The following is a 70,968-nucleotide window of genomic DNA, read 5'->3' on the forward strand; positions in this document are numbered from 1 at the left end:
GATAATAAAGTACTATAAAATGATAAATTAGGAAAGAGAAAGTGATAAAGTAGAAGAGAGAGAATGTAATAAAATGATAAAGTAGAAGAGAAAAGATGATAAAGTAGAAGAGAGAAGATAATAATTGCTACTATATTTAGAAACGTATCAAGATTCGTGGGACGGTCCAAAAAAAAATACGTGTCAAGATTCGTGGGACGGAGGATTACTAATTTAGGCCAAATTTGTTTGAAAATATGGGCTGCCATTATTTGTTTTGGGCCTTTTCCGATCCAAGAGAAAGTAATGGTTACTGTATTTATGGTGTGGAGTGAACTATTCGATTTTAATTTTGATGCATTATTTTTATTTTATTTTTTACCTGAAAACCAGATTCAATACGCCAAAATTATGTGCACAAATAATTTTATTATTTTATTTAAAAATTAAGATTCTAACTTTTTAAAAATTATTACTATTATTCTATTTGAAAAATAAAAAAAATCACAAAACAAAAAAAGCTAAATCATTTTCTATTTTAAAAAATTAAGCGGATCATATTTTTTTTTCCTATCTGATTAGTTTATGACTACCCATAGTGTGGCTGCATAACATCACTCTTCATTAAATCATTTTATCTAATTTATTTAAAAAAATGTTTGAATATAAAACATTATCACTCTACTACTATATCAACACACGTACATTGATAGGTAACTTTATAATGACCGATCCTCATGAACTGGTGGTGGCGGTTGGAGTTAATTGAATATTTTGGAATAATTTACTCCCCCGTCAATGTTAAAGAGTCTTACTTACCCTTTTTTTCTACCAAAAAAAGTCTGCTTTAACTTTTTGAACCATCACATCATATTTTTTCTTCAATATTTAACTATAAGTTGCACTTTTATTATATTTTCTTAACTAATACTGTACTTTTATTCTATTTTTTTGTATTAACATTATTCACATAAATTATACATTTATTCTACTTACAATAACTTTAAGGGAAAATTGCATATAAATACACAAACTTTGCTCAAAATCCATATTTGATGTGAAGTTAGAATTTTACAATTAAATACACCAACTTTGTAAGTTGTTTAATTTTGACGCCGATTTCATTTCCGATGATCGAAAAAAATGACGTGAAATTAGGATTTCTGATACACCCAGCCCATCCCCTAGCTTGGCCCTATTATACTCTAGCCCATTAGCCTATTAGGTTTTTATTATTAGGTATAAATAATGTAATCTCTAAGTTTATTGAGTATGAAATGAATATTTTGGTTGATAGTTATCAAATCTCTCTCTTCTCTCTCGATTTCTGGAGTTTGAGCGACTCGAATTGCTCCACCGTTGATACGGATCGTATCAATTGGTGCTTTCATTGAGAGTATTTCTCTTTGAATATAAAAAAAAAAACAAAAAAAACAAAATGTCAAAATCTGAAATTCTCGCCGCCATTGAAGAGCTTCGAACCTCCATCTACAGCCTGCAAGCCTCTATCGACACTCCGACCACAAACACGTTTCCTCCGGCTACTGTTCCAAATCTCTACGGGTGTCCATCCCCTTCCCCACCACCTATTACTCCAGCCCATTACCCACCCAGATCGTTTCCCCCATTCCTACGCACAACTCACTCCACATCACTTCTCCCCATTCGCCGTCTTAGCCCATCTGAAATTGAAGAGAAAAATGACCGCAGGCTTTGCTACAATTGTGACCAAACTTGGTCCGATACCCACCGATGCCGCAGCAAATATTTGATTATGTTCGGCGCCGACGATGAGGATGACTTTGGCGATCCTAAATCTCTTGATTCCATGGCTGGAGTTGAAGTTATAGTGAAGGGTACCTCAAGCCTTTGCGCCTCTGCACAACCATTCTCGTCGCTTCATCCTTCTACAGGAATCAATTCTCTGTCTCCGCTGTCACCAATAGTTCTCCAGCCTCCACCGCCGCCGCCGCCGTCAACACCTCCACTACCACGACCACCTCCTCCCACCGAGCCACCCCCAAACGTACCACCTCCACCTGCAATACCACCACCACCAATAACTCCTCCGGTGAGTCCTCCGCCAATTCTGAGCCCATCCAGTCAGTCACCACCGTCTACGACCCATCGTTGCCGCAACAAAAAATTACTCCTTCTAGGTTACGGAGAAGATGACCTTGATCCACCGGGCAAGCCTATTCCGGCAGTTGACAGTGAGATTATTGAGGGTGTACCCCCGCCGACGACGTTGCCGATACGGTCGATTAATGTACAGCGAGCGAGGGTTTCTCATGATTCGTTGAATCGGCTGTTTCAGATTCCTCTTTGGCCCAAGTCTAAAAATGAAAAGCCCAACCCAATCATCATATTTGGGCCCAATATGAGTGGCCCTAAAGTTTTGATTGTGGTTGCCCACAGCCTAAGTGCACAGGCCCGTCTCCTCCTTCCTCTGCCTCAAGACGTGTCTCCGCTTTCAACCATGCCACATGACGCCGTCGAAATCAAGGAGAAGGATCGTGGAATCGGTAGTCGTTTTTGGTTGCTCGCCGGCTCTAAGGACGAGATTGTGGCCGTTGCTTTTGGATCCTTATCTGCTGTTATTACGGATTCTTTAACCGTGGGCGTCGTCTCTAGCTTCTACTCTTCCATGCTTGCTTTTGTCGGTCAAGAAGTCCAGCTATGCGGCGAACCGCCGCCGCACCTCTTGGGCACTCCTAGTCGATGTGTATCAGTTCTTAAATTTGTGTTCACCTTTAAATATGAATTTTGAGCAAAATTTGTGTATTTACATGTAATTTTCCCTAACTTTGACAATTTTATTAGAATTTGTGTTCACCCTTAAACGGAATTCTCCGCTTTCAACCATGCCACATGACGCCGTCGAAATCAAGGAGAAGGATCGTGGAATCGGTAGTCGTTTTTGGTTGCTCGCCGGCTCTAAGGACGAGATTGTGGCCGTTGCTTTTAGATCCTTATCTGCTGTTATTACGGATTCTTTAACCGTGGGCGTCGTCTCTAGCTTCTACTCTTCCATGCTTGCTTTTGTCGGTCAAGAAGTCCAGCTATGCGGCGAACCGCCGCCGCACCTCTTGGGCACTCCTAGTCGATGTGTATCAGTTCTTAAGTTTGTTTGGATTAATTTTGTGCAGTTTTTAGCTGGGGCTTTTGTCGAGCACATGGTGGGCATAGCTTTATCAAGCTTTTAGCTGATTTTCTCCCATGGCCATGTTTTTTTTTTTTTTTTTACAGCTTCACCTTGAGGACAAGGTGATTGTGAAGGGGTGGGGAATGATACACCCAGCCCATCCCCTAGCTTGGCCCTATTATGCTCTAGCCCATTAGCCCATTAGGTTTTTATTATTAGGTATAAATAATGTAATCTCTAAGTTTATTGAGTATGAAATGAATATTTTAGTTGATAGTTATCAAATCTCTCTCTTCTCTCTCGATTTCTGGAGTTTGAGCGACTCGAATTGCTCCACCGTTGATACGGATCGTATCAATTTCAATTCATTTTGTGTTGTTATTTGTCCGACGAACTAAAAGGCATGTGCCGACGAGCCAGGTAGGTGCTACGTCATTTTAAAATTTGGGGAAAATGAAATCGACGTTAAAATTGAACAACTTACAAAGTTGGTGTATTTAATTATAAAATCCTAAATTCACGTCAAATATAAATTTTGAGCAAAATTTGTGTATTTACATGCAATTTTCTCTAACTTTAACAATTTTATTAAAATTTGTGTTCACCTTTAAATATGAATTTTGAGCAAAATTTGTGTATTTACATGTAATTTTCCCTAACTTTGACAATTTTATTAGAATTTGTGTTCACCCTTAAACGGAATTCTATTTCATAGACGGAATGAGTAATAAATTAGGAGGAGGCACATCACACCACATGTGAGGATTTGTGTTATGAGTGCATCCACGTTTTTGGACAACATTGGCATCGCCGAAAGTGTTAGAAACTGATCAGAATTTGGATTAGGAGAAAAGATACTAAAAGAGTTTTAGTTGATTTTGTTTTAAAAATGCATATCTTCGTTTATTTTGATGAGAATAATAGGGATTTACGTATCTTTTTTTGGATATATATCTTCAACATTAGATTCCGATCAATCATGAAACCAAGTGGTAGGGCGCCGGACGTAGCCGCCCAATTTTTCCTGTCTCTCTCGTATTGTCAAGATTTTGTCTCTTGATAGTGACTAATCTGTAGATGATGTGTGTGTTTTTGGATACTTACATGACTCATATGTATATATCAATTCAAAATCGAATATATAGGGTTGGAAAAATGATAATGATCAATTTGGAGAGAATTGGAAATAACGAATAAATCAATATGAACGAATAAATTGCATATAATGCATGAATAATCATAATTCAATTAATATCGTGAATTTGTGTCCCCTCGATGATTTGGACTCGAGTTTGAATACCTATTCTTACATTATAAAAAGTCTATTCGCAGATAGTTTATTAATTTATTTGTTATCAGTTCCCACTCTCGCAAAAAATAGTCTTTTCATTTTCAGTGGGTCAATTTCTCTCTCTTAAAATAGCATTTTTAAGATACTCCCTCCGTCCCACGAATCTCGACACGTTTTCCTTTTTGGGCCGTCCCACGAATCTTGACACATTTCCAAATAAGGTAATAATTATTATATTATCTCTCCTACCTTGTCACATTTATTACATTCTCTCATATTTTATCACTTTTATACTTTATTAATTACACACATAAAACACTAATCTACAATTTCTTAATTCCCGTGTCGAGATTCATGGGACGGAGGTAGTAAAATATTTTTTTTTAAAAAATGCATAGAGCCGTGTCTTTATATCCTTTCAATGTATTTATTGTTTAATTAATAGAATGGGAACAACTATTTAGTATACTAGATGACTGAGTTCTAATTTTAAGTTTATTAAAATTCTACTTGAATATAAAATAAATTGTACATAATAGTAAAACAAAAATGGTCTGAGGGCTTTCGCCCCCGAAGCTCCGTACAAATACTTTCGAACACCATACTTCAACAAATTAATTCACTCATATTATATAGGTATTGAGGATGAAATGATATTGTTCAAATCATATCACAAATCATTTTTTTTTTTTTTGAGATATCACTTTTCTAAACGATTTCATTTCAATCTCAGGGCACACTTAGAGTCGTTTTGTACGCGAATGCACGCCAGATATTTTCCAGTAATTACAATATTTTATATTTATTTATTTATTTTGTTAGAAATAAGAAAATAACATTATTATTACTAAAATCATTTAATCGTTTTTATATATATAAAAAAATAAAAATTATTGGATAATATATGGCACAGTAATCTGCTAGTACAGAAACTACTACTTTCGTAAAAGTAAAATTGACGAAAAGGAGCATTGAGTCGTACAGACTGCTAGAAGAGGAATGTGGCGGGACCCAGCGTGCCACGTGGGCCAAGTGGCGACTCCCATTAAGGGAAAGTTTACTTTTGTTGTACCCACACCCACTCATCATTGAGTCAACAAGGAAAATAAAGTACAATTATACGCACTAATCAATCTTAATTACTTTAATTAATTACGCTTCATTAATTGGCTAATTGCAACAGCGCCTCATGTGTTCACGACTTAACCACCAACTACTGTTCATCATGCAGCCCTCGTTGTTCCTATCACTCCCAGTGGCGGATCTACGTGGGGCAATGGGGGTACCACTGTACCCCCAAAATTTTTCCACTTTTAGTAGTAATATTATATCCCCAAGCCCCAACCCACTAGTGCCTTAAGCTTCTCATGAATATATGTTTGGGATTTGGCCCATTAATTAAAGTTTAAAACCGCAACTGCTATGATAGGGTAACAAAGATAAAAAGAATTACACACATCAAATTTGAGAGAAATTTACGAGATAGAGTAATTATTGATTTTAAATTCATCATGTCCTCTATCTAGAATTTGATTCTTTCATCTAATTATAAGGTATTATATATTTTTTTTGTTTAAATTAGGGGTAGTATATAATGCATCTAATCTATTTGATAAAATGACTTTGTAAATTATATTATTGCCTATTTGATATGTGAACTCACTTATGTTTTTGAATAATTTTAAATTTATTATTTTTTACATTAAATTAAGTATTTTTATATTTATGTTTATGAGATTATTTTTTCGTACCCCCAATTTAAAAATCCTAGATCCGCCACTGATCACTCCAACAGTTTGAATAATCCAACAAGTATTAATTAAACCATGCTTTATACAAATGAGATTTAATTTATTGTGCAAAATGTTGAGTATAAATTCGCCATAAAATATTATGATTTCTTTTTATAAAAAAAAATATAATTCTTCTATCCCAATAATAACGTCCCGAATTTTCCTTTTGGGCATCCTATTTATAATGTCTCGATCAAAAAATAATAATTTATTTTATCTACTCTCTATGTATCTTCTCATTTATGTATCCATCTCTCACTTTTTCATTGCTATATGTATCTCTCTTGCTCGGTTACTTTATTTATCTCTTAATTTATCTATATTTTGTTAATTTGTGTGGGGACGCTATTATTGGGACACGAGGAGTACAAATTTTGTCAGTTACAAATTTTGTCAGTTATAATTTTTTTAAAATTTAAAGATTAAAAATTATTCATGTTTGAGACGCCTTTAAATTTTTTAGTATTGTTCCTCGTCTAAATATGTATCGAGATAGTCATAAGATATAGCACTAGTATTTAGCCTTTCCTTTTGTTTTATTTGTTCATATCAGAATCGATCACCTACCCACCGTGGGCAAGCATAACGTGCCCACCACTGATGTGACAATTTTAATTGGGAAAGATAACTAATAAATCTTACTCTAATTAAAATTATCTTACTATAATTACAATTGCCACATCATAGTGGACACGTTATACATGCCCACGGTGGGTAGGTGATCGGTTCTGTTGTTCATATATATATATATATATACACTACCCATTGAAGCATGATGTCACTTGCGGTTAAAATAGTTCACTGGAAACAATTCTTCATTCAAATATCATTGTCCACCTACCTTATATAAATACCTATGGAATGAATACTTGATGCATTCTGGCAATTATACAACAAAGGAGTTATTGGTCCATAAACACATTAATTTTGGATCAATTTTAATTTTTAACATTAACTTTAAAAAAATATCAAAATAAATATCAATTTATTGATCGGAATAATTTTAACACAAATTTTATTTATGACAACATTAAAGTTGATTTGGATGAATTAACTCTTCAAATTAATTAAACGAATTAAACTTAAACATATATACCTTTAAAAAATTTATATTTGAAATTACTTTAGCAGCAAATAGAATGAAATTTCATACCTTTCATATTGAGCAGCAATAGTAGCCTCATCCAATAGTCGCAACTAACCTCAATGTCGACATCTCAACTTGATATCTCCCAAATTGAACAGAGAAGTACTTGGTTTTTTTAAGGAAACGACGATGCTGAGATGATGTATCCACGATGTCGTTTTTGTAAACGTTCGATTTGTCCGCATCGACAATTCGACGTGCCACATCCGTTCAATTTGAATGAATATCAAATTCGTGTTGAAATTACTGCAATCAATAAGTTGATTTATTTTTTTAATATTTTAAAAATTTTGTGTTAAAATTTAAAATTTAAAATTTTATGTGTTTAGTAACCCTATAATATATTATATGCTTGTACTTCAAATTTAAGATAAATAGAAAACCAAGTGGCTTTTGATGGGAAAGAAACCATCAAACCAATGAATAATGACTTACCTCATATTTGGAACATGACATTTGAGTTAGCATTAGTTTTAATTATAAAATGAGATGAGAATGTACACAATCCTTCACAATAGCCGGCAATCCATGGAGACCACCCCGACTGCTCTTAAGGACATATGGCATAAGTGCATTCCCTGCAAAGTGTCCTCATTTGTTTGGAAAGCTCTTCAAGATAGAATTCTAACGAGAGAGAACCTATTGAAGAGAGGAACTTATCTCGAGAATAATTGCTACAGCTGTCCCCTTTGTCCTACTCCCTTTGAGTCTACTGACCATATTATGATCTCGTGCGCTTACTCGAACCAGGTTTGGAAGGCCATCTATAAATGGCTGAATTTCAGCCATATCTCCCAGTCATCCATACTGGATCACTTCTTTGAATTTGTTGAGAAAGGAGGGAATAAGGTTGGAAAAGCAATTTGCACCATGATTTGGCAATGTGCTTGTTGGAAGATTTGGAAAATCAGAAATGCGAAAGTGTTCAAGGATGAAAGCCCTAATAGTTCTAGAACGGTGGATGAAATCATTTTCTGCACGTGGAGATGGTTAAAAGCCAGGAACCCAAATCATTTTTATTACTCTTCCTTTGAGTGGATGATGGATCCTGTTAGCTGCTTTCCGGCAAAAATCGCTTGAGTCTTGTTCGTTTTTTGGGTGAAGTTTTCGGGTTGGTGTTTCTTTGTTTTTCCTTGCGTTTTGAGATTGATGTGCTGTTTTGGGCCTGTATCTGTACTCTACTTCTTGGGGATGAGTACCGCTGGTACTCTCCCACATTTGTGTTTCTTAATGAATTTATTTACTTTTCAAAAAAAAAATGAGATGAGAATAAGGAATATGACAATATGTGTGAATGAGAAAAGTATTGTCACACTCCCGCAATATACGCCTTTGCACCCATTCGTTTCCAACATTTTTAAATTAATTATTAATTGATTCACAGCTTTATTATAGTATTGATTTATTTATTTATATATTCACACAGATACACACACTACTTTGGGCGCCGTATACGATCAACGCGTGGGCTTCTGCCACTCACTCCTCTCTGCATATCTATTGGTTGCCGCGTTCTAAACTTTATCTTTTTCCTCTTTATCCTTTAATAAAGAAATGGCCCTTCGTAATTATCAATTATTTATTTATTAAATTAATGTATCGAATTATGAATATTACTTTTCTTTTGAATTCATCGACTCATAGATCCTTCTTTAAATAAATTGGACAAATAAATAACTTTCTGTTAAATCTCTTGGATTCGGAAGTGACGATTAAATTCGAGATGGGGTATCCACACTATCATTCTCACCATGTGAACGACACACATTTTAAAAAATAAAAAATACTTATCTTTCAATCAATTCATGTAGAAGGGAGAAGGACATAGATTTTAAAAAATACTCCCTCCGTCCCGCGAAGCGTGACCCACTTTCCTTTTTGGGTTGTCCCACGAAGCTTGACCTCTTTCTAAAAATGGCAAAAAATTTACCCTTTATCCACCTTTTCACTTTTTCACCTACCACACTTAACACACAAAATACCAATTTCTTAATTCCCGTGCCGAAAAGAAATGGGTCACGCTTCATGGGACGGAGGGAGTAATGTATATTGTTAATTTGTTGAGTGAAGAAAAAAACACGACTTTTAATCAAAAGTGATTTACTATTTACTATTAAGAAAATAGTTGCTAAAAATGAGTATGACACGGATTGATGGACGGACCAGAATAAAAATTAGGACACGAATTGATGGACGGGAAGAGTAATAATTAGTAGTAATTGTGAGTATTATTATGAGTAGAGATTGAATCTCACTATTCTTATGTGTGGAATTTGTAGATCTTACGAGTATAAATAGAAGTGATAAGGATATTATGAATGAAATAAAATTACAAAAATGACAATAATATTATAGACGAAGGGACTATTAATTTATTTTGGATAGAAAAACTTGACAATATTTAAAATTTGTTGAGTATGGGTGAAAAATATACATTCCTTCCCATTAAATTTAGTCTATTTGTCTGGGAGGTAAGATTATAATGATTCACATATTTAATATAATGTAAAATAAAATATGTCTAAAGAGGAAAATAAGTCTAATGAAATTGATGTGGTAATATTTATTATTTTTTCGAATTATTTCTTGTATAGTGTTACGATAATAGATATCTATATTAATTGATATAACACGACCATATATGCGGCTACACAATTAGACATTTTTCAATCAGTGTAATATACTTTTTTATATATAAATAAATTAAAAAATTGCAGCACAATATACTCCAATTCAAAACTTTTAACCTTAAATAGTACTAATTATTTTATCGTTAGGCTAATAAACACACGTATTAATATTTAACTCTTTATATATAAAGGAGGTTGCCTTTGAGAATGCATGGATTCTGTTTTAAAAGTGTGTGTTTGTTTTATTTCAATATGTAAGTGTAACAAATAATTTGAATTTTATATACTAGGGATTAATTGTATAGTCAGTCAAGTGGTTATATTATATATCTACTTCCTCCGTTCTCTATTAAGTATCATGCTTTGACATTTTTTCTTGTTTCCTAATAAATGTCTTATTTTAAAATTTAAGCGTATAATTATATATGATATTATTTTTTATTTTTTTTTCAAAGTATAATAATTAGTTATTGATGAGGATGGCATTCGAGACTCCGATTTCCCTTAAATGGAGCCTGAATCACCTTAAATAAGTAATAGGGAAAGGTACTTATTAGATATGAGCAGAGGAGAAACCCTATTCTAATTACGTTTAAAGGAAATCCACTCAGAGAAAGATATTAGAAAAGCCCTGAAATAACCTCAGAGCGGGTCTTAAAATGCTCCACTTAGGATACTAAGGATATACAGAGCTGAATCGTGAAACCAGAGTAGTGAAATACTGATAAAAGGTAACTTGGTACGAGGAAAAAAGATGTGCACCTGTATAGTGATTGATGTAACTGAATGGCAAGCGGTCATTGTCCTTCTTTTTGCAGAGGTCACGACCGCTAACTAACCTTATGTCGGTTGACGTGGAAGATGTCCTAAAGAGGAAAGGACCTTCTTACCCTTCCGATTAACCAAAAGAGAGACATGGAATGGCGAAAGTGCCCCTCCATATTCTGATTGGGAAATGACTGATGTGCCATTAAATCATGCACATTATAAATAGCATGAATGACAGTCTTCTAACTCACTTGGTTTTAAAATATCTTACCGGATTCAATGTTTAAAAAGAGAGAGCGATTTCAACACCCCCATTCAAAATATATAACCGTTGAGAAAGAGAGAAAGAGGAACAAAGAAAACCCCGCACCCGTAAGAAGAACGTGGAGTTGAAAGAACAAAGTCTGTGAACATCAAATATTCACCAGAACCAGGTTAGAACCCGCACACTGAATATTCAAAATATGTGTTGGTAAGAACTGCCCTCACCAGTTATATATATACACATTTATCACGTAATTAATAATGTTACAAATATGATTTTTCTTTTAAAATAAATTTACATAAATAAATAAATAAATAAATAAATATCGTGCGATGGAGAACTCGAATCCAAAACCTTAAGTATTGGGCATTGGGTGGTTTCTTGTGAAACTAGTTTTATGGTGAAATCAAATAAAGTGTCATTTATATGTTGAAGTAGTGTCATTGTGAAGCCGATTTCACTATAAAATCGACTTCACATGAGTTTTTGTGATTAGGCATTATTCTCCTTCTACTAGGCCAAAACACGCACACACTAACGTGAATTTTCTTATTTATTGGTGCATGTAATTAGAAGACAGAAAATACTTAATACGTAAAACGGGGCGAGAACATATAAAATCAAACTGACGCTAAATTATAATACTGATATAGTTAATACCCTCTAAAAAAACACTGATTTAATACCAGTCCAATATAAACATCATTGAAATTCAGAGCAAGAAAAAAGCATACGAAGTCAACAAATATAATGATTTTTTTTTTTCATTATTTAGTTTACAATAAGTGTCGTCATCCCATTAGTTATTTTAATACTGTATATATAAAGAGAAGAGCACAAATCCACTATACATATTAATCGACGTTGGAAATAAAATATGAAAATTGGGAATAATTTTTTTTTATTAACTGAGAAAAAGTGAAATGCCATTTTCTGGAAAGGTTCGATGTACATCCAAAGTCAAGCAGAATAAAAAAAGTTTCTTTATTATATTTATCACTCATTCATTCATTGATATTATTTTATTTCACTTTCCTCTTTGTGGGCGAGCATATTCTTCCCCAAATCACAAATATATATTAATAAAAGTATTATAATGGTAACTGATGTTGGATTATTCTGTGATTACTTCGATTCGAAGTTTTATACATAGAGATTTTTTTAAATTTATTATTGTGCAACGGGATACAAATACGAGACCTTTTCCTTAGTCAAATTTCAATATCGTATTAAATAATTATATATTTATATTTTATTATCAAATTATAAAATATGTGAATTCGTATATGGTTCGTAATTAGTTAACCTATATTTAATATTTAAAGTATAAAATCGAAATGAAGGATTTATTTTACTTTTTCCTCATTTCACATGGAAACCGATATGTATAAATACTAATTAATCAAAACATACGTCAAGTTGTAATAGTTTCTTCACCAATGATGAAAATAGTCTTCAATTTGTCCTTTTCTACCTATTGTCTAAGATAATTTTGATAATATGTTTAAATAATAGACATATGCATGGATGGAATGGAATGTTATTCTTGATATACTGTAATTTACACGTGGATCAATAAAAAGCAAGAAATATATAATCATATCTTATCGATTACACGTGGACCAATTACAAGCAAGAAATATTTAAACGCTAGCATTTTAAATAAACTCTATAACAACAAGAAAACTCGAGTGCATTTGTGTTGAGAACTTAAAAATCCAATTTTAATTGAACTCTCGAGTACATTAATTATTTTTTTTTCTTTGAAATATTTTTGAAATCAGTTTTCACAATTTTGTTTTTCTAGGGGAAAAGGAAACTTTTATTACTCTAAACCAGAGAGAGCAATATCCGAAAGTCAGGGGGAAATATCAACTTCTAAATCATTACATCTGATAAAGATAAAACTTATTGAACTAGCTCATGAGTCGCTCTATTAGCTTCACGACGAGAATGAAAAAACTCCAAAATCACAGTATCACGAGCATGAGAAAAAGCATCTAAAAGATCATCATACAGAGAATTGGAGATCGCCAAAAATGAGTCTGAGTAAAGAACCACGGGACCAACATCATTCGATAAGCAAAAACCCACCACGACGAGCATGGCATGCAGCTCACCAAGGAGAACAATCATTTTTCAATTTTCGTACTTTATTTTAACATAACCATCGAATCGCCAGTTCATCTAAAATAATCAGTACATTTCAAAGTCTCGATTTTTTTTGTTGGTTAAAGATACAAAATATATATGATCATATCATGAAACATAATATATATGCCAATAAATTAACTAATATACTCATGAATCAACAATCAAGCTATAAATTAAGTAAATGACCATATATATATATATATATATATATATATATATATATATATATATATATATATATATCAGGAAAAGAAATTTAAATAACCCAACCACTGGTACCAGAAGTACCGAAAATCAACAAACAAAAACACAAAACTTCAAAAAAAAAAAAAAAAAAGCCCAGACTATCCGCAAGCAAGATCTGAAATCTGCGCTCTAGCTCTCAGCGTTGATGAATCAAGATCTGAAATCTGGGGACGCATTCGTCAAATTAAAAGCCTCCTTCCATCCCCAAAGTCTAGATTTGATCTCTGTCACAATTCTATCTTTGTTCCACACTCCTTGATTAAACTTCCCTTCGTTCCTTCCTTTCCACACACACCAAATGATACAAATCCAAATTCCAGAGTAAAACTTTTCCTCCTCTTTATCCCCGATGCTTCTAAAAGCAAGAAAATGATCTTTAGCCTTGTGGTGAAGAACCGTCTTCTTACCGAGCCAATTGAGAACGTCATTCCAAATATCAACAGAATTTTGGCAAGTAAAGAACAGGTGTTCTGTGGTTTCCAAATGCGTCTTACATAAAACGCAAACTGCTTCCGAGCTTGAGATGTTCACCTGTTGGCGCTGGAGATTATCACAAATTGCCATCCTCCCTTTGAGTACTCTCCAGGCAGTAGTTTTTGCCTTCTGCGTCGCAGGTGTTTTCCAGATCATAGTGAATTCCGGTTTCTCGCTGTAACTGTGATTTGCGGTTGCTGTCATACTCAAAGTAGTATAAGCCGATTTGATGGAGAACATGCCGTTTGGAGATGCATTCCACTTCCATCCATCACTTTTTTCCATATATAGGGAAGGACTAAAATAAAAACACTTCTTAAAATATAAAATATAAACAATTTTCAGCCCTTAGATCATCAAGATCTATGGTTAATTCGTAACCCTGTTGGATGAATTCGTGGTCCTGAGTTCGAATCCCAAAGGTAAAAAAAATTTATTTTTCACAATTCGTAACCCCTGTTGAATGAAATCATACGTGTTCTACATAAAATTCATATATTGAAATATTTTTTTTTAGTAAGTATTTTCACGATAACCCTTCCCTATATATATATAACTCCCATAAAATAAATAAAAATACAACTCACACACACAATGTCAATAAGACCCAAAAAAGTTATCTTTAATTTATTTTTATCATGTTTCCCTAATTCAAACACGCCTATGGAAAATCCATATTAACAGAATAAATATATCTTTATCACAAGTGGGTAGAGTTTGTACATTGCACTATCTTATAAGAATCATCATTTTCAATATTCTTGTTATAACTAATGGATAGGTGTTTGATAGAAACACCAAATCTCAATAGAAATGTCAAACACGTATATACTCAAAAAGTGGATAATGTTAGCCCATAATAGTGTATGGATGTAAATTAAATCTTACTTCGTCGAATATTTTAAAACCACACATTCTAGAAAATTAAAAAGAACTCTTTTGGATTTGCTTTGATAGGCAAAACCAGCAAATTGTATAATATTTTTCCATCTAATATTAGGGCTTGATATATTGAGCTTGAATCATGAAAACAGAAAATAAAAAGAGCATACTAAAAAATGGAACTATTCACTTTTGACTTATTTTACACTTTAATCAGTATTAGAATAATATTTTTTTTGTTCTTTTTATTATGGGAGGATAATATATAATCTTGATTTGATCAATGATGAATTAATTCATACTAGGGCTTTTATTGATCTTTCTCGAAAGGGTCGACAAATTCTAAATTAACAAATTGTCACGCCCACATAAACATTGAATGAGTTGACCAAAGTGTCAGAGCAGATAATTCCAAAAAAAGAAATAAATAAAAATAACAGAAGCAGCATTATATCAATTGGCTAGTAAATGATTTAGAATTACTAAATGCATCGGTAGGTGTACTTCAATTTATGACCGCTCAAGACAACACCTAACTACTTTTTTCCCAATTTTCATCATTTTATTTTTTCTTGTTCTCGTTTGTGATTTACAAACCTTCAAAATATGACATTGTTTTTCTTTGAAATAATAATAATAATGATAATTGTGTGTGCATAGCTCCGATATATTGGTCCAGGATAATTAATATTTATATTAAATATTTCAGATTCGAGTTTATTGTATGGGTAATAATAATAATAATAATAATTGTGTGTACATAGCCCCGTATGTTGGTCCAGTCCAACAAGAATAATTAATATTTATGTTAAATGTTCAAGATTCGAGTTAATAATAATAATAATAATAATAATAATAATAATAATAATAATAATAATAATAATAATAATAATAATAATAAACAATTGATTGGATAAATATATATATATATCACTATTTTGAGCGCTTGGTGCTTATATTTGTAAATAGAAAAATATAAAGTTCAACTAGACGGATAATAATTATTTTTCATCTACTTGATATTGCATTTATTCAATTTAAGTCAAATAAAAAGAATACACGATACACATCACAAACAACTAGTGTTCACAAATGAACGTACGAAAAAATTTAAGCAAAAGAAAGATGTGACAAATATTATCACTTTTAGTATTAATTATATGAATCCAGATTATAAATTAAATTAATAGACATTAGTAGTGATTCATAACCTTATTCAAGTTTAATTAGTTGAAAACACAATGTATTTCATAGATTTTGGGGGTTTTGGTAGATAAATCACGAACTATTTTGAATTTGTAATTTTAACGCGATTTTTGAAGAGTAGCGGATTAAATCACCATTTTTTTTTTAATTTTTGCAATTCTGTCTTTCCAATTTTTTTCGATCATCAAATTGTTGAGTTGGAGTTTACTTAGATTAGTTCTCCACATAATATTCATGTTACGATGACGTTTACAATAAAATTGCTGAATATTGAAAATTATGGTGCAGATACATGATACAATTTCTTTATAATTAAAAAAAAAAAATTGAAATTATACGAATGTTTTTTAGGCCTCATAAAAATGACGTTGTCTTTACAAATCCACGTAAGTGACAAACATGGTTTTCGTACCTCAATTCCACATGATTTGTTGTCATTTCCCTTCATGTTTTGCTTGTGAATGCTTGTTTGTGCCCGAATATTTAGTTTTATAAAGATTTGATGTGTTGGTGTAGTTTTGGAGTAATTTCAGGAAAAATCAAGGATTAATTGGAGGATTTTGAAGACATGAAATTGAAGTACGTCTCGATAGGAATTCGTGAGCGCAAACGGCGACCAAATCCGAGTCCGGACGAGGGAGAACGGAGCCGAACAAGCGGACTGCGCATAAAGCCCAGGAACCCGCGGTCCGGGCCGCGGCCACGGGCCCGACCGCGGGCCTCTGCTCCAAAATTGCCCAGTAACCCGCGGTCCGGGCCGCGGCCACGGGCCCGACCGCGGGCCTCTGCTTCAGAGCAGTCCAGAACGTTTTTGACAGTCACCCGCGGTCCGAGCCGCGGCCGCGGCCCATGACCGCGGCCTCCCCTGCTTCCAGCCGCGTTTTCAACCGCGGTTCATGCCGTGACCGCGGGGAAGAGGCGGGGATCCGCCTTTTGGTGGGCCCAGACGTGATTTTTAGCCCAAAACTCCATTTTTTCCCCTCTTTTCTCACATGAGACATCACACACACCAACTCCATCTTCCCCAATCCTCTACACAAACCCTAACCTCCATTAATGCTCACACCTACCTTTTGAAGAAGCATTGAAGAAGAGAGAAGATTCAAGAAAGGCCATTAATAGGATTTGTCACTCATTACTCTCTCTTTCATATATGTATTTCTTTGATTTAAATATGTTGTTTGTGAACATGGTAGGCTAAAATCCCCCATTGGTTTGGGGGTTAGGCTAGTAGATTATGTAAGAGATTGATTATTATGCTTAATATATGTCTTGATTATTTCCTTGTTATTATCTTTTCAAGCCCTAGCTTTAATTCTTGTATGGATTGTTGGCCACTTTCTCTGCATTTATAATTTATGATTTGAATCGGGAGAGGATAATCACAATAGATTAGGAGCTTGAAACATATTGACTCAATAAACCGGGAGGTTGAGAGTTGGGTGAGAGTATACCGATCATTTGTGCTCTTGGGAGTTATAGGTTAGAAGTTGACCGGGGACGGCAACTATGACCCGTAATATACCGTTTTAGTCGTCCGGGAGGGGGCTAGAACTAGTGGGGAGATCACTCTAGATAAATAGGAATATCAAGACTAATATTGAGCTAATTTGAAGTCCATTGCTAATCCATCGATGCCTAATCCCTAAACCACCTTCATCACTTAATTAATCCACTTTGTTTGATTGTTCTTATTTTGTCTTTGAATTTGTTAGTTAATCAAATCATTCACCTCCTTGTTTAGTTTAAATAGCTCTAGCATAATGACTTAAGGTAATCACTAGAATTTGACTACTAATCCTTGTGGAATACGACCTTGCTTCCCTATATTGCAACTACACCGTGCACTTGCGGCGTAGCGAAAATAATAGCGAACAAGTTTTTGGCGCCGTTGCCGGGGATTAGTTTAGTTTGATTACTTGTGATATTTTGAATCATTGTGCTTAACTACTTTGGACATTTTACTTGCTTTATTTTTATTTTCAATTTTAAGATTGTGTCTTGACTCTTTGTTTCTTTTTGGTTGGTAGGTAGTGTATGAACACAAGGTCTAAGGGTGCACCTCTTATACCCATTAACCTTGAGGTTGAAGCATTTTGCCGACACAACAAAGCAAGAGCAAGAAGAGAGAAAGAAATGGAGGGAAACATGATGGAAAATCAAGAATTGATCCTCCAACTCCAAAGACAATTGGAGGCTATGCAAGGGCGTATCAATGAGCAAGAGGCTCGAAGGAATGCACCACCACCACCACCTATTAGCAATATGTTCCAACCCGTGGTCCAACAAGGGGGAGTGCATGCCCCAAGAATCAATGCCAACAATTTTGAACTCAAGGCGAGTCTCATCAACATGGTGCAACAAAATCAATTTGCCGGTCTTTCTCAAGATGACCCGAATGGACATCTCGGCAATTTCTTGGAGATATGCGATACTATCAAGATAAATGGAGTCCCGGAGGATGCCATTCGACTCCGACTCTTTCCCTTCTCACTAAGGGGCATAGCCAAGACGTGGTATCAATCTTTGGAGATTGGTTCCATCACTACATGGGAGAAAATGGCTCAAAAGTTCCTTATCAAGTTCTTCCCTCCAAGTAAGACAATGAAGATGAAGAAGGACATTGTCCAATTTCATCAATTCGATGGAGAGACCTTCTATGAAGCTTGGGAGAGATTCAAAGAGATGATAAGGAAGTGTCCCAACCATGGTTTGGATCAAAACACCATTATTTGCTCATTCTATACCGGGTGTAGTGGTGAGATGCAAAGAGACATGAATGCATCGGCCAATGGAGCATTGTTGGAGAAGAGCCACGAGGAGGCCGCCCACATCATTGAAAATTTAGCCGCAAATAGCTACCAATTTCCGGGGGAGAGGACTATTTTGAAGAAGGTGGCGGCTACAACAAGCTCGGATCCGATAGCTCTTTTGACGGCTCAATTGACCGCTATGAATAGCAAAATTGATGCTATGTCCACATCAAAGCCGGAGCCTATAGTGGAGGAACGAACTAATATTGAGGATGTGAACTACATTAACAATAATCGAGGCTTTGGAAACTTTCATCCTCAACACCAAGGAGGGTATCAAGGGCAAGGGCAATACAATCAAGGATTTCAAACAAATCGCCACCCAAATCTTGCCTATGGTAATCCCAACAACTTCTTGCAACCACCACCCGGATTTGCGATAAGCGATGGTATGATCAAGGAAGAGAAGAAACTCAACCTTGAAGAAATTTTAATGAAATTCATGACGGTCACTCAAGCCCACATGACGAGAACCGATGAAAGGTTGGAGGCTCAAGCGACCCAATTGAAAATGCTTGAGATGAAAGTGGGACAAATTGCCGAATCTTTAAGCAATCAACGCCAACAAGGGCAATTTCCAAGCAACACAATTGTAAACCCTAAAGAGCATTGCAAAGCTATTAACATACTAGGTGAGACAACCTTTGAAGAGTCCAAGATGTGCTTGGGAGAGGAGGACATGGTTGAAATAGAGAAGAGCAATGATGGAGGCATTTCTTCAAAAATGCAAAATGATGAAGAAAAGAAGAAGGAAGTGTACAAAGCTCCACCTCCTTATTGCCCACCAATTCTCTTTCCTCAAAGGCTTCCCAAGAAGAATGTGGAAAGTGAGTTCTCCAAATTCCTTGAAATCTTTCGGAAGGTGAATATCAACATCCCCCTTGTTGAAGCTTTGCAACAAATGCCCAAGTATGCAAAATTTCTCAAGGAAGTTCTATCCAAGAAGAAGAAATTGGAAGAATTTGAGACGGTCAACCTCACCGAAGAATGTTGTGCCGTTCTTCAAAAGAAGCTACCTATCAAGATCAAGGATCCCGGGAGCGTTACTATCCCATGTGATGTTGGAAATGGTCGTTTTGGAAAGGCCTTGTGTGATTTGGGAGCAAGCATAAATTTGATGCCTCTCTCCATCTTCAACAAGCTTGAAATAGGAACCATTAAGCCAACCACGATTACTTTGCAAATGGCGGATCGTTCCGTTTCATATCCTAAAGGGATAGTGGAGGATGTCTTGGTGAGGGTTGACAAATTCATTTTTCCGGTGGATTTTGTGGTGTTGGATATGGTTGAGGACATTGATGTACCTTTGATCCTTGGACGTCCATTCTTGGCGACGGGGAGGGCCCTAATTGATGTTGCAAAGGGCAATCTCACATTGAGAGTGAATGATGAGAGTGTTACCTTCTCAATCCACAAAGCTCCCAAGCACAAAGATGAGGAAGAAAGAATGAAAATGGAGGAATGCAAAATGATGCAAGTGATCGAACCTTGCATCAACTTGAAGGAAAAATTGAAGAAAGAAAAGGGAGAGGAGAAATCTCCAAGCTTGGAGTTGAAGCTTCTCCCCACACACTTGAAGTATGCATTCTTTGGTGAGAATGAGATACATCCAATGGGGCAAGACCGTGTACTCCAACTCAATGAGTTAGATGAGTATCACACATTTGAGAAGTTAAGCCTCTACAAGGAGAGGACAACAAGTGCTAATGACGAGATGATACACAAACGGGAGTTTGCACCCGATGATGAAGTCCTTCTCCTCACCTTTCGTCAATCACTACCTCCGGAAAAGCCAAGATCGAAATGGTCGGGTCCTTTCAAAATCAACAAGGTTTTCAATAATGGAGCAATTGAATTGAGAAAGAAGGATGGAAGAACCTTTGTGGTTGAGAAGGAAAGAATCAAGGTGTATTTGCCCTTGAAACCAAAAGTTGAAGTGTTCATTGGCACCATCCCCGAGCCATGACACCATCGTGAAGACGTCGAGCTCACGACGTTAAACTAAGCGCTAGTTGGGAGGCACCCCAACAAGGTACCCTTTAATTATTGCAAGTTCAATAATCACACACATACATAGGTATTTATATATTAATCTATGTATATATTTTTATATGTGTGTGGTTTTTTATGTTAGTTTTTTTTGTGAGTCCGAGACAACTTCTCATTCTCTTTTCCTCCAAACTCATTTCCACTTTGTGTTAAATAAGTTTGGGGGGAGGGGAAAGATGGATTAGTTGTCTCATCTATCTTTTGTTTTACTTGTTTTTATTTGGTTTAGTTTTATTGTCTTGTTTTTGTTATTGTTGAATAAATGAAAGCTTGAGAGTTAGTTGGGTTGATTTTTTTGTTTTTGTTTTGCTTGGGATAATTGTAGCAAATATTGTGATGATGAATTGATTGGTTTTTGGGCTTATGATTGTTGTTTTTGAAAAAAAAAAAAGTTGTTGAGTATCACATGTTGATTTTGCATGTAGAGTTTGAACTTGTGACAATGAGCTAAATGTTGTAACTCCAAGAACTTGAAAAAGAAATGAGCTTGTGAGAATTGAGCCTTTGATTGTCATACATTTACAATCTCATTTTGTTCTTGAGTGTAAATCATTTGAGCATGTGTGTTGATCTCTAGAACTTGCCATGAGTCCTCTCTTGAAAATAAAAGTAGATGTGTTGTTAATATTGAAGTGATTTAAGGCCATCTTTGTTAGCCACTTAACTCAAATTGTGTCCAAATTCTCATATGATCCTAGTTTACCCCATTTGTGCCTCGTAGCCTTTCTTTGAATTAACTAATGATAAAAGGGTAGAACTTAGATTGTTGGTGGTTGCTTTGATGAAAATGGTTGGGAAATGATTGAAATTGCTTATCAAGCTTTGATTGAGTGAAAATCACTAGTCCCCTATGAGCTTAAAAAGAAAAATAATAAAAAAAAGAAAAAAAAAGAAAAAGAAATGAAAATGAATGAGAATAAAAGAGCATAAAGGGGAGTGATTTGCCTTTTGAATCATATCATGATAAGTATCACTAAGGGTGAAAAGAAGAAATGTGGGGATATTGGTTTTTTGATTGATTAGAAAAGAGAAATGGTGAAGTTGATTTGTTCATTGTGATTGATAGATTGTGGGATGAGTCACTTTGCCTAAAAAAACTACTCACCTTACCAAAGAGCCCTCATTACAACCTAATGAAAGCCCTTTTTGATCTCTATTTATAACACATTGAAGCATAGAGAGTTAGGACAAATGGCAAGCCTATGGTAGATTGCATGCATTGTTTCGAATTGAGTGTAAACACGTCCATTCTAAACACTTGAGAGTCGAGTGCATCATTGAAACATCCACCTTGTGAGGATTCAAGCTTGGAGGCTATAATGTTGAACTTACTATCACTTGTGACTTCTTGAAATGCATATCTACTTGTGATACACTAGTGAAATATTTTGAAAAAAAATTGAAGCCCTTGAAATGACACTAATTCATTCTCACATGTTTGTTACCTTTTAATTCTCTTCTCTTTGTTGTTTGGGGACAAACAACGCTATAAGTTTGGGGGGGTTGACAAACATGGTTTTCGTACCTCAATTCCACATGATTTGTTGTCATTTCCCTTCATGTTTTGCTTGTGAATGCTTGTTTGTGCCCGAATATTTAGTTTTATAAAGATTTGATGTGTTGGTGTAGTTTTGGAGTAATTTCAGGAAAAATCAAGGATTAATTGGAGGATTTTGAAGACATGAAATTGAAGTACGTCTCGATAGGAATTCGTGAGCGCAAACGGCGACCAAATCCGAGTCCGGACGAGGGAGAACGGAGCCGAACAAGCGGACTGCGCATAAAGCCCAGGAACCCGCGGTCCGGGCCGCGGCCACGGGCCCGACCGCGGGCCTCTGCTCCAAAATTGCCCAGTAACCCGCGGTCCGGGCCGCGGCCACGGGCCCGACCGCGGGCCTCTGCTTCAGAGCAGTCCAGAACGTTTTTGACAGTCACCCGCGGTCCGAGCCGCGGCCGCGGCCCATGACCGCGGCCTCCCCTGCTTCCAGCCGCGTTTTCAACCGCGGTTCATGCCGTGACCGCGGGGAAGAGGCGGGGATCCGCCTTTTGGTGGGCCCAGACGTGATTTTTAGCCCAAAACTCCATTTTTCCCCTCTTTTCTCACATGAGACATCACACACACCAACTCCATCTTCCCCAATCCTCTACACAAACCCTAACCTCCATTAATGCTCACACCTACCTTTTGAAGAAGCATTGAAGAAGAGAGAAGATTCAAGAAAGGCCATTAATAGGATTTGTCACTCATTACTCTCTCTTTCATATATGTATTTCTTTGATTTAAATATGTTGTTTGTGAACATGGTAGGCTAAAATCCCCCATTGGTTTGGGGGTTAGGCTAGTAGATTATGTAAGAGATTGATTATTATGCTTAATATATGTCTTGATTATTTCCTTGTTATTATCTTTTCAAGCCCTAGCTTTAATTCTTGTATGGATTGTTGGCCACTTTCTCTGCATTTCTAATTTATGATTTGAATCGGGAGAGGATAATCACAATAGATTAGGAGCTTGAAACATATTGACTCAATAAACCGGGAGGTTGAGAGTTGGGTGAGAGTATACCGATCATTTGTGCTCTTGGGAGTTATAGGTTAGAAGTTGACCGGGGACGGCAACTATGACCCGTAATATACCGTTTTAGTCGTCCGGGAGGGGGCTAGAACTAGTGGGGAGATCACTCTAGATAAATAGGAATATCAAGACTAATATTGAGCTAATTTGAAGTCCATTGCTAATCCATCGATGCCTAATCCCTAAACCACCTTCATCACTTAATTAATCCACTTTGTTTGATTGTTCTTATTTTGTCTTTGAATTTGTTAGTTAATCAAATCATTCACCTCCTTGTTTAGTTTAAATAGCTCTAGCATAATGACTTAAGGTAATCACTAGAATTTGACTACTAATCCTTGTGGAATACGACCTTGCTTCCCTATATTGCAACTACACCGTGCACTTGCGGCGTAGCGAAAATAATAGCGAACAGTAAGCTTCAATTCAACATCTTGGTGATCGGAAAAAAAAAATGAAGGGATAAAATTATAAAAATTAAAAAGGTGTAATAATCTAATTTGTCACACTTAAAAAATCACATTAAAATTACAAATTTAAAATACTTCGTGATTTATTTATTAAAAAACCCCCTTGATTTTAATTATCTTACATACACGTTTTGGTGGAAAATTCAAGCAATAAAGACCTTAATTCAAATTCCATCATTCCCCATTTCTCCAATCATATCTTACCTGCATATGCACCATTTTTAAAATTAAATATAAACTATAAATACACCTAATAGTTGAATGTGTACTCTCAAAGTTAAACATTACAAATTTTAATTACTTGCTATAAAATTATTACTCTCTCTCTAGATCTGTCCCAATTTTATTGAATGATTCAATTTTATACAAATATTAAAAAAATGCAAAAAATATACAAGTAATTTTTTTAATATGGAAATATTTATTATTTGACAATTTATTAATGCTAAAAAATTAATTAAAAAGTTAAATAAGGTATATAGTAAATGAGTTAAAATACATCACTTTTTACAAAAAATAATCTATATATTAATTTATAATATTAAAAAGAAAAATAAATTTATACAATTGAGAGTGAGGAAGTACTCTCATCGTCCACAAAAAAATAGTCCTAGTCTCCTAAAAAGGACAACACAAGTTTTAATAAAAATAGTTGAGTGTTAATAGTGAAGAATGAATCCCACTTAATAATAATAATTAATTGTATTGTAAGTGAAAAAGGGGTCTAGGATGAGAAAAATAAACATAAATTAATTTTTATGAATGTTTTAAAATGACAAAAAATGATTACTCCCTCCGTCCCATTAAAGTTGATAACATTTCTATTTTAGGTGTCCCACTAAAGTTGGTCACTTTCTAAAAATGGCAAAAGTTTACTTTAATTAAGTCAACAATTACTCACTAATTTGGTCAACAATTGTAGGCCACTTTCTAAAAATGCTAAAATTACTTTAATTAAGTCAATAATTACTCACTAATTTGGTCAACAATTGTAGGCCACACTCTATTAAAACATATAACACTCAATTTCTTAATCTCCGTGCCGAAACGAATGTTGCCAACTTTAGCGGGACGGAGGGAGTATTTTATATGGAGGTAAAAAATACTTCCTACGTCCCTGAAAATTGTGAACTTATTACTATATCGAGATGTCCCTGAAAATTGTGATCTTTCCTTATTTGAAAATGACCCATAAACTTTCTTTCTCGTTATTTATAAAAAGATGTGGAACCCAATCTCCACTCAAACATAACTATCATATTTGTTCTTAAAATTTATATCATCATCATTGAATTACGATTTTCGAGGACGAAGTAGGGTCACAATTTTTAGGGAGGAAGGGGAGCATGATATATGATTCAATAAGTCTATGCAGCCACATTGTGGCCACCCACACACTAATATAATAAGGATAATCTTGATTTATTTAATTTATTTTTTTAAATAAAAATATGATTTAGTTATTTTATTATATTCTCTATATTGTACTTATTTTTTTAATTTTTTTTTTGCATTTTTTATTTTTAATTTATTTTTTAACAAAAATAAAAAAATTATCAAAAAATTACTATAATGTAGAGAATATGATAAAATGACTAAATCTTATTTTTATTTTAAAAAATAAGTTAAATAAATTAAATTATTTTCTACTTAAGTAAATTGTGGGCAGCCACAATGTGGCTGTTTAGCATTACTCTATATATGATTAATATTGACATTATCAAGATTGAAGAAGATAAGACACTCATTTATAGCGCATGTATAAGGGAAAAATTGTTTATTTTCTGAGCATGGCATTCTCAAGATTGAAGAAGAATTTTTGAATAAAACACGCAGAATGCGTGTATAAGTGTGTGTATTTGTATTGGGAGTTGCAAATTAAAATAATAAGAGTGTCAGCAACCAGCCCATAAAAAGATAAACCCACACATTTATTCCCACCGTTAAAAAAAAAGAGTTGGGAAATTTTTCCATTCCTATATAAAAGGGACAATCCCACTATCATTTCTCCACACATCAAAATCAAAAGCACTCTTCCTTTTCTAATGGAACAGTTCCCACCACATCATATCTTCTACTGTTTCTCTTTTTAATTTTGAGGGTTTCCAGATTTAGGGTTCTTCTCCTTTTCTGTCTTCTTCACAAAACACACACACACAAACACATACATATGATTGAGATTTCTTCATATCCCATGTGTTGGAAGTGATTCAAATTGGATTAATTATAAGGGTAAGGGAGGTGACAGAAGAGAGTGAGCACACATGGTGTTTTCTTGCATGAATCTTTCTACATGCTTGAAGCTATGTGTGCTCACCCTCTCTCTGTCACCCCACCACTTCTCTCTCTCTCTCTCTCTGTCACACACACACACACACACAAAATGCAATCTTGTTTTTGTGCAGTTTTGATGGTGAATGGTGATGATATGTTTTTATCTGTTTGCATCTTTTTTGCTAAATTGAGGGCAGATTCAAAGAGTTAGGGTTTCTTGAGGTGTTGCAGAATTTTAGATCTAGAGAGTTGTTTCTATGTAGGTGCTAATTGATCTATAATTCTCTTAATTATGCTAATTTTCTTGATAATTATCACATTTGTGTGTGTGTTTCTAGAAATCAAAGGTCCACTCAGACATAAATATGTTAGTCACAATCTTGCATCAAATTCAAACAGTGTGTTGTTTTTGCAATTTTTCTTGCAGCAGACTAAGGTTGACATTATTAGTTTCTATAATAAGTGGTCTAGTGGGGAGTTATTATTGTGTTCTTGAAAATGGGGGATATTATATTTATTTACTATATATTTTTTGTTTGAGGGATTATGGAGGTTTATTATTTTTCATGCAAGTTTTAAGTGAGATTTAATTTGGTCTAGTTTATAACTCAGTTTCTTTTGACTATTTTTTACATTATTTTTTGCCTTTGTATATTATCACAATTCACAAACATCCTTTGCTCCACTGTCAGTGTAGAAGATGTTGACATGATATAGTATACTGCTTTGCCTCTCTCTCTCTCTCTCTCTCTCTCTCTCTCATTTCTAAGTTTGTGATAATTTGTGGTGTGTGGTGAATGGAGATGTAGTGCTTTTATGTGAGGAATTTCTTCTATTACAGATCTAAAAGTGATCAATATATGTGGATATGTAATTGTTATTACATGTGTATTTCAAGCTGTAACACTGCAAGATCAGTAATTCTACTTAGCTTGATCAGGTCATTTAAGTCTATTTATGCACTCACACACACACACACATCATTTATACCTTTCATTTGCAGATTTTGTTGTGTGTGTAAATAAAGAAAACAGTTTTTTATTTGATATATATGTTTGTTGTTTTAAGGGGTGTTTATTGTTAGGATGTGTTCTCTTTGTTGTATGGATATAAAAGTTATTTTCCCTCATTTTTCTATAATAAAGAATTTCACCATTTCTTTTACTTTTTTTTTCACTATAAGGAGGGATAATATTATCACACAAATATCTCGTGATAATATTGTTTCTTCTTGAAGTGAAAAGGAGGAAGAAGAAATGTTGAAATTCATTTTGTAGAAAGTGAGGATAGAAAGATGGATTTAAAGGGTGAAAAAATTTGTATCTGTCATTTTTCATGATAAATTTGCAATCAAAGAGAACGCACCCTTATGGATTATTCTACATAGGTTAAAATAGTAAGGTTAATCCCTTGTTTAGATGGTGTTTGGCTAAGTTTATTATAAGCTCTCAGAGCTTATAAGAGTTTATAAGATGTAGCTTCTTAAGAGCTTATAAGTTGTCAAAGTGTTTGGTTATATTGAACTTATAAGCTAGAGAGAGAATTTTTAGTTGGTGCGAGAGAATTGAAGAAAAAATGAAATTAGAATGATATATGATGAAAATAAAAAATTATAGTTGAATTATTTTTTGTAAAATGAGTGTTGCTTATAAGAAAATAAGTTGGGGTAGATGAACTTATTTTTTTGAGAGCTTATAAACTCTTATAGCTTAATTTTACAGCTTATAAGCTTTTTAGGAGCTTATTTTGCCAAACAGCTTATAATCTTTTTAAGAGTTTATTTTTTGCCAAACACTTTGAAGGAGCTTATAAGCTGTTTTAAAGAGCTTATAAGCTCAGCCAAACACGAATTGAAATTTTGGAATATATCTCATGGATCACCTTGATAATCTCTATCATTTGAATTAGTTTTGCATGATGCATATCCAATTGAAAATGGAAATTGGAGTATAAAATTATTTAGTTATGTATCTTATCAATCATGCTAAATTTAACCTCATATAGCCATGTTCCTGAATAGTGCTTTGCTTTCTTTGCTCTCTTTAACTAATTGCAACTATAAAATCTGCTGCCTGCAGCTATCTGCTTTTACTTGGATTCCTCAAAATTTTACCTTTCTTTGTAGATGATGGTATTGTGGTTTCTTGGTAAGCCATCATGAAAGCACTTAATATATTGTGACTGTTACATATGAGATTCATAGTGTGTGTGTGTGTGATGAGTAACTTGATTGAGGTTGATTGACACAGACAGAACATTATATATGTTTGCATAAGTTGAAGGAAAGCTAACAATGAAGATGTTTAACAAGATCAGTAAAGATAAAGCACACATTTTTCACTGTTAAAAAAGGTAGTGCCAAAACACTTCCTATTCATCTCTGCTAGTCCCAATCCCTTCATTGTATAATCTAATTTCTCCGTTAACCCGTCTCAGATCTAATGCTGCATGGTTGCCTCAACTGCAGACGAGGGCGAGATTCACTTAAGAGAGCTGTTTATATGCATAAAGATTGCAGTTAGCCAACATGAAGAGGCGGCAAACATGAGGATGGCGATGGCTTCTCCTTTCTGTGGAGACCGGAGTAGCAGTTGCACGATGATGAATAGCTACCTGCACAGATGAACAGGTCGAATTCGTTTAGAACTCAGCTCTTTTGTTTCTTGATGAATTGCTTGCAACAAATATGTGTTGTCTCTCAGTTGAGACTCTTAAATATACACACTGCATAGCATATACAAACTTTACAGCCATAAACAAAAGTGAACATTTCTGGGCATATAATTAGTGCAGCAGTTTTCATCTTGATTCGTATCATACTATCAACTACTCCTCTGTTCCAGACCATCAAATACGCGAATCTGCTATGTCGTCTCCACCATGAACTCAAGAGAAAATAATGATAGAGAAATGCAGGGCCTATCTTCTTTGTCTGAAAATGATGCTTCAGTCTAATTTATGCTTCATTTCTGTGACAGAAAAGACTGGCCTTCTATCCTCACAAGGCAGCCATTGATCAAGAAAACTCGACAAAGAGCCTTCTTCGCTTATCTTAAGGATGAAATCACGAGCGAGGCTGTCTGAAGCATCATCGTTTTCTTCAGTTAACAACACCATGAAAACTCTGCATACTGTTTTGCCAGTTTATCAAATATTCAAAGAGAAGCCTCTGGTCTAAATCATCACAATGTAGGGTTCACAAACAAGCCTTCAAATGTGCAGAAAATATTCAAGATTCAGAGGAATTCATCTTAATCTTCAACCTCATAGAAACAATGGGGGTTCAGATGTAGGAATCACCATTCGCAGTGTTGTTCCATTTAGTTATTAGCAATAAATTTATTGTTACTTTTTCTCCCCTTCTCTTTTTTACAACAATTGATTAGCAGTCATGAGTTTTCTTGTTTGTGGAAATGATGAAAGTCTAGTAGTTTTCACCTCCAATAACTATTGCTTTTCACAGCATATCCAAATGAATCTTTCAAATCACAATTACAATTCATTGTTCCTTTCATTCTATTCCCGAAAATTGAAATATGATTTATCTGAATTGAACAATAGATTCAGATCAAAACTAATCAGAAACTCATATCAAAATGAGGGATCAAAGTAAAATACCGGAAACCTCCTCTTCGCTCTCGAGCAATGCGTCCGCCGCCGCGATGAAAGCGCGGGAAATTGCAAACGGCATCTCGAATTCCGACGGCTGAGAGGCGCAATCCGAGTGCGTCAGAGACGCCGGTGCAGAGTGAAGAGGAGTTCGGAGACATAAAGGCAGCTGGTCGGCGGGAGAAGATCTCACGCCGCCGTCCTCCGCCGTATGGATTCCGGCAAACCCATTGCCGCCGCTTTTGAGAGATCGGAGTTAAAAAAAAAATCGCGTGAGGTGGGTTTTTTGGTAAAGTAAAACTTTATCTGGGGTCAAATTGATAATTTTTCGGATTATATGGGATAGTGGCTAGTGTTGAGATTTTGGCCATTTAAGTTTGTGATATTGCATTTCTGCCACGGTCATACAATTAAAATAATACTATTCTGGAAATGAAATAAAAATAAAATAATTAATATTGTTAAAATAATTAGTGCATTTTTTTGGGTAAATTGTGTTGCTGCTTTTTCAAATTGAATTATGTCCAGCGCATCTATTATATAATAGGATTAAGCCTTAACCTATGTGGCATATCTAAAATCTCACCATTTCAAAATTTACCATATATAATCTTCATCATTTATTAATTAATTAACTATTACATTCTATATAAAGATTCATTAATCATAATAAATGTATATATATAATAATATTAACATTACATATAATCTAAATTAATAAATTTTATTATTTATTTTTTCTAGATAAAAATTAGATTTACATATCTAATAAGAAAAAAATTATAATCTATATACGATAAATGATCTTAATTGAATGTTAGTGATTAGATGTATATTTGTTATTAATTTTATATTTATCAAAAGCGTACATATTATAAGTATATGTTGCAATAAAATTAATTTTAAATTGAGTTTGAATTGAGACATGCACGTATATGTAAATTATAAACGGGTCCAGTCATTGATTTACATGTTTGCATAATAAGGCACAAATTCTATAAACTGATTACTTTAAAACAAAATCTTATTTTACGTCTATCAAAATAATTAAAATTTTATTTTTATTGTTTATAAAATAAATTCGTACATTTTATTTATATAGGGAAGAAAAATATATTTTTCATTTCTACAAACTTTATTTGTTTCTGTTCGCCCATTGCTATAATAATAATAATAATAATAATAATAATAATAATAATAATAATAATAATAATAATAATAATAATAATAATAATAATAATAATAGATAGATAGATAGATAGATAGATAGATAGATAGATAGATAGATAGATAGATAAATTATGAAATTAGTAATGCAGAAATAAAAAATTTAGAGATAAAGAATAATAGAGGAGATGATGTTAAAATATATTAGAAATCGTCTTTAATCATGTATCAAATTTATAATAATCTCAATCGAGTGAAGAATTCATATAAATCACCTCATTTCACATTGAGTTTTTTCTTTTTTTATAAGATTTCACCAAAATAAAACTTATACAAGAAGAAGCTCTTGCTCTCCAAATTAAAAATCTACATTTAATTGGCGGAATGATTGAGACTAATACAATTTGAATTGCTTTGTCAATTTAATTTGATCAAATTTATTTAATAAAATACATGGTCTAATTAATTTAATTTGAAAAAAGAAATTGGTTTGATTAAGTAAATTATTTCTTCAATTTAATTTGATTATAAAATAATATATTTTGTATAAAATTTTAAAAATAAAATTTGGATTCAACATAGACTTTTTATGAAAATTAATCAATTAAATTACTAAATAAATTAATACAATTTGAATTTCGTATCAACTTTGTTAAGCTACACACGAGATGATTTTCAAAACTTAGTTATGGTCTTTCAAACTTCAAATGAGATAATGTTCACGAGTCAATTTTATTCTTTCAATTTTCAAACGGAATGATGCTCGAAACTCAAGATTTGAAGTTAATGTTCACGAGTCAATTTTATTCTTTCAAATTTCAAATGGGATGATTCTCGAAACTCAATTATGATATTTCAAGCTCCACATGAAATAATACACAAAAATTTGTCAAGATTTTTCAAGTTGCATACAAGATGATGTTTGAAGCTACACACGAGATAATTTTTGTAACTTAATTGTGGTCATTCAAAGTTCAAATGAGATGATACTCACAAGTTATATTTTTTTTTTAACTCCAAACAGGATGATTCTTGGAACCCAATTATAATATTTGAAACTAATAATGCATAAAAGTTTGTCAAGATTTTTTCAAGTTCCATACAAAATGATGTTTACAAGTTAGTTATGATGTTAGAAGCTCCAAATCATACAATCTCCCGAGTCAACTTTGATTTTTAAAGCTCCAGATAGTGATGTTAAAAAAATTTGACGCATAACAGTTCATTTTTTATATTTTAAGGTCTAGACGAGATGGTACTCAAAAGTCTGATGTTCAAACGTTAGTTGTCGTCTTACGGGCTTTAGATGATAATATGATCCTACAAGGTTTAGACGGGATGATGCTCAGATGAAATAAAATCTTCAATATCAATACCTTTTTCCAAACATTATTAAATAAAAATTTATATAAAAATAATATTTATTATTCTAACAAAAGGTTAACATTTAATTGAGGAATATGATTCAAATTAATATAATTTTAACTATATTACCTCAAATTAAGTAAATTTAAAAATAATTTATATATAAATAATTATTTATATAAAAATAATATCATATAATTTAAATAATAATTTAAAATACTTTCCCGTCGAATTTCGACGGGTTATGCACTAGTTTTATATATTGGTATATATAATATATAAATTATGAATTGGTATGTATAAAAATAATTATAGTCTTTCTTGATTATTAACGAATGAGAAATAAATTAATACAAAAAATAAAAATAATTATAGTCTTTCTTGATTATTAACGAATTTATATTGTTAGAAGCATGAATATTCTGAGCATTTCTTCAAAATATAAAAACCGATAGTTTTGTGGGGAATGGATCCTCTGCTGTGCACAGCATGGTGCTGTGCACAAAAACAAGAAGAAAATAAATACTCCCTCCGTCCCACGAGTCTTGACACGTTTTCCTTTTTGGGCCATCCCACGAATCTTGACATGTTTCCTTTTTTGGCAATAATTATTACCTTCTCTCTCCTACTTTATCACCTTTATTATATTCTCTCTCTCCTACTTTATCACTTTTATTACATTCTCTCTCATACTTTATCAATTTTATACTTTATTAATTACATACTTAAAACACTAATCTACAACTCCTTAATTTCCGTGCCGAACCCAAATGTGTCAAGACTCGCGGGACGGAAGGAGTATATAACTTAAAAAAAATACAAAAAAGAAAAACACTAAATCACCCATTTACATTGTTTTTGTGCACAGCAGGGGATCCGTGCACAACTAACTAATTACATAGAATCAATGCACAACATTCATTTGCTCAAAAAATTAAAATGCCCCACATTCATACAATCTATTTTGCTAGAAGCATGAATATTAATTTAGAATAATTTTTTTCAACAAAACATATGCCCCTCCTAATATTTTTTTTATAGTATACAAACTAATTACATATAGTCAATGCACCTAACATTCATACAAAATTTGTGAAAAATACAAAGATGATCACAAAAATAAAACTCCCATGAAAATATGGAATATTAATACCACAAGCAGCATTAGCAGCGTAAAAATAATAGTAAGGGTAAGAGAAGTTGCGCCCCGGCGCCGTGTTGCCGCCCGGATTGTACGCGTAAACTTGCGGCGGCGGCGGCGGCGTAGGGGTGGCGCCGCCTCCCAATGAAGTGTACGACGGCGGAGGCGGCTTCGAACGAGGAGGAGGCGGCGGTGACGACAACGGCGCCGGAGAAGTGTAGTAGTAGTATGGCTGCGGCGGCGGCGAGTAGCGGTGCGCCGGTGGAGATTCCGGCGGCAGCGGCAGCAACGGCGGAAGTTTAGGACTCGGCGGTGTAAGTTTTGGACTTGGCGGCGGCGACGACGGCGACGGCGGCGATGGCGGCGGAGAGCATATGACGGGGCATGTTTCGCAATCACTAATGCATAGTAGATTTGGAGATGGGAGGTTTGTTTGGGAGTGTGATTTGGAGATTGATAGAGAGATGATGATGATGAAGAGAGAGAGTGTGTTGTAGTTTCTTGCCATGAATATTGCTAGGGTTCTTGGATGTTTCTTCATTTGATTTCATGGGATTTTTTTTGGAAGTATGAATATATAGAAAGCATTTTTGGGTTAGGAATTAAATAATGTTGTGTAATGGGACATTAGGAATAGTGTAATGGACACAAATCCAGTTATTCTTGTGCCTTTTAGTAAAGTGTGTGATTTTATTTTTAATGGGTGGCTTTCGAGCCATTAGTATTGGGAGTATCAAATTTCAAAGAATAGATAGTAAGGACACAACTTAGGTGCTTAAAAACAAGGTTAATATTATAAGTGCATGTTTTCTCGGTACCGCAAAACTTGAACAATATTTTTCGACACATATTTTAAAAAGCCAGTATTTTATGTATTAAGTGTGGTAGGTGAAACAATAAAAATATGAATCAAGAAAAAAAAATTACCATATAAAAAAATGCTCAAGATTCGCGAGAACAACCGAAAAAGAAATACTGCTCAAGTTTCATGGGATGGAGGGAGTATTTTGTAGGCTTTATAAACTTGAATAACTAAATAATTTGAGGTTATTTATGTGTTTGATGTACTCCCTCCGTCCCATGAAGCATGACCTAGTTCTTTTCGGCACGAAAATTAAGAAATTGGTATTTTGTGTGTTACGTGTGGTGAAAAAAGTGAAAAGGTGAATAAAGGGTGAATTTTTTGACAAAAAAAGAAACAGGTCAAGCTTCGTGGAACGGACCAAAAAAGAAACTGAGTCATGCTTCGTGGGACGGAGGGAGTATCAGATTATTGATCAAGAGAACTCATGATAAAACTAAGATTCTGGAGATGCCGTAATGCGAGCAAATTTGACGGAAAAGGCTGGGACATTTACACTGTGGTTACGGAGATTAAAGTGAGGATGTGGGGATGGGGAAAGGTTTTCGGTTTTCTTAACACCGAATCGAGTTTTGAGGGCTGGATCACAAGTGGGTCTTCTCCTGTTATATTGTAATGTTCTTATGGTACTTCTGGTACCCAGTTTCATTTTCAATTAAATTCCTTTTCTTATAAAAAACATGATAAAACTATGATTCTCTCTTATTTTACTAGTCTTTTTTGAAAAACAACTTCACCCCTGAGATAAATTAATTTAACGATACAATATTATTTACTGTATTACTAGTCTTACTTTCATTGATCAGTTAATTTCTAAACATTGATAGCAAATAAGTTCGAAATGTAGGATTTGTTTATTACTAATAGCAAATCCAATTTGAGATCAATTTATAAAATGCCTATATTCATTGGCTTGTATGGTACTGCAGGTCAACATTATATGCAATATATTTGAGTAATTTCCACTAATCTAAATCTAGATAATTTTGCTTTCAAACTTAAAAAAATATTTTTTGGAAAATTATTAACCATGTAGGAATTTCACACAATTTGAAACCAAAATTCAAATAATTATTTATCGTGGCCCGCTCTCTGCAAAAGCAGGTATGTAAAAGTCCACTCAAGAAACAAAATCATCAGACAAATTTCTTGCTTTTTTGACTTAAGTCGGTATTATTGTAAATGGTCTAAGTTGAATGATGAAATATTGATTTTTTATTTCATGGCTATAAATTCTGGATATTTGGATTGATACTTGATAAATTGCAATCATACGTTCATGCAATTCATCGAATTTTGATGGACATTTATTTAATATTATTATTTATAAATAAAAGAATTGGGTCATTGCTTATTAGTGTGTAATCTGTTAAAAAATACTCCCTCCGTCCCTGAAATAAGTTCATCTTTTTCCATTTTGGGACGTCCCCCAAATAAGTTCTTCTTTCTTTCTTTCTATTTCTGGACAACTACCCCACCACTAATAATACTTTATTTATTCTTACTTTTCACTTTTTCACTACTCCCAATACTAATTATACCACTTTTTCACTTTTTCACCACTCTCAATACTAATTATAACATATTTTTCTCCACTATCAATACACTTTACCATTTTCCTTAAAACCCGTACCGTCCTCAAAAAGAAACTTATATTGGGGACGGACGGAGTATTAGTTTAATTGATTGAAAATGATTAAACTTTCAAAAAATTGACAAATTTTAACTATAAACTGGTTTTCCTAAATAAATTCGATCCAATTATACCTTTAAAAATATAAAAATCCATGTTTGTCATCTATTATAGTATGTAAGTTTTTGTCGAGACACAAATATTTCGTATAGAATGTTATCATTTTTTTATACAGATGTTTTAATTATATTTTAGAAAAAAATAAAAAATAAATAATTACTTCTATCTGCAGCTTTCGATTGTGCTTTTCTCTGCATACAATCCACCTTAGTGGGAACCAAAAATGTGCAAAGATTGTTGTACACTCGATCCTTTTCTTGCTTTTGGATATTGTACCTTTCTTCAAAAGAGGATTTTGGAACTTTTCTATTTTATTTTCTAATCCCAAGTAAAGAATTTTGTCATCCACATCTAGTATTTTTCATCAATAAATAACATATAATAATCCAAAATAAAGCCCTAAATGATGGATTTATCCATCGTGAGGATTCTATACACATTTCATCCGTTCCTTCAAAATGTATACTATTTTTATCGACACGAATTTTAATAAATATTACGTGAGTGTATAATGAGATGGAGAAATAAGAACTAGTTTTTGATAGGGAATAGTGAAAATAAGTTGAGATAATAGAGAGGGGCCCACTTTTTAATGTATTATGAGTGTAGTATATTGTAAATACATTGAGATAGTAGAGAGAAAAAAATAAAGAGTTTGTAGCATGATACTGCCTAAGGGCTCGTTTGGTTTTCAGTAAAGGATTATGTAGGATAATTTGTAACCAGGATATTTAGTGTGGATAATGACATATTATTAATACTGAGTTGGTGTTTTTGCTATCATGGCTAAATATAGAATATCCTGGTTTAACTTAATCATAGGGGGGAGGTGGTATTATTAATCTTAAGAAATCTGGATTAATAATACTGGGTCGTGGGATTAAACCTGGTCATCCGCATTATTACTATATAATACCAAACACTAGACTGATCTGTACTAAATTAGCTAATACAGTGTATTAACCAATGTCAAACACGCCCTAAAAGTGAAAGATGTATACTTACATTTTTGTAAACATATCAAAATAGTAAAAAGTGCACATTTGTACATTGTAAGGGAGGAAGAGAGTGCAATTTAACATAAAATGAAAAATCGTATTTGAAACAATCTTGCTCGCTCTCGACCTAAAAAGGAATTATATATGTGAATTATAGCGAGATATAAATGGTGAAGTGAAATATTTTTATTTTTAATACACGAACTTTGATATGTAAATACTTAAAAAATAGATCGAACTTTAATTCTTGATGAATTTTTTAACTTGTACTTATCTCTTTTATTCAATTTTTAGTTTGTGTCAAAAATTTCGGCTAATTGTGACTGACCATCCAATTGAAATATGTACATTTAGACATCTAGTCATTTAAACTTTGATCGTCTGATTGAATTCTGACCATACTTCTGATCCGATATTTGATCGAATATTTTAACTCTAACTATAGGCTGAAAAAACAAACAAATATAGACTATTTAATAATAATTGTAATCCAAATTAAAATGTCACCATCGAATTAAATTTCGAACTATCTTTTAAGAATGACCATGTTAAAAATGTAATAACATCATGTCATGTCATGTTGAAGTATCTCCAATGACTGCTTGCTTCTTGATTAATTCTTACTAAATTCTACTCCCTCCGTCCCATGAATCTTGAGACGTTTTTCTTTTTGGGCCGTCCCACAAATCTTGACACATTTTCAAATAAGGTAATAATTATTACCTTCTCTCTCATACTTTATCACTTTTATTACCTTCTCTCTCCTATTTTATCACTTTTATACTTTATTAACTACACACTCAAAACACTAATGTACAATTCTTTAATTCACGTATCGAAACCAAACGTATCAAGATTCGTGGGACGGACTGAGTATATGAATAGTGATTAAAAACAGGTATGGAAATTGGGAATATGATATATATGAACAATACAAAATTTGATGATTTTCTAAGTTATGGCAAATATTGCAATCAAAGAAGCTTTATAAAATAACCCAAATCAAATTTTCGTATCACCTAAACCAGACATAAGCATATAGTTTGCTTTATTTTTTTGGGTTCTATATATCCGGATTGAGCCCATCGGACCACTTTATATTTGGGCCGGGCTTGTTGAATTTTCTTGGGCCTATAAATGTATAGTCGAATCCATCTCATTTCATTGTCCGACCGGATTATGCGTCGGTCGTGCTATATTTGACAGCTCTATTTAATATACAAATTATTGATAATATTTTTAAATCAGTCGATATTTCTCCTCACTATCTATAATATATTAAAAATGCAATTTTGATTTGAAATTAATTTCAAATCGAGTGACAATTTTGTATTTACAATAAAATTGAAGGTTTATTTGAAATATATATTTTTATTTTTATTTTTATTTTTTATTTTTTTTAATTTTATTTCTTTCTAAAATTGTGAAATTTGACTAATCATAAAATATTTAATAAGTATATCAAATTAAAGATCATGATAAAAACTTTAATTAGATATAAATGAGAAAAAATATTGTTCCGAATCCCTAGATAAATGCCTAAATTCACTAGAAAATCAAGCTAAAATTTCAAAAATTCTAGCTCTAGAAATCCATTAAATTAAGTTGTAACCAATGTAAAATTAAGTTTGATTACAATAATATTTATTCTCATAAATCTTTCTTTAATTCAGCCTTGCTAGAACAGAGGCTGCAGCTTGACAATTTAAATTTAAAAGAAGAATAAATGCTCGTAAAATAGAGGATTCGGATATTAAACTCAAATCTTAGTATTTATTTTATATTGCATTTTACACCTTAGCTGTTATACATATATTAATAATATGGAAACAACATTACGACCCAAATAGATATAGTACGTGACATTTTCTTTAGAGAAATAGAAGTGATTTTTTTTTTTTTGAAATTAGAAATAGAAGTGACTTTAATTTGCCATAGGTCATTATTCAACTTTGAAATTTTGCCAAAATTTGGTTTATCTGTTGTTGCGTGATTCACGTTAAAACCGAAAAATTCAAGGTTTTCGACTATGAATTAAAAGCAGCCTAAACTTTATCTTGATTCAATAATATTCAATCAAACATCAAACATTAAGGGGAAATTGACAATTTTATTTCCTTTTTCTTTTTAAAGGGTGCATGCATGCGTTACTTTCGGTGATATACTGATATCCTTATTCCCTTTTATGAATATTCATTTTGTCATCGCAATATGAGCTAATTTCGAGGTTAACTAATTTAATTATAATTGAATTATAGAAGTACGGAAATTTGAAAATTTAATCACAAAAGTATCTGAATTGAGGAACCTATTACAAATATCTAAATATCTGAAAATTACAAAAATTTAATTATAAAATTTTACATTTTTTTTTGTAAGTTCGTTTGACTGGATTAATTTATAATTCCTCCGCATGTATGTGGTTGTTATTAAATCCGCAAAAATAATATTCCTAGGTGATTAATGTTATTTTAAAGATGTACACAATAGAAAATGAAACAAATGAAAAATAATGATTTACTCAAAATATAATAAAAAATGAAATAAAGAAGTTATATATTGTTAGGTTGACTCACGAAAAAAATTTTGAAAACACACTATGGTAGAGAATAGAGATGTACATGTCTATATACTTCACCTAGTAGACTTGGTCTACAAACAAAAATATATTTTAGAAATAAAAGAAAATAATAAACAAAAAAGTTTACACAGGTCTCGAGTGATTCTAGATTTCTAGTGATGATGTTGGACCTAACTTTTTCTTTGGTTTTTTTATACATAAAAAATGCTAGAATTTTTCTTTTCATCAAAATGAGATTTTTATAACTAAAGAAAAAATAAAAAAAACATTACAAAATGAACCCTTGAAAGCACAAGAACATAAAAAGGCCAATGCTTGTTAAAACCCTCTTAAATATAAGAAAGAAAAAATATGTATGTCAAAGAAACCAACGTAGAGCTAAACCCAATAATAGTGGTTTTCGAGTTTCAGACAAACCATCACCCATAAAATTAAGAGCTCGTTGTTTTTTATACATAGAAATGCTAGAAAAAAAATATAATATGAAGCGTACAATTAAAATTTGTACACCCAAACCATATTGCTAGTTTTGCTTAGTTGTAGTGATAATTCGGTGTTTTGGTTTTGTGATTTCCCTCGTTGGTTTAGGGATATTGTTGATTCTGATATTTCTTAATATATGAGAAGGTTTATGTTGTCAAAAAAAAAAAAAAATTGCACAATATGTGATAGCTTCATCATATTTCAATGATGTAATCAAGCAAAGTTACAATTTTATGAGGTGTTAATTAATTAGACAAATAGAAGGGAATTCAACAATCTTCAGTAAAAAAAATAAAAAACAAAAACCTCGTGTGCAAATCGAGCCACCTGATTTTGTGGTAGGCCTTCCCACTTTCTTTTTATTCGTATTCTTTAATTGAATGCTGATTTCACCATTTAAAGAAAAAGATAGATAAATTAGTTTCTTCAAATATTAATACATGTGTGTTTTTACTCTTTTTTTAATAGATGCATAATACACCTAGTAAGACTTAATCCACAAGTAAAATTTATTAAACGAAAAAAGAAAGAAAATAAACAACCGTCTTAACTCTTATGACTTTAGACTCTTTAGTCCTAATGTGGGGCTTTTATTTTCTTCTTTACTTTTTCTGCAAATTTATCATTTAAAAAAAAATGAAAAGTGGACCATAAATATTAGCACATTCTAATCACAATTTCCACCACATTTTCCATATGTAACTAAGCAAATTTAAAATACCAAACTTATACTCCAAAAACAGATAGAACCCAATTCAATAGCCACCTACACCAGTACTTGCATAGACATAATATTGATAATCAATAACAAAACACAAATAGATTCTATAGATAGATATTCATTTTATAAAGGTTTATTAACGTTAAAAACTTAAAACATACTAACTTTAATTGATTTTTAATTTTGTACACTAATTTAAAAATTGGTATAAAAATATATAAACTTAACAATTATTGTAATTTTTTGTTACCGTGATAGAGATTTTCATTCAAAATAAAGCCAACATAACATAAACAGTGTGAATTGGATTCGACGTAACATTATTCCAACCGCAAACAACGTCGTTTAATATGAAAATTTATGCTATATTGAACTACACTAACTGGTATAAAAGCATACTGTAAATTTAATAATTGTTGTAATTTTTATCATAATGAAGATTTTCATTCAAAATAAAATCGATATGGCACAAATCACATGAATTGAATTCGACTTAATTTTGCTCTAACCAAAAGAACGTCATTTTAGTTATGAAAATTTATTCCGTTGAATTCCAATATTAATTTTAATTTTTGCGAAAAGTTGAGAAGGTCTTGGGTTCAATCTCACTTGTGGGCCGATAATTTTCTTACTTTTTTCATTTTTGTGTAGGTAGTGATTCCGTCTGCGTACAATTATTTTTCCACACGTAAAGAGGTCCCGTCTACATATGAATTACTTATCTAATTATATCATTGACAGAAAAATTAATCTTTGTGAAAGTGACAATCGTGATAAAACCAGCCAAAATTAATTAATGTAATTTAACACCAATAACCTTTTATAAAATCAAACCAAGAAATATCCCAATCGTGACCTAAAAAACAAAAACAAAAACAAATATCTCAATTATCTCCACAAAGTATTTTTTTTAAAACAAAAATAAATAAAACAAAAAGAGGCCGTTATAAAGAAAGACAAAAGAAAAAAATAATGAATCAGAGACGCGTAGGCACATTTCTCAACTCTCTGCACCGTCTTTGACCAAATCTCTCTCTCTCTCTCTCTTCTTTCTCTCTCATCGCCGCCTCGCAACTTCCTCAATCCCGAAGCTGCGTTCACACCAATCGCCCAACTTTTCCTCTGCGCATTTAAGCCGACCCCAGTTTTCCAAAAGCCGCAATTTTCATTAGTGTTGACATTCTCCGCCGCGTTCACATTTCCGGTTCACGCATTTCGTCGAGCACATGGCACGCGCATGTATATGAAGCTTCCTTCCGCCAACCAACATCCCGATTGCTCTTCTCTCCGCCTAGCCTTGGACCTCTTCCCGCGCTCTAAGTTTCAGATGAACGAAGGCAAGCAGCAGAATCAGCAGCAGCAGCGGAAGCGGAGGAGGAAAGAGACTTCAGCCGACGCCGCCGGAAATCTCGATGCGGTTGATGAGAAGCAAGTGAAAGTCAAAGGCCTCAACGAGATCATCACCTCCTTAACTCTGCTGCAGGATCAGGAAAAGGACGATCTCGAAGATGTGGAGAAATCAAATCAGGAAGAGATAATTAGGTATGAGGAGATTCATAGAGAGAGAAAGCGAGAGATTTTGGATTACTCCGCCAAATCGGAGGATCTCCACCGCGCCGATGAGCGCGCCGACGGCGCGCGCCGCCGCAAATCCAAGGCGAATTCCTTCTCCGCCGCCGCAATTGCGGTCGCCTCCGCCGACGACGTCGAGGAAGGCGAGAAATCCGCCGCTGCGGCGCAGCCGCAGCGGCGCCTCTGGGTGAGGAACCGGTCCAAGGATTGGTGGGAGCAATGCAACAGTCCTGAATTCCCCGATGAGGAATTCAAAAAGGCGTTTAGGATGGGGAAGGAAACATTCGATTTCATATGCAATGAGCTGAGCTCCGTCGTGTCGAAGGAGAACACGATGCTGCGGGACGCCGTCCCCGTCCGGCAGCGCGTCGCCGTGTGCGTGTGGCGGCTCGCCACCGGCGAGCCGCTCCGCCTCGTCTCGAAGAAATTCGGATTAGGGATTTCGACTTGCCACAAGCTAGTCCTCGAGGTCTGCTCCGCAATTCGGAACGTGTTGATGCCTAAATTCCTCCGGTGGCCGGACGACGAGGGGCTGAGCAAGCTCAAGGCCGAATTCGAGGCGGTCTCCGGCATCCCAAACGTCGTCGGATCAATGTACACCACCCACATTCCGATCATCGCCCCCAAAAACAGCGTGGCGGCCTACTTCAACCGCAGGCACACGGAGCGGAACCAGAAGACCTCCTACTCCATCACGGTGCAGGGCGTGGTTGATCCTCGAGGCGTCTTCACCGACGTCTGCATCGGCTACCCCGGCTCAATGCCGGACGATCAGGTGCTGGAGAAGTCGACGCTCTACCAGCGCGCCAACGCCGGGTTCTACAACGTGTGGATCGTCGGGGGCTCGGGCTACCCTTTGATGGATTGGGTGCTGGTGCCCTACACGCACCAGCACCTGACGTGGACGCAGCACGCCTTCAACGAGAAGATCGCGGAGGTGCAGCGCTGCGCCAAGGAGGCGTTCGCGAGGCTCAAGACGCGGTGGGGGTGCCTGCAGAAGCGGACGGAGGTGAAGCTGCAGGACCTGCCCGTGGTGCTCGGGGCTTGCTGCGTGCTGCACAACATATGCGAGATGAGGGAGGAGGGATTGGAGGAGTTGGCCAAGTTTGAGATCTTCGACGATGAGATGGTGCCGGAGATAGGGCTGAGGTCGGCCGGGGCGATGAAGGCGAGGGACGCCATCGCGCATAACCTGCTGCACCACAACCACGCCGGCACCTCCTTCCTCTCTTGATCGTGAAGGTGAAAGGTGATGATGGTTGTTTATACAATTTGTGTTGCTTTGGGAAAACTTTGTTTATACATGTGTTGCAAGGGTGCTTTTGCTTTCCTCCCTTGTACAGAAATTGGTGGTTTATTTGGATTTGTAGAATTGAGTCATATACACAGAGAAGAGAAGAGACTAATGTAGTTCAGGAATGATTCTTTCATTGCATTGCTATACACTGCAAAGATTTGATATTTTTAGTTTGTGTAGATGTATGTGTAGGATCTAAATGAAGATTAATTATGTTTACCTATATAATTTTGTACATAGTTTTAAAGGTTAATTATAGTTTGTGTCTTCAACTTTAGTGTTTGTCCAAAAATGTCTCAAAATCTTGTTTTCGCTTCAAAATCCCTCAAAATTTAGGTCCCGCCTTGTAGAATTCAAACTTTTGTTTTCACTTTAAAAACCATCAAACATATGTTATACTGTATAGAATCCAACGATGGAATAATGAGTCGTATAGTGAGAATATGCAGTATTCAATATAAAATTGCAGAAAAAATCTTGAACCCCGAGAAACCAGCTAAGAATCCGGTAAGGTGCTCAATATTCAGTCGTCAAATTTTGTATGGTGCAATATAAATCATATTCTCTCTTTCACGAAAATTGTAATGTTATTATTATTTTTATCCGTTCACAAAAATTGTAATTTTTCCTTTTCTGAAAACTACCCCTTATATTTTAAACATCATTGCACTTAATAAAATAAAAACTAGCAATACATCAATTTTGTGGGCTTCTTTTGTCACATTATACATATCTCTCAACTATTTATTAAGGGCGTGTTTGACTTCCTTGTTAAGGATAGTTTGTTTCGTAATATGGGGTTAACTCTCCGTTTGATATCCCAATTTCTCAAAAGTGAAGGCCCGGAAATTAAGGCTTGGCCCGGCCTTAAACACTGTTACACAGTGGAAATAGAACTGGAGCCCTCCCCCGGTTACAGTAGCTCGATGCTACAGTAATTCTTGTTTAATTTTTCATTCACGCAATTGCCCCCAATTCCCATCACCACCAACACCACCCTGCCCTCGCCGACATCGCTGTTCCTCACCAACGTTCACCGGCGGTATTAATTCTTGCGAAGGGAACTCATCGATTACCACCGATTTCAGCGCGGCGGTATTAGTTTCTCACCTTTACCACCAATATCATGAGAAATCCCCTTTCCAAAATCGTCGCCTCCATTGACCTAAACCATGTAAATCTGCAAGGAAGTGGAAAAGGTCTAAATCTTGAATCATCTGCAAGGAAGTGGAAAAGGTCTAAATCTTGAATTTTGATGGGGGAGGGGAAGTGGGATGAGATGGGTTGTTTTCTTTTGAGGGGTTTTGCAGGGGGAAGGGAGGGAGGCAGCGGTGGGCTGAATCTTCTTGGCGGTGGGGCGGGTCGGCGCTGGAGGGAGTGAGGCGGCGATGTGCCGATTCTTATTAGCGGCGGGGCGGCGCTGGAGGGAGGGAGGGAAGGGCTGAAGTGGGAGGAGATGAGTTGTTTCTTTTTTTGTGGTTTTGCAGGGGAGGGGGAGGCGGCAGTGGGGTGAATCTTCTTGGCGGTGGGCGAGTCGGCGCTGGAGAGACGGAGGCGGCGATGCGCCGATTCTTATTGGCGGCGCTGGAGGGAGGGAGGGAGGGGCTGAAGTGGGAGGAGATGAGTTGTTTCTTTTTTTTTGGGGGGGTTTTGCAGGGGAAGGGGATGCGGCGGTGGGGTGAATCTTCTTGGCGGTGGGCGAGTCGGCGCTGGAGAGAGGGAGGCGCTGCGCTGATTCTTGTTGGAGGTGGCGGCTGGCACTGGAGGGAGGGAGAGAGGCGGTGATGGGGGCGGGGGTGGGATGGAAGATGATGAGAGAGGCCTGTAGCACAAATTTGGTTCTACATTTTCTATTTTTTAATTTAAAATTTTAATTGATTTAATAGTATAAGGTTAAAATAGTAATTTCACTATTTAATCTAGATTTTAATTTAAACTATCAAACAATTAATTCATGCTATCTAAATTTTATTCTTGATTTATCAAACACTAGGCTAAATTACATGGGTTTCATTTCCTACCATGGGCCTCCTAGTTAAAAATTATCATTCCTTAACCCACATGATTTATCAAACACCCCCTAAAAGTGTTAATGTTTGTGCCTTCCAAACCACATTACAGTTTTCGTGGATAGAGGAAGTATGTTTAAAAGTTGAAAGTTTTTTAAGTGAAAATATGTAAAATTATACTTTATCCGTTTACAAAAAAATTGCCACAATTTTCTTTAAAAATTGCCACTTCTATCTATTCCCTTCGTCCCGGTTATCTTGAGACCTTTATTTTGGCACGAGAATTAAGAAAACACTAGTAGTATTTTGTGTTTAGAGAAAAAAGTGAAAAGATGAATAAAGAATAAAACTTTTGTCAAATAAGGAAATGTATCAAAATAGATGGGACGCCCAAAATGAAAATTGTCTCAAGATAGGTGGGACGAAGGGAGTATAATAGTAGGGTTAGACACAACTCCATTTATAATTAGTACTCGTTTGGTTCAAGTAGAGGAATGGAAAGGAAATGGAATCAAATAAAGGAGTGAAATGGTAACAATAACCATTACTTTTATTGAGTGTTTGGTTTAATAATGAAAAAGAATCAATAGTAAGAAATTCCTTTTCTTTTGTTTCCCCTTTATTTTGAGGGGTAACAAATTAGATGATTGGGTTACCTTCAAGTAAGGGTAAATGTTAACTCATTACCCAAACCAAACAATAAGTAATGGATTCAATTAATTGAATCACTTTCCATCCAACATCTAAAAACACTCAATCAAACGTGGGCTTAAAGTGGAACCTTTACCTCGGTAACTGCTCCACTCACATTTTATTAAAATTCATGACGTGACGTTCACAATGTGACAAATTTTTCGTAGGGAATAATATTTTTTCAAAAATGCTAAAAGTTAAAGATACATGCCATGATTAGTCCTAATTCCTGTTGACATCATTTTTTTGAGAATTCCTGTTGACATCATTAAAGTGGCATATCCAATGTAGTCTTGGATTTTATCTCAAGGGTGCTTTTGCTTTGCCCTTGTCCATAATTAGTGGTTTATTTGGCTTGTAGAATTTGAGTCATGTATATATACACACACATAAAGGAGAGTAATGTAATTCGGGAATGTTTGTTTGCATTGCTATACACTTTTAGTTGGTGGTTGTAGATGTTTGTGTAGGATAATACTATATGAAGATTATGGCTACATATATCATTTTGTGCATAAGTTTTTATTGACATCACTGAAGTGTCAATTCATATAACAACAGTAGACATGCACATACATGCACACAATTAAATATGTTATTGTTACCCAATTCTAGTCATGTATGCTATCTATTTTTGCTTCATCTCTGCCTTATAGGCTGATATAAAATACTCCTTTTATCCATGAAAAAGAATCTCACTTATTCCCTTAAAAAAATCATTTTACTTTTTGAACTATTATATCCTACTTTCTCTTTTATATTTAACTATAAATTATATTTTAATTTCATTTTTAACTAATAATGTATTCTTATTGTACTTTTTTGTACTAACATTACTCCTACAAATTCTACTTAGGGTTAGGGTGCGATCTCTTTAGAACAAAATTTCACCCTTTAAATCATTTATTTCTTTTTCCTCATTTCCTACAAAATAGAATTTGAATAAAATTTGGCTCTTATACATTCCTCATTTTTATTACAAAAGATAGATAATATTATCACACCAAAAATGAAGAGATAATATTATCATTTCTTTGTGGTGAAAATGAGAAATAAGTAAGGGTCAAATTCTATTTTGTAGGAAATGAGGAAAAAGAAAGGAAGAATTTAAAGGGTGAAATTTGACTTATCCCTCATTTTTCCATGATAAATTTACAACCAAAGAAAACGCACCCTTATATTTTAATAATAACAACTTTATTAAAACTTATATTCGACATGATAATGAGACTTTTTTTTCATGGAGTGAGGGAGTATGTGGTATGTGTAGTGCTATTAACAAACTATTTTGAGAGGCTGTGCAATCAAAATTGGATATTTTGAAAAAATGGAAATTGAGGGTTATTAAAATGTTAAAATCTTTTTGAAAAGACAATTTTTTAAAAACATGGGTCATAAACTCATCACTAAAGTGCCAAGTCATATGGTGTCGTTTTATATACATAAATTTGTGTTCACACAAAGTGGCATCGCAAAATTTATTAAAAGCTGTCGATTGGATGTTGATAGCATGTGATATTTGCTAGTTGTATTTCAGGTTAAAATTTAGGGTAGATTTGTTGCTTTCGGATAATCCCAATTCTTTGGTCCCTACAGAAAAGGTTGAAACAAAGTTGGCTCTGCGCACATGTCACATTAATGACAAAGAAAGTTTAAAAGGGCAAATAAAAAGTATGAAATCACTTTCACACCATAAAAATCCATTCTTTGAGATGAATTCTTGAAATGCAACAGCAAAAGCTACAAGAAGCATCCAAGTTTCTTGGCAAAATAATTAATAATCTCTCCAATTGTGATACATATATATATATATTTATCCAAATACTGTTGGTGATCATAGGCAGATAGAACTTTCTTGATGCAACAACGCATAAAGAGGAATAGATGGTTATATAATTTATCATTTTCTAGATCAGCCAACCCATGATGCATTTGGAACAGAGAAGTGGTGGATTCACAATGGCTTCTTAATCAAAACACGACGGGAGAGATCCTACTGTACTTACCCTATTTGTTGTCGGATGGGGCTTTGCCTCGATTGTCACCGAGGAACTCCGGCTCGGGGGTCATCTCGATCGGATGGTAGGTGGAAAGGAAAATGAGCAAAGTGAATTCTCAGAAGAGGGGCTTCTGGTTTCTTGTCATCGAACTTGTAACCTGCGTGTTTAGAGGCTTGATTGGAATGGGACATTACAAATGAACGTGAGATCGAAAACCTATTTTGTGTTGGTAGGCTGCAACAGGTAAATTATCCAAAAAGGTGGGATGTGTTGGTGGTGAAAACTGAAAAGAGGGAGAGATGAAGATGAAACCTTGTAGGGCTTCCATAGCAGTAACAGCACACTTTGCATCGGTGAACTCGACGAAACACAGCACCATGGCCTTGTCTCCCCGCTGCACATAGAAAGTTTTGGTTCAGGTGAGAAGATAAATTAATATTGATGCATCCCAAAATGTAGCACCGGAAGAAGATAACGAATTCGACAAGAACTTTGCTCGTGATGGCCACAGACTAGTATCAATAACAGCCTCATCGTAACCGTGAACTGTCAAGTACAAATTTTTTTGCCACAGAACATTTTTACACAATGATTTCTCGATCAGGATAGTACAAGAATGTATGCAAGTACCATACAGAATATTAGCATCTCATTTTACATATTTTATTCAAAATTCAGCATTGCATACTAACATTCACATATTGTAAGCTGTGCTTGGTGCAGAGGGTGATTCGAATACAAATTATGATGTTGTCAGTTTAAATAACAGGCACACTACATGATGCATATTATCAGGTGTAGCATAAAAATGACTGATCCAAAAAAGTATTGATTTAATTTAAGAAAAAGATATACTTACACGTCTGGGCTCCTTATGAACCAGTCTAATTTCCCTGAATCCAATAAATGGCCGAAAAAGATCTAAGTGCAAGTCAAGGAATAAAATTCAGAATGTAACAGTTATAAAGCCGAGAAGATGACATGATCCTCTACGGGGTCCTTATCTCTTCTTATGTCTGCATGTAAAACTCCATAATCCTGGCAAAAAGTTGGTGATTGTCTTTTGCACGAACAAACTAAATATACAAGATGCTGAAATAATATGAGGGTGGCAACATGACATAAAATACTACTGCTAGCGCCTAACCCCACAAGAATAAATAAGGAAAATAGAGTACAAGAGAACCATAAGGAAACCAATATTTGGCAATGCCTAAGTAGTGACGGATAGCATTCTGAATCTCGGGGGGGGGGGGGGGGGGGGGGGGGGGAGCCACTCTAAGAAAGACAAGCGAAAACTATCAAGGATACGTCCTATTTCTCTTCTTGTACAGTCAGTTGGAAGCCCGTCAATAAACAGAATGTTTGATTCTGCTGCAGGAACAGTATTGCCATCAGTCCTTGTTATGGAACTGGGCTTGTCATAACCAACATCAGGATTTACAGCGTTGATCCCTGAAGCAACATCTCTCTGGCGAACTGACACATTAGGATCCTCATAAGAAGATGGGTAGCCTCTGTAGCTAGCTCCAGCAACCAATCCAGTGATATCAGGTTCGGCGCGGACACTAGGAATGTCATCTATGCCATATGCCCCAGAGCGGGATGATATGATCTAATCCAAAACCAAAAAAGAAAAGGTACCATTTGTTCAACAATTGGAACGATATGTGCACGGATGTATAAGAGATGAAACTCACATCTTTATGTAAAAAATCTGAGGAAGCAGTCCGTGGATCAACGGAGCTATACGCATTATAATTGGCGAGAGTTGATGTTTCAGACGACAAGTAACCTGGAAAAGTTGCCTGAGGTTCAGACGACAAGTAGCCTGGAAAAGTTGCCTGAGGTACGTGTCCTGTTGCAGCAGACTATATAACTATGAGACCTCAAGATATAACTAAACCACATAAGGAAAGAAATATTGAGAGCAGAGGAACTTTATGAGGTCCGCTATTTACAAAGTTCAAGTACATATTACAAATTCCATGTGTGGTAACTTCTGCAATGAAACCGGCTATGGTAGATAATATATAAGTCAAGGATTATTGTTGCTACCAGGGCTTCCATTCTCTAAATCGCCTATATGCGAAGTCATGTGATCCAAAAGTTGAGGGCACTTATAAGAAATTTATACTTTCAAATAAGTAAATTCTTCATAATTATATGACTCCTTTCGAACCAATTCCCCCTGGTCTGTGTACTTTGCTCTAAAAGATATGCAAGCTCTTCATTCACATTTCATCTTTCAAAGGTTAAATTAAATTGTTCTTGAATATTTTTCACAAATATTCTTCTACTCCACACCTTTTTCAATAATATTTTCTCTTCTTAAAGATGTTCAAATAGATATTGCACTTTGGATCGGAACAAGATAGCAAGAAATCGTGAGAAACAACAGGGGAAAATATTCAACAAGGAGAACTTGTGATTAGCATTTATACTGAAGCTGGAACAAATGAATGTAAAAAGATGCGCTTCAACCATGAAGAGCTAAGCAAGGTCTTTTGAATCTCAGTGGACAGAATCGGTGACAAATTTGAAGAAACTGGTCAATGCAGTTCAAAGTTATCGACTAACATAATTTTAAGTAAGCACGAATTTCTTGGCTGTGCTCTCCCAAAAGTACAAAGGCGCAATGCAGCCAAAAGTCTACTCTCTAACGTCCCTCTGCAATCAATCCACTCTAAAATCTTTTGTTTTGAACTTAACATACACCTCACTATTATCAAATTCTTATCTGAAAAGTGAAAATGCACATGAATTCGTCCTAAACCATGTTCATATCTCCAATCCACTCTAAAATCATTTATTTAAAATTAACTAAGCAGTAACACCTCACTATTATCACCACATGAATTCGTCGTAATCCATATTTATTTCCCCTTCCCCCAATTCACTCAATAAACACCACAGCAACCCAGACTTCCACGGCAGGTACCAATAATCAAACAAACTATCTTCAACGCTACATAATGACTCATAATGAGCTCGAATAATCCAATATCTGGACAAATTAAAAGCCGTATATCAGCATAGAGTTACGGAAATTCATGTGCAAATGTTCGTATATACAGTAGCTGCACTTGAGCAAATCACCGAATTCAAAGTTAAGGTATGCTGTAAATTTCAGAAATTGCAACAAAGGCAAGCGTGCATACCTATCTCCGATGATGACGGACGACCTCCGGCGCCGGGATATCGCCAGTAAGGATCCCCCATTTTAAGGAAAAGAATTGTGATGAATTTTGTTTCAAAATAGGGTTTTATGTTTTATCTTTGGTTAGAGAAAATTAATGAAGTTTTCGATTTAATATTCAAGCGGAATATTAAATTTTACTCAATTTGTCCCCAATATTTATTCATAAAATACTTCAGTACAAGTTTTAAATAAAAGTTACTATTAACAAAGTTGTTTTTTTTTAGGGGAATTAACAAAGTTGTTAAGAGTATTAATAGTGAAAAAATTTATATAAATAATATTATCTTCGTTCAATAAAAATGTGTACTTTTTGTCATTTACATGTCATTCACAAGAATGTATAGTTTCCTTATTTATTTTCGTGTCATTCACAAGAATATATATATAAACGAGTTTTAAACGTCAAAAATTTCCTATCCTCTTAATTTTCCCATCAAATGTTTTATTTTTTCTATTTAATTATTTCCAAAAAATTGTTACTTTCAATTCATAAAAATATTCAATATAAATATTAAGAAAATATCCTTAATTCAATATAAATATTAAATTAATTTTTATTCTTTCTCATTTTTATCTTTATTGAACTTTTTTTTTATTTTATTCTTCGTTTGTTGGTAAAAAAAAATAAGTAGATGTCATTTTTTTATTTCAAAAAAGTTTACATGATTGTTTAATTAAAATTATTTTGAATTTTTAAATCCTGATAAAAAAAATTGAATTTTAAATATTTTTAAAGTATACTAATTCCATCCACAATAATTATGATGTTGATGGGAGGACACGAGTTTTAAGAAAATATTGTGAGATATATATAAAGTGAAAAAAGAGACTCACCAAATTGATTTGTAAGCTCATTCAAAGTGTAACAAAATAAGTTTAAAAACAACTTAGAAGTTGTAAAAATAAGTTTCATGAACTTATAAGCTTCTGAAAAAATAACTTCATCTACTCAACTTATTTATCTATAATGTTATATTCAACAATCATTTTATAAATATCATTCAATATTTATGAATGGATCTTAAGTGAACCGAATTAAATTTAGGGTTAATTACGCCAAAACTCATGAACTATACCCCGATTTCCAAATTTACCATTAACTTTTTTTTTATCAGCAATTCCCTGAATTTAAGGGGTTGACCAATTTTTCCATGCTTTCTAAAAATCCCCAAATTCATAGCTGACATGACATTTTTAAGTGACCGGAGATATGACATGGCATTGTCGGACGGGAACCAAAACGACGTCGTTTAGTTGGAGGGTAAAACGACGTCGTTTTACCCCAACCCCCCCCCCCTCTCTCTCTCTCTTAGATGGGGGTTGAGCTCGCAAAAAATCGAGCTTGCTAGAAATCGAGCAGCAGCAGTCGAGCCCAACCATGCCTCCCAGATTCACAGCCTCCAAGACATCAAGATGGTGGAGCTATTCCTTGGCGAAGGGCTCGAATTGGGAGAGAACCCTAATTGCTTGATCTTGGAAAAACCCCTTTAGCTCGATCTGGGAGGCGGCAGATCTGCGGAGGTGGTTGGAAAGAGGAAGGCGGCAGATCTATTGACGGTGGGAGGTAAAACGACGACGGCGAAGCTCTTGGAGGCGGCGACTGATGGAGGGTCTGCGGGGGTGGCTCGGGAGAGGAAGGCGGCGGATCTGGTGATTATGGTGGGTAAAACGACGACGACGAAGCTCTTGGAGGCGGCGACTGATGGAGGGTCTGAGGGGGTGGTTGAGGAGAGGAAGGCGGTTGATCTGGTGACGGTGGGAGGTAAAACGACGACGACAAAGCTCTTCAGAGGCGGTGGAGAGAGAGGTGTGGTGGCAGGGGAGCGAGGCGGATGGACGATGTAGCGGAGGTCTGGAACGGTGATGCCGAGGGAGAAGAGAAAATTGATATTTGGAATATTAGTAGTGGCGGCGATGACGGAGGAATGGAAGTTGAGGCAGTGGAGAAAATATCCTCCTCCGATAACGGCGGCGGTGGAGGAGCAGCCACCTGTGGTGGCGGCTGTAATGGCTGGATGGAGCCATGGCTGCAGGCAATCCTCCGGTGGACTTCCACGGACATAGAAGAGAGGAGGAAGTCAAAGGAAATGAGTTTTTGTTTTTTCTTTGTTTTTTTTTGTTTTTTTTTTCCAAGTGTCAATCTTTCAGTCCAATAGGCGCCATATCAGCTCAGTAATACCACGTATGCGACAGGTCAGCTCGGAGCTTCACCGGAGCAAAAAAGCATGGAAAAATTGGTCAACCCCTTAAATTCAGGGAATTGCTGATAAAAAAATAGTTCATGGTAAATTTAGAAATTGGGGTATAGTTCATGGGTTTTGGCGTAATTAACCCTTAAATTTATAAATTTTTTTGAACGAAAAAAATATTACTCCCTCCGTCCCACCAAGTTTGAGTCGAATTTCTTTTAGGGCCGTTCTGTCGAGCTTGAGTCATTTCTTTTTTAAAAAAAATTAAGCAATTTAAAACACTAATTAACAAAACTAATTACACCCTTTATTTTTCCTTAATCATTCCAAATAACCCTCATTTCTCAAAAAATAAAAAAAAAATTACTCCCATTCTCACACTCTCCTCCCCGACCATCTCTCCACTTAATTAGTCGAACGATACATTAAAACGTACAAATTAAAAGTTATCTCTAGCCACTTAAAGAATCTCACTAATGTCTTAATTTCGATAGATATTAGTTGTCCTCTTCTAGTGTGGCCATAACTCATCAAATTTACTCCATTCGTCCCACTATAAGTGAGATCCTTTGTTTTTTAGCACGAAAATTAAGAAATGTGTATTTTGTGTGTAGGTGAAAAAAGTGAAAAGATGTTTAAAGGGTAAAATTTTACCCAAAAAAGAAAGAGTCTCACTTATGGTGGGGCATCCAAAATAGAAAAAGTCTCACTTATAGTGGGACGGAGGGAGTACAAGTTATGTTTTGTATACTTTTTTCTTGTAAAAATGGCTCTAAATAAATCATATTCTATCCGTTTCATTGATAATGATTAATCTTTTTTCATGTGACAATACATAGTAGTAGCATTTTTGATAAAATAAATAAGTTAAGTATCAAGGCTTATAAAAAAATAAGTTTTGTAGCACATTTGACCTAAAATACATAAGTACAAGTCAATAAAGTGAATGATAGTGACATATTAGTTATTTTTTATTTAAAAATAAGAAAGTAAAACCAAAATCTGATTCTCTCTCTATTCACGTTAAAATGAGGCGTTATTTTATGTGAGAAATTTTGATTCCCATAGGCTGATATCTTGTGTATGATTTATGGGTGCATATGAATTTATGACGTGATTTTATGTGGGAATTAAAACCATATCACACGGTTGTTAGGTGCATTTATACCAACTCAAAGTCATACACACTTGTTAAGGAAACAACCTTAAATTTACGAACTTAATTGGTCCGTACACGGTTGCTGGTAGATAGTTAATGAAGAATACCAACCAAATGTTCATTCATCACTCATTTGAACAAGAAAAAAGAAGAAAATCCTCTCGAAACACATACACGGTAGTACACGGTTGCTCCGAATTAAAAAAAATCATCTAAAGGCTTGTATTACATAAGGTATGTGAAATACATATTTTTTTTTAAATTTCGGCTGTACACGGTTTGTGTTCTTGAGTACACGGTTTGAATTTTAGTGATTTTTTGTTGTTTATTTCAGAAATTATGTTATATATATGACTTATTACATGTTTTGGACTAAAAAACGGCATCAAAAAACACTCTGTACGCAAATTACCTTATTTTTGAACCCTTAGTGTTCTTCTGTACACGGTTAGGGTTTCCGTGTACACGGTGGTCTATTTTGCTGTACACGGTTGGGTTGAATATGATTTTGATGTTATTTTTAGCATGTTTGTATATTCAGTTGATGTATTGGAGTACACGGTTTCCTGTTTGTGTATTTAAATATTGTATTTTTGTCGTTTTGAAGCAGATGTCGTTTCAAGCAATCGTTATACGGCACAGTGGTCAGTGGAAATTAACCGAGTATGAAAGAGGCGATGAGGTTGTCGTGTACATGTCTAAGGAAGACCTTTGTCATGCGAAGTTGATGCAAGAGGTGCACGATCAATTAAACGAGGATGGTCGATCCACTTATATGCTTTTCTACACATCGACCACGGACGAAGGGCGAAAAATAAAAGTGGCTTTGAAGGCTGATTCGGATTTGAACCGGCTGATTTCCGAGCATAAGAAATATCCCGTTGTTTACGTGATCGAGAAGGGCAAACAATCTGCGGCTCCGGTTCCTCAGACTCAAGAGCGGGTATATTATGAGGGACAACGGTCTACTGTGTTTCCTATCGAGACGGACGTTGGAAGAAGTATCCCGACACACGATGATAGTAGGAACGATTCATCGTCGCAGGAGGAGGAAGACGAGTCCGAGTCTTCGGATGAGGAAGAAGAGGCGATACGACGCAGAGAGATATTGGATTCAGTGTCGACTGAACAGGAAGCGTGGAGACAGACAGGGCCTCAGAATTTCACATCGGATGATCAGCCCGATGTCGAGCCTCGTGTTGGAGTTCAGCAGCTTGAGGCACGTGACTGGGGGATTCCAGTCCTCGATTTTGACGAAGGTTGGGATGATTCAAACGTATTGGAGAGCGGGATATTATCAGTGGGGGCTCTATTCCGATCGAAGGATGATTTGATGATCGATGTTGGCCTGTACCATATGGAGAATCACGTGGAGTACGCCGTGGATCGTTCCAGTACAACCCGTTTGTGGTTTGTTTGCAAGCATGGCAACGATTGTCCGTTCATGCTGCGATCCGTTCAGAGTGCATCGATCTGGAGAGTGATCAAGGTGGTGATGGATCATACCTGCCACACAGATTTGAATCGCACTGCCCCGAGACAGATTCCGGCGAGAGTTGTTGGAAGATATTTTGCACGAAAATTGGTAGGCGAGGGGGTCGTTTTGAAGCCGAAGGAGATGATGTCAGAGATGCAGCGCTTATTCGGTATTGAGATCAATTACAGTTTCGCTCTCCGTGCAAGAAACATCGCGATTGAGATGACGTATGGTGATTTTGGGAACTCGTATCAGATGCTCCCATCGTATTTGTATATGCTGAGAATGAGTAATCCCGACACATTATATGACCTTGAGATGAAGGATGATGGCAAGTTCCATCATATGTTTGTTGCACTTGGACAGAGCGTGGCTGCTTTTGAGAAGGGTTACTTGAGGCCGGTCATCGTCGAAGACGGGACCCATCTGAAGGGAAGGAACGGCGGTATTTTGTTCGTCGCTGTTACAAAGGATGAGAACGAAGTAATATTTCCTCTCGCAGTTGGGCTTGGTCCTATCGAGAACGACGAGTCTTGGACTTGGTTCTTCCACCGACTGCGGACTTGCTTTGGTCAGCCGGATGATCTCTTGATTGTGTCTGATCAGCACAAGAGCATCAGAAATGCTGTGGAGTGTGTCTACCCGAACGTCCCTCACGGGTTGTGCTATTACCATCTGCAGAAGAATCTCGCGCATTATGGGCACCATGTAGCTGCAGTCTTCAAAGTAGCGGCATATTCCTATCGATCAGACGATTTTCAAAGGAATTTTTCTGCACTTCAACTACTAAAAGTCAACGCGCACACACGCCTCGACACTATTGGTGTGGAGAGATGGGCCAGGTCCAAGTGCCCTGTACGACGCACGAGCTTCATGACGTCGAATGCTGCCGAGACGATGAATAGTAGACTGTTGTGGGCACGACGCCTCCCGGTTGCTTCATTGATCGAGACCTATCGAGCCATTATGGAGAAATGGTGCGATAGGCGACGCATCTCGGCTGCATCGAGGTCACATGAGTTGACTGAGGTAGTAGAAGGAAAGTTGCATGTGGCTGTCGAAGCGGGTCGGCAATTGGTTGTTCGAGGGACGACGACGCATATGTTTAGTGTTGAGGATGATCATGCATTCTACATTGTCGATCTCGAGAATCGGACTTGTAGTTGTGCTCAGTTCGACTTGGATGACATTCCGTGTCGTCATGCTTGTGTCGCTATTAGGTACCTCATTTATTACAAATTTTGCATATTGTATTAATTTTTTGTAAATTTATGTTTTTTTCTTTGCATTTTATTAGGCGTGCAGGACTGCAAGTCACGGATTTTGTTGGAAGATATTTCAAACAATCCATGCTGTTGGCCACATATATGGAGCGTATTGTTCTCGTTCCACATCCTACGTATTGGAATGTGCCCGATGAGATATCAACCTATGTTGTGAAACCCCCGGATATCACGGTCCATGCGGGACGACCGAAGTTGAGTAGGGCTTGTTCAGCAGTTGAGGGTCCTCCTAATTCGGGTCCTCCTAATTCTCGACCTCAAGTATGCTCACGTTGCAAGGGTAAAGGTCACAATGCCCGGAGATGCACATCGCAAGTACTTGCATTGGACTTGAACGTGCCGGTGGAGGGTGTCGAGCAACCACCCGATGCACGAAGGCGGCGAAAGAAGAAATGCGGCATTTGTAGGAGTGGAACACACACTAGGAATGCATGTCCTCAAAATGTTGGGTCGTGAGTGATTTTGAATCTTTGATCTTCAAAATGTTGTTGGAATGTTGTTGGATGTTTACTTGTTGTTTGGGGTCTGAATTTGTTGTTGGTATTTGTTGAACTTGCTTTAAAATTCGAAAAACAGGGGTTTTGGGGTGAACAAGGGCTAAATGGGCTCTGTACACGGTTAGGCCCTAACCGTGTACAGTTTCTCGCAACCGTGTACAGAAGAACTCGGAACCGTGTATGGTACACAGTTCCGAGTTCTTCCGTGCACGGTTGTGTGCACGGTTTCGAGAAACCTTACACGGTTAGGGCCTAACCGTGTACAGAGCCCTTGTTCACCCTAAAAACACCTGTTTTTTGAATTTTAAAGCAAGTTCAACAAATACCAACAACAAATTCAGACCCCAATCAAATCAAATTCATTTAAACAAAATGATAATAAAATCAATGACAATTACAAAATGATAATCAAATCAATGACAAAATGATAATCAAATCAAAGCAGAGGAAATTGGGGTACACAATTCCCATATCCTAATAGCTACTATGTAGCGATATTTTTCTACATCCCTATTGGTTCTCATCAGTTCCCGTTTCGGTTTTCCACATACCAGCCGATCTAAGTAAGCACATGCATACACACCACAACTAATGTAGTGATTGATTCGTCCGACATAACCTTGCATGTACGGACGTAACCAAACATGCCTCGGAGGCTGCAATTAATTCAACATGATGATCAGTATCAAAAAATAGCAACCGTGTACGATTATATAGACCAATCGTGTACAACCGTGTACGATTATAGATCAACCGTGTACAACCGTGTACAGTTATAGACCAACCGTTTACAACCGTGTACGGATGAACAAATCGTGTACGGTTGTACACGGTTAAATCTAGCACGAAAAATACATCTATACGTTCAAAATACATAATTAGAGCATATTAAATAATTTAATCCTAATCGTGTCACATAAATACCTAATCGTGTACAACCGTGTACTGAAGAATCATACACGGTTGTACACGATTGTTCAAAATACTTTCCAGATTTAAAATTTCGCAAATTACCAACATTATGCCATACATAAACACCTAATAATCAACTGTTGTGCACAATTTAACAATACAAAACACATAAATTCAAATTTAAACAAATATAGTTCACGGTTACTTACCGAATTCGGCGTCGGGTATTTTTTCCTCTTCGATGTACTCGGGCGATGGCCTCGTTCTACAGGCTGTTCTTCCTCTCTCGAGTAGTCGGATTCAGTATCACTCATTGTTAATTGAGAAGAAAGAATAATTCACGAAAGGTTTTGCTCTATTATGGAGTACACAGCTACGATTTGTTTGGGGTTTCAAACCACACACGGTAGTTTGTAGAAAAGAGTGAGAGACGTGAAATTGAGTGAAATTTTGCTCTCAAATTGGGTGAAATTTTACAAGAGAGGGAAATGGTGTGCACACACGGTAGTTTCACTTGGAAATTTTCTTGAGCAAAAGAGTGAGAGGCGTGAAAATGGTGTGCATACACGGGAGGCTAGGGTTCGTGTAGGAAGAGAGAGAGAAAGACAATATAGGACAAAATTGATTTTGATAGAAAATTCGAAAATTGACCCACTTTTTCATTTGAAGTGTTGTGGCCGAGATTTTGTGGGGATGTGGACATTTTTAATAATTTTTTTTACTCCCTCCGTCCCACTAAAAGTGGCCACATTTCCATTTTGGTTTGTCCCACTAAAAGTGGCCACTTTCCTAAAATGGAAATATTTAGTATTTAATTAAGTTTAATTAATCAATTTAATTAAATTTCTAATTAAACTTAAACCCTCATTAACTTAACAAACACACACACAAAACACACACATTCATCTTCTCTCTCTCTACTCCCCCCCCCACACAGCCCCTCCCCTCGCCCATCTCTCTTCTTCTCCGGCGAGAAGCGGACGACACCAACGCCGGCGTCGGTCGCCGCCCCCGACCTCCCTCTCCCTGGCCTCTGCTCTCTCTCCCTCGCCCGTCGGTCGCCGCCCCCGACCTCCCTCTCCCTGGCCTCTGCTCTCCCCCCTCGCCCCACCCCTGAACTCCCTGTCCCTCGCCTTTACTCCCTCCCTCTCGCCACCCCCATGGCCGCCGCCGCCTAGAACACACACACCGCCGCTCGTTTCCCCAGGCGCCGCCCTTCTCTCACAAACCCTAGATCTACCGCATCAGCTTCGATTTCCGGCGACCATAGCAGCAGCTTCAATTTTGGGGGCTAGGGCTCCGGTTGGCGATTTTGGGGGTTAGGGCTCCGACGACGTTCCCTACAATCTCTGATTTGGGTGTCTGATTTTGGGGGCTAGGCCACTCCGTCCGTCCGTCCGGCTATGCCACGGCTCTGCTCCGGTAATTTCTGGATTTGAAGCAAATCATTTTTAAACACATATGGGAGAATTTGAAGGTAATTTCTGGATTTGAAGATTTTTGGATTATGCGATTGATGGGTTTGAAGAATTTTTGGAATGGAAGAATTTCTTGGAGAATTGGTTTTGAGTTTGAAGAATTTCTGGCTATGCGATTTGATGAATCTGGTTTGGGTGTTGGATTTGCGGTTTGATAGAGGGGCATTGGGCCACCGTCGCCGGCGCGGCGCCGGCGATCAGCATCGCCGTCGTCGGAACAGATGCAGTGAGAATGTGACCAAACTTAATTAGTCATTTGATTTTGGTGGACCATATTAATTAAAACATAATACTCCCTCCGTCCGCCAAAAGTATTCCACAATTACTATATTTGGCGTCCGCAAAAAGTATTCCACTTTCCTTTTTAAGCCATGGTCCCACCATCCACCTTTATATTTTATCCTTACAAACACTCTTTATTTACAAAAAACCCACCCAAATTCAATCTCAACCACACATCTCATAAAGTGGTGAGACCCTTTCTCCACTACATCAACATCATCACACATTTTATTAAACTCCGTGCCCGGCCAAAGTGGAATACTTTTGGCGGACGGAGGGAGTAACTCTTTTCTTAATCTCCGTGCCGAAAAGAACGTGGCCGCTTTTAGCGGGACGGAGGGAGTATTAGATATTGAGAGAGAGAAGTGATATATGTGGGGACCATTAGGGATATATTTGTACATTTACAAGAATGTGCTACAAAACTTATTTTTTTATGAGCCTTGATACTTAACTTATTTATTTATAGAAAGTGCTACATAAAAATCTCACCCTTTTTTCATCTATTTCATTATTGATGATATGTTCTAAAAAATTAAAATCACATTCTTATATAAAAAATTATGATTATTTTTATTTATTAATTATTTTTTTAAATAATCGCACCGAAAAAGTAATAAACCCTTATATTAAGAGAGCAGTAAAAAATTTGTCAGTAAAATAAAGCCGACCGGCAACGAGATGCACGGACTTCAAAAGAATGTGCGTTGTAATAAAGTAGAAAGTCCTGTCCGAAAAAATTGAGCCAAAACGACACCGTACGGTCAAATAGAAACACAGTCACACTCACACACCCTCTCTCGTCTTTCTCTCCTGTCACAGTCTCACTAACCCCGCAAACCCCCCCCCCCCATCCCCACCCCCCCGTTCTCTTCTCCCCCACTGAAACCCCCCCAACTCCCCGCCGCTCCTCGATCTGAATAATCGCGGCGAAGTGTCGACGCTTCACCGCAACGCTCTCTTCTTTCTCCCCCACTTGGCGCTTTCTTTCATCTCCAACACAGTTAGTATACTGCATATGCCTATACTATCTAGGTCTCATATGCTCTACCAAACACGGCCTAACTGTATGTTTATGTAATCGAAGTAGACAAATTCTCAGAGAGAGAGAGAGAGAGGAGGCGAGAATGGAGGAGGAGAAGAGCAACGACAACATCGGCGAAGAAGAAATTCTAGGTTCGAGTTTGACTATGGAGAAAGTGGCAGCAGCTAAAAAGTACATCGAGAATCACTACAAAAATCAGATGAAAAGCATACAGGAGCGGAAAGAGAGGTATTGCTCGAATACTGATGTGGAGAAATGGCGAATCTTTTGCTTTTTTTTTTATATATTACTGTTTTGCATATTCCGCTCTTAGAAATGTAGCTCAGTGGTGATGAATTGATTATTTCGAGCTGCGATGAACTCCGTGGTTTTCGAGATCTAGTGTTGGATTTGGCGGACTAATTATTCTGCAAATTTAGGTTTTTATCTGTTAATTAGGTTGCCTTTTTTCGGTTTCCAATATTAGTGTTTTATGTTTTATAGTGTAAAGTGAATTTGATGTCGAATTAGAAGAACTTTTATCTGGATTTGATACACGGTTTAGTTTATAAGGTTCTTTTCTTTGGGTGGTAGTGTGGGAAATGGGAATGTGATAATGCCAGTTTTGAACTTATGGCTACCAAAAGCTGCTAATGTTTGTGGTGGATGAATCATTGCCGAAGATTCATTCAAAATGCTCGCTGTTGTTTGCGGATTTTTTTGATTGTGCAAGTAATGAAGTTGCTTGCTTTCTTTCCTTTGTGCACTGGGCGCTACAAAGATGGAAAAAATTTGTTGCCACTCCTTCAAAGAGGTCAACTTGGTGGAGAGAGAGAGAGAGAGGGAGAGAGAATATGTTGGAACTTGTGGCCGGAAAACCTTCCATGATTTGTTTCTATATTCAGCAGAAAGTTATCCGAATCCCGACTGGCGGATTAGCCTAGTGATACAATTGGTGCTGTTTTTTAGAACCATTGGAGTGTTTCTAAGAATTTAAAGGCAGTATACTTGCCGGCACTTATTTTGAATACTAAAAGTATGATGCTGGATGGGGAGGTTAGCTGTGATTTTGGAATTCTTGGTACAATATGTGTTTCCGTGTTCTTTCAAAATTTTGGTTTTAGTGAAAGTCAGATGCCTTTTAAAGGAAGAGGAAACTCAAGTATCGGCAGTTCTGGTCTTTCAGCACTGTGAGCATGCAAAATTTGTATTGTTCAGTTATTCACCTGGAAAAGAAACTTCTCTTTCATCAACATACATGTCCTCTATATGATCATAGTGAGACTCATGTAAAAATTTCTGCTATATCTTATTTGCAAAGATATTTCAAGCCAATTTTTACATCTGCAAGTTTAGATTGCCTTTAGTGTTACATACTTTTGAGCTACATTTGACTTTAATGCTGATATATATACATATGGCTCCAGGAGGTGGATACTGGAAAGGAAGTTGGCCTCTTCAGATGTGCCCAAAGAGGAACGAATAAGTTTGATCAAAGATTTGGAAAGGAAAGAGACTGAGTTCATGAGATTGAGAAGGAACAAGATATGTGTAGATGATTTTGAGCTTCTTACTATCATTGGACGTGGAGCCTTTGGAGAGGTTGGTGCCATTCTTGGATATAAAACCTCTTCATTTTCAATTTCCAATATACTCAAACACATAAATGCATGTTTTTGCACGCCTTATTCTAATTTGTTCCCATAATCTGAATTTTTTTTCTCGTGGGTCTATTTTTTGTAATTGCTTTATACGATTCTGATAGATTCGATACTTTAGGTACGACTATGCCGGGAGAAAAAATCTGGGAATATTTATGCCATGAAGAAGTTGAAGAAATCTGAAATGGTCTCAAGAGGACAGGTAAAAAGCATTGATCAAGCATGCAGAACCTTTTCCTAAGCTGTACCTTTCCTAAAACATGAAAAATCTGCATTTGCTAAGGAGTGGAGGGTGGAAAAGAAACGAGTGCTGGAAAATATAAGAAACCAGAGCATAATCATAACAACGTCCCCTAAACCTATGAAAAAGTCCAAACACACTTCAAATACAGCTATGAAACTCCTCTGTACTGTTCATGCAGTCTCCTAATTACGGGTTGCATATGCTTGTTTGTGTGCTTTGGTTTGGACATCAATATTATTACCATTCTCATGCTGATAGACTGCAGAACTGAATGAATCTGTTGATTACAATTTTCTGTGGCTTTTATCATATCTGGTGTTTGTGAAACCACTGAAGTGTGTATACATGCTTAGCCAATGTGTCATTCATTTATTTTATTTTGTTTCCCCTCTTTTTCCTTTTTTTCTTTCCTTGAAGAATTTTGTTGTTTCTTTGCAACTAGATATATTGTTTTGTCCTTAATGTTTTAACACTTGCATAATTTGAATTTCTTCCCATCCAAATGAGTTATTTCAAATACCTTTTTATGAAATTTTAGGAGACGCTTGTCCATTAGCAGGTCCTTATGTCCTGTGAAATGTTATTTATGTTCCACAGGTGGAACATGTAAGAGCAGAAAGGAACCTATTGGCAGAAGTGGGCAGCCATTGTATAGTTAAATTGTACTACTCTTTTCAAGATCCCGAGTATTTATATCTTATCATGGAATATCTCCCTGGCGGTGACATGATGACTCTGTTGATGAGAGAAGATACATTGTCTGAAAATGTGGCTAAATTTTACATTGCTCAAAGTGTGCTGGCAATTGAATCAATTCACAAACATAATTATATTCACAGGTTTGTGTGATACATGTCATACAAGCAATTGTTTCATTTGATACAATTTTTTGTTGTAAAAAGGTTTATCCTTCTAACCCCCTTTTTTGTTTTGTCCTTAGGGATATAAAACCAGACAACCTTCTTCTTGATAAGAATGGCCACATGAAGCTATCAGATTTTGGTCTATGCAAGCCCCTTGATTGTAGGACTTTATCCACGGTGAACGAGAACGAAGAATTGGATGATGAAAACATAAGGGAACCAATGGACATTGATGGCCGTTTTCCTGATGCTGCGAATGTTAGTAGTTGGAGAAGCCCTCGCGAACAACTTCAGCACTGGCAGATGAACAGAAGAAAGTTGGTAAGCGATCGCAGATGTGATGTGTGGTTTTCCTTCTCCAGTAACTTGTTCTTCAGGGGATGTATGATTTATTGCAAAAAACAGCATAACATTGGCAACAGAGATTTAAGCTCTCTATTTACATTCTTTTTCCATTGCAAAGCATGCTGTCACAGTTGGAGTTTAGTTTCTAATAACTTAATCATCTTCACTGTCTTTGAAGGCATTTTCAACTGTTGGTACACCTGACTATATTGCTCCAGAAGTGCTGTTGAAGAAAGGATATAGCATGGAGTGCGACTGGTAAGTTCAAGCTCGTCCCAGCAACACTTACCCCCTCTACTCTTCCATTTATTGTTATGCTTTATCATTCGTGTAGTGTCCAACCATGAGAGTTGGTTTATGTTGATATTGATGTGTTGTTTCCAATGCAACCACTAGCTTTCTCTTTACTGCATTACCCGAAGCTGTAGATACCTAATATAACAAGTTTTCTTTTGACTTGTTCATAGCTTACCTATTGAATTACCACATATATTTGCAGGTGGTCACTGGGTGCAATCATGTATGAGATGCTCGTTGGCTATCCTCCGTTTTATGCGGATGATCCTATGACGACTTGCCGGAAGGTACATGCTTATAAATTTGTTTTCTTCTTTCATTTTTAAGTGGCCATCTAGCTGTGCAAAACTCATTAGTGTTATGTGTGGCTATTGCCAGATTTGCAATGAGGGAGTTCTAGATGTATGTTTCTCTCAGTTTCTCAAAGAAAAATAGAAAAAGAAAAGTGTGTCGGTTATATCGTGCACTGGACTGTCATCCAGTCTACTGCGTTGCCTTTGTGAAACTGAGAGCAACATACATCTAGAACTCCCTCATTGCAATAGCTTATGTTCTTTATTTTCTTCAATTCATCAAAAGATGAATTCCCAACAATAGGCAAATTATTAGAAGCCTACTAACTGAAGTATGTGATGTGGCGGCAATTCTTGAATCAATAGGATTACAGGGTTCCATTCTCTTTACAAACTATTTTGCTTGAATTGTGAGAGTAATTCCAAGAAAGAACAGTAATCGTTTCACTTGTTTCATTAACTGTTGCGATAAAGAAAATCCCTTACGTAACAGTTAATGCAAAAGAAAATCCTTTATCGTAACAGCTAGGCTCCTAAAAAATATCAAGCTGGAGTGATTTAAAAAGAAAAAGGGAAGGGAAGATTGAAGAAACATTGTATACCTCTGCACTATCCAAGTAATTCTGTGCATGTATTGTTCATTTATAGTTGTTACTACTTGCCTTTTGTTTCCTCTTTTTGTTTACTGTTCTGTTTCCTGATGGAATTTACTTATGATCGCTAGATTGTTCATTGGAAAAATCACCTGAGATTTCCTGAAGATACCAAAATCAGCCCTGAGGCAAAAGATCTCATATGCAGGTTACTCTGTGACGTAGAACATAGACTTGGGACAGGAGGTGCAGCTCAGATAAAGGTATTACTTGGCCAAAATGAATTTCTTGTGCTCTTCTTCCTCTTTCCATTTACACGGGAGCTAATATGCAGGCTCACCCTTGGTTCGTCGATGTTGATTGGGATAAATTATATGACATGGAAGCAGCATTTAAACCAGAGGTCAACGGGGAGCTGGACACCAGGAATTTTATGAAGTTCGATGAAGTACAAACTGATCTCTTTGCTTTTATTATGTTTCACGCCTTCTATTTTGATAAAGTTTTATGCTATGCTGATGTAACATCAGATCATGTATATAGAGAGTAGTAGTCCATGGATTTGTCAGTCCATTTTTATGTTATAGCCTTAAAAAGATGAGACTCCCGACAATGTGCACGAGCCAATCTCTGTGATACACTTGACCAGTTTCATGCCAAGACATTAAATGTCGTGTTCGTGATAACATCTCTTAAATGCTGTCTATTACTGTTTCATTGTACTTGTGCTCGTGTTCTTGCACTGATTCTCGTATTCTAGTGTCTGACATTTTTCATTTATGGTCGTCTTCGGTGTTGCTTCTTTGGATAAGACTATATAATGCGATTATGCTGTTATTTGAACAGCTGGATCCTCCAACGCCGTCAAAGTCTGGCTCAGGACCCTCAAGAAAGGTCTGTAGTGCTGCTCTTTGCAAATGTTAAATCTATTTTTCACATTTCCCAAATTGTTGAACAATGTGGGAAATATGTAGTTCTGATCTTGATATAATTTTCTCCAAATCTTACTTGCCATCTGGCAATCGATGGTGAAACTAACCCGTGCCTCGTGTTACATCAAACAGATGCATCTTACGCCAAAAGATTTGAGCTTTGTGGGCTACACTTACAAGAACTTTGATGCTATCAAGGAGGCACTGCGCAATAAATCAGGTACCGAGATTTCCATATCAGGATCTCTCTCCCTCTTAAATCTCTTCTTTTTTTGTTGGATGAATAAATATTTAAAGGCCGTGCCATGTGACGGTGGACTCGAACTTTAGCCTTAGACGTTAACCACTATACAACTAGGCCAACACACGAACACAAAATATAAATATTTTATGAGCTCTTAAATCCGAGCAAATATCAAGCCCTTGCTTAGATTTTGTATCTGCTTGGTCTTACTAAGCAACATCTTTCGATTCGTGTTACTGGTGGATACAACACTCATACATATTCATTGGCAATCGCAGACACTGCAGATGAGACGAGGAGTACATCCCCGACATCAGTCGACTCAACGCACGGTACGTACGCTACATTACCAAGACGACATATTTTGCCCTCATACTTACTCGCCCTTTTGACTTCAGCATTGTATTTTTCCCTGTTAGGCGAATTCAAGGAGATGACAGAGGAAACAGATGTCCGGATGAACTCATCAACGGATGATGTAATGTCTCCATAGTTACAAGAATGGAAACATTGCGGAGGGAGGATGGCGGCGTACGCCTGTATATTTGTAGGTTCGTCGTCGTTGTCGGCTCATGCTCAGCAGAAGCATCACTTAGTGTCTGCGGTATTGGTTGTACAGTATGGTTGGGTGCCTCGTATCTCTAGAGATGCTTGTAATAGAAAAATTATTAGTTGTCGCCTGGCTGCCCAGGTTGGTAGGGAGACCTGCTTTCTCTTGTGGCAGCTTCTGGTTTTAGACAAATTTATTGCATCTCTAATTACTCGGACATCATCATTGTAATGACGTTTTTCGCAGAGGATAATAAACTGACGGATGCATTGCTGCTTTTCTTTTTCCCTACGTTTAATTATGAGGCGTTTACTTTGAGGGTGATTAATAATGTATATGATTGAGTATTTTTATCATCGGGAGTAGGATATCTTTAATTCGATATTCTTAATCGAATTAGAATTAAGTAAAATTAGTTTAAATGATAAAAATAAAAAGGGTTGAGTATCAATTTTTTTCCTGTCGATGGCGTCCTTATCTCAACATGGCAAAATCGCACCAAATACCCCCCACGTTTTAACGATAATTAACACCGTTAGAAAGGGTTAAGTACCAAATTCCCTCCTATCGGAGGCAATTTGGTGCGATTTTGCCACGTTGAGGTAGAAACAGCTCTAACCCTAATTATAGGGTCCTGTACGCGATAGAGACGCCATCGATAGGGGAGAATTTGGTACTTAACCCAAATAAAAATAATTAAGTCTTAAGGTTAATTGCCGAAAATAGCACAATGGTTACTTCAATTTGTAATTACTATACCGCTTTTTCATTTTTTTTTTTGCAATTACAATGTTTCCTAAAAATATGATGGACCAATTTTTTCAATTTGGCTGAAACCCTAATTTGCAATATTGTAAAATCATCAAAGTATGTATATTTATTCGCTAATGTTATTATTATGAAAAATTCACAAGACAAATAGTGTTTGTAAAAAAATTCACAATTTACAAATAATTAACCTTCTTATGATAGAATCACATCGTCATTCCAAAAAATACAAAGTGGTGATTTAATTGCAAAGGTTCAATCTACAACTATAAATTTAATACTGTATTCTTTTCGATCTCTAGACAAGTAGAATTAACAGTTGACAGCTAAATCTGATTGCATGAAGCCACATGTGTGTAAATTTAATGCACAATTCTGGAAGCATTCAATAAAAAGCTCAAATAATGCATGCAAAAGCAAATATAAACCGTATCAATATCAAGGAAAATAGAATTATATGCTAGGGTAATGCACCCCTGTCCAAGAATTTTTGCAGATACTATCTCGACAGAGTAAAGACAACATACGACGACACTCCGAAACAACATCAACGGAGCCCGACCCGACCGACCGACCCGACCAACCGACGAGGGACCAGTGAACAAACCAAATGAAGAAAGACCATGTTTTCACGACTATAATCTGGTGCCGGGTTAATTCACTTGAATAACCCATGCGTCAAACCTTGTCAGCCAAAAACCAAGACAAGACTCTACCATAGGGGGCTCGCCTCTCTCTCTCACTTCTCCACGGCAGCTTCTGGTTTCTCCTCCTTGCCCTTTTTCTCTGCAGAGGACGAAGGTGCAGCTTTGGACTCGGGTTTCTCCTCCTCGTCTTTCGCCCCAACACTCAACTTTTCGATAAGACTAGCTGCTGTTTCGCCTTCTTCGCCCTCTCCATTATCGTTTGCCTGTCCTTCTTCTTCGCCCTCTCCATTGTCGTTTGCCTGTCCTTCAGCTATTTCTGCAATCTTATCCTTGAAAGTTCTGCAATCTGAGATAATAGAGATCAATTCAAGGTCAGCATTGGTGTAGATACGATCATTGGAACTAACTGTAAACCGGAACATGCTACAAGATAATATCAGCTCAAAGGAAGCAACCTTAATCAATATTTAGAGTACTCGGCATTAAAGAGCAGCTAGAATTCCACTCAAACAGGAATTATGGTGGGGGATTAGAGTAAATAGAGAGTACTATTGCATTAAATGATGGAATCATTTTAATTAGGATAAGATAACAATACACAGAGGTGTGTGCTAAAATATTAGTATTACATAACATTTATTCCACCACATCCTAGAACATTATGCAATCTCAAATACATGAGATAAGGGGCACGACAATCATATATTCGCCATGTTTAATTCATTTCGAAAGGCAATTATAACAAGTATTGAGAAAGAAGTAACTTACTCTCCACAGAGGCAAACCGAATGCAGAAAGTTTCATCCTTGAGCTCTCCATCGGAGAAATCAGCAGCATGCCACACACATGACTTGTCATTCCCTTGATGCTCTTGCACGGACATTGTGGCTAGGACTGTATCACATACAAATATACAGCATTCATTATCAGACAACATTCTTCCAAATAAACAAAACACAATAAAATCTTAAGGGGGTTGTTTATACATATAATACATTTGTTTGTTCACTAACCAAGGTGATTGGCGCAGATCTTAAGGGTCTTGTTCTGCCTCATGACAAGCCTAACTTTTCCCGTCTCCTTGTGCTTTAGCAGCTTCACAGTCCCCACACCCCTCTCCTTCCATTGATTACCGTCTCTGTCAAATCTGTACAACTTTGATTTCCTACAAATAACAAGTAATTCAAATTTCATATGGATGTTTATAACAGCAGAAAGTTGATTCCCCACCAAAAATGATCTATACTCGAAACCACATCATTCAATCAACATATAATTCAAGAACTATTTGATTCTGTGTAATTTAACATAGAGGTTACCAAAATCAATCAAAGCAAACAAGAGAAGCAAAAACGGAGAGAGAATGAAAAACACAAAACTCCTTGCCATACAAGCATAGAAGACTTCACGAGAAAAATTCCATTGAGGCATGATCATCAGTTCATCTCACACTCCATACATAACCGATCTACCTTATTCCACTGGATCAAGTGAATTAAATTCCACAAGCAAAACCAAAACAAATCAACTACGTCTATTAAGTTAATCGCGGCATTGGCGATTTAAACAGCTAAAATATGTTCACCACAAATAAACAGGCTTCATCCACCGCGACA

General features: G+C 35.9%; 8 protein-coding genes, 2 long non-coding RNA genes and 1 other non-coding gene across 14 annotated transcripts in view; 5 read left to right on the forward strand and 6 right to left on the reverse strand.

Annotated features, from left to right (window-relative positions):
• The first annotated feature begins 7,883 nt into the window (after positions 1–7,883).
• LOC130994479 (uncharacterized) lies at positions 7,884–8,435 on the forward strand. Its single transcript, XM_057919521.1, has one exon. The coding sequence runs from the start codon at positions 7,884–7,886 to the stop codon at positions 8,433–8,435; it is 552 nt and encodes a 183-aa protein (XP_057775504.1).
• A 5,133-nt stretch (positions 8,436–13,568) lies between these two features.
• Positions 13,569–14,177, reverse strand: LOC130994480 (uncharacterized). The gene has a single exon (XM_057919523.1). The coding sequence runs from the start codon at positions 14,175–14,177 to the stop codon at positions 13,569–13,571; it is 609 nt and encodes a 202-aa protein (XP_057775506.1).
• Positions 14,178–18,587: 4,410 nt separating this feature from the next.
• Positions 18,588–18,694, reverse strand: LOC130996325 (small nucleolar RNA R71). The gene has a single exon (XR_009092509.1). It is a non-coding gene; the product is annotated as a small nucleolar RNA R71 (small nucleolar RNA).
• Positions 18,695–25,904: 7,210 nt separating this feature from the next.
• LOC130995073 (uncharacterized) lies at positions 25,905–29,657 on the forward strand. The gene is made up of 2 exons (XR_009092036.1): positions 25,905–28,308; positions 28,438–29,657. It is a non-coding gene; the product is annotated as an uncharacterized LOC130995073 (long non-coding RNA).
• Positions 28,402–30,160, reverse strand: LOC130995074 (uncharacterized). The gene is made up of 2 exons (XR_009092037.1): positions 29,780–30,160; positions 28,402–28,774 (listed from the first exon to the last, which is right to left on the reverse strand). It is a non-coding gene; the product is annotated as an uncharacterized LOC130995074 (long non-coding RNA).
• A 3,104-nt stretch (positions 30,161–33,264) lies between these two features.
• Positions 33,265–34,103, reverse strand: LOC130995076 (leucine-rich repeat extensin-like protein 6). Its single transcript, XM_057920223.1, has one exon. It carries the CDS (start codon positions 33,982–33,984, stop codon positions 33,382–33,384), a length of 603 nt encoding a protein of 200 aa, XP_057776206.1. The 5' UTR covers positions 33,985–34,103; the 3' UTR covers positions 33,265–33,381.
• Positions 34,104–41,672: 7,569 nt separating this feature from the next.
• LOC130995077 (protein ALP1-like) lies at positions 41,673–43,933 on the forward strand. The gene has a single exon (XM_057920224.1). It carries the CDS (start codon positions 42,079–42,081, stop codon positions 43,645–43,647), a length of 1,569 nt encoding a protein of 522 aa, XP_057776207.1. The 5' UTR covers positions 41,673–42,078; the 3' UTR covers positions 43,648–43,933.
• Positions 43,934–48,105: 4,172 nt separating this feature from the next.
• LOC130995078 (RNA-binding protein 2-like) lies at positions 48,106–51,733 on the reverse strand. 3 transcript variants are annotated; one of them, XM_057920225.1, is made up of 7 exons: positions 51,574–51,688; positions 51,354–51,419; positions 50,113–50,270; positions 49,724–50,027; positions 49,272–49,333; positions 48,725–48,806; positions 48,106–48,569 (listed from the first exon to the last, which is right to left on the reverse strand). In XM_057920225.1, the coding sequence occupies exons 1-7, from the start codon at positions 51,632–51,634 to the stop codon at positions 48,454–48,456; spliced, it is 849 nt and encodes a 282-aa protein (XP_057776208.1). In that variant the 5' UTR covers positions 51,635–51,688; the 3' UTR covers positions 48,106–48,453. The 3 variants fall into 3 exon arrangements, with proteins under 3 accessions (XP_057776208.1, XP_057776211.1, XP_057776209.1); XM_057920228.1 differs by lacking the exon at positions 51,354–51,419 and having other exon boundaries at positions 51,574–51,731; XM_057920226.1 differs by lacking the exon at positions 51,354–51,419 and having other exon boundaries at positions 48,106–48,806; positions 51,574–51,733.
• A 1,806-nt stretch (positions 51,734–53,539) lies between these two features.
• On the forward strand, positions 53,540–58,178 carry LOC130994481 (uncharacterized). Its single transcript, XM_057919524.1, has 3 exons — positions 53,540–53,647; positions 55,573–57,659; positions 57,737–58,178. The coding sequence occupies exons 1-3, from the start codon at positions 53,540–53,542 to the stop codon at positions 58,176–58,178; spliced, it is 2,637 nt and encodes an 878-aa protein (XP_057775507.1).
• Positions 58,179–61,657: 3,479 nt separating this feature from the next.
• Positions 61,658–68,214, forward strand: LOC130995079 (uncharacterized). 2 transcript variants are annotated; one of them, XM_057920229.1, is made up of 13 exons: positions 61,658–62,164; positions 63,343–63,517; positions 63,695–63,778; positions 64,418–64,659; positions 64,761–65,004; positions 65,207–65,286; positions 65,528–65,612; positions 66,343–66,474; positions 66,546–66,659; positions 67,058–67,105; positions 67,276–67,363; positions 67,666–67,719; positions 67,807–68,214. In XM_057920229.1, exons 1-13 carry the CDS (start codon positions 62,019–62,021, stop codon positions 67,878–67,880), a joined length of 1,566 nt encoding a protein of 521 aa, XP_057776212.1. In that variant the 5' UTR covers positions 61,658–62,018; the 3' UTR covers positions 67,881–68,214. The 2 variants fall into 2 exon arrangements, with proteins under 2 accessions (XP_057776212.1, XP_057776213.1); XM_057920230.1 differs by lacking the exons at positions 67,276–67,363; positions 67,666–67,719; positions 67,807–68,214 and having other exon boundaries at positions 61,713–62,164; positions 67,024–67,105.
• A 914-nt stretch (positions 68,215–69,128) lies between these two features.
• LOC130995080 (ran-binding protein 1 homolog c-like) overlaps positions 69,129–70,968 on the reverse strand; it is a 2,389-nt gene continuing 549 nt past the window's right edge. Inside the window, exons 2-4 of the mRNA XM_057920231.1 lie at positions 70,366–70,517; positions 70,121–70,246; positions 69,129–69,698 (exon numbers count right to left, since the gene is read on the reverse strand). Coding sequence (XP_057776214.1) covers positions 69,445–69,698; positions 70,121–70,246; positions 70,366–70,517 — 532 coding nt within the window. The 3' untranslated portion in view covers positions 69,129–69,444. The remainder of the gene's footprint in view (positions 69,699–70,120; positions 70,247–70,365; positions 70,518–70,968) is intronic.

The sequence above is a fragment of the Salvia miltiorrhiza genome, chromosome 7 (assembly GCF_028751815.1).
Source record: "Salvia miltiorrhiza cultivar Shanhuang (shh) chromosome 7, IMPLAD_Smil_shh, whole genome shotgun sequence".
NCBI lineage: Eukaryota > Viridiplantae > Streptophyta > Magnoliopsida > Lamiales > Lamiaceae > Salvia > Salvia miltiorrhiza.

Bases quoted from the DNA above. Each gene is read 5' to 3' on its own strand.
- LOC130994479 (XM_057919521.1), top strand. From the start codon at position 7,884: ATGGAGACCACCCCGACTGCTCTTAAGGACATATGGCATAAGTGCATT.
- LOC130994480 (XM_057919523.1), bottom strand. From the start codon at position 14,177: ATGGAAAAAAGTGATGGATGGAAGTGGAATGCATCTCCAAACGGCATG.
- LOC130995076 (XM_057920223.1), bottom strand. From the start codon at position 33,984: ATGAAGAAACATCCAAGAACCCTAGCAATATTCATGGCAAGAAACTAC.
- LOC130995077 (XM_057920224.1), top strand. From the start codon at position 42,079: ATGTATATGAAGCTTCCTTCCGCCAACCAACATCCCGATTGCTCTTCT.
- LOC130995078 (XM_057920225.1), bottom strand. From the start codon at position 51,634: ATGGGGGATCCTTACTGGCGATATCCCGGCGCCGGAGGTCGTCCGTCA. The intron at 51,420-51,573 runs GTATGCACGCTT...TAATTTGTCCAG, and splicing joins TCCGTCATCATCGGAGATAG to ATATTGGATTATTCGAGCTC. The intron at 50,271-51,353 runs GTACCTGCCGTG...CTGCTGCAACAG, and splicing joins GATAGTTTGTTTGATTATTG to GACACGTACCTCAGGCAACT.
- LOC130994481 (XM_057919524.1), top strand. From the start codon at position 53,540: ATGGAAGTTGAGGCAGTGGAGAAAATATCCTCCTCCGATAACGGCGGC. The intron at 53,648-55,572 runs GCAATCCTCCGG...GTTTTGAAGCAG, and splicing joins GGATGGAGCCATGGCTGCAG to ATGTCGTTTCAAGCAATCGT. The intron at 57,660-57,736 runs GTACCTCATTTA...GCATTTTATTAG, and splicing joins CATGCTTGTGTCGCTATTAG to GCGTGCAGGACTGCAAGTCA.
- LOC130995079 (XM_057920229.1), top strand. From the start codon at position 62,019: ATGGAGGAGGAGAAGAGCAACGACAACATCGGCGAAGAAGAAATTCTA. The intron at 63,518-63,694 runs GTTGGTGCCATT...TCGATACTTTAG, and splicing joins GACGTGGAGCCTTTGGAGAG to GTACGACTATGCCGGGAGAA. The intron at 66,475-66,545 runs GTATTACTTGGC...GCTAATATGCAG, and splicing joins GAGGTGCAGCTCAGATAAAG to GCTCACCCTTGGTTCGTCGA.